Source organism: Leucopleurus acutus (assembly GCF_964270905.1).
Source record: "Leucopleurus acutus genome assembly, chromosome: 1".
Classification (NCBI taxonomy): domain Eukaryota; kingdom Metazoa; phylum Chordata; class Mammalia; order Artiodactyla; family Delphinidae; genus Leucopleurus; species Leucopleurus acutus.
In genome coordinates this window covers 84,769,789-84,837,378 of record NC_139142.1, presented here as the reverse complement: position 1 = coordinate 84,837,378, position 67,590 = coordinate 84,769,789, and the positions used below count along the sequence as shown (strand labels likewise).

Genomic DNA, 67,590 nt, shown 5'->3' with positions numbered 1-67,590 from the left:
GAACCTTGAGTGAGTATTGAACTTCCTTAAGTCTGTTTTCTCACCTCAAAAACGAGACAACAGTAACCAGTACACAGAATACTGTGTTGAAGTTGACATAATATCTGACACATAGTAGGTACTTGATAAATGGTAGTTGTTATTTTGAATTTTTATCAGTATTTTAGATTGTGAGATGGAGATGGAGCACTTTTATTTCCATAAACATCACCGGTTACTTTATATAATACTTTGAAAAGCCGGTAATTAACCTCGGCTATGAGCCGTGGTTGCAGTTCAGGAAGTCGCCACCAGGGGGATGTGTTGACAAATGATTGTTGCCCAGACAAAAAGAGGTGAGGAAAGGTGGACCTCAAGCGTGCAGAGCATCCTCATCCTTCTGTAACACCTTTCCACAAAATATGCTTTTAAGCTCATGTAGCAACCTTAAGTATTAATTAGTGACACAGACGTAGAGAACAAATGTATGGATACCAAGGGGGAAAGAGAGGGCAGCTGGGATAAATTGGGAGATTGGGATTGACACATATACACTATTGATACTGTGTATAAAATAGATAACTAATGATATCCTACTGCATAGCACAGGGAACTCTACTCAGTGTTCTGTGGGGTCCTAAATGGGAAGGAAATCCAAAAAAGAGGAGATACATGTATACGTATAGCGGATTCACTTTGCCCTACAGTAGAAACTAACACAACACTGTAAAGCAACTATACTCCAATAAAAATTAATTAAAAAATATTAATTAGTAACCAGCATTTACATGTATATCCAAAGAAGGATATAATTCAGAGCAAAATTCAAAGACATAAACGCCTATGTAAAGCCTCTAAGATATATAAATTTTGGCATATTCACGCAATGCGATGCTATGCAGCTGTGAAATGAACACTTTGTGTCTACATGCAATAATATGGATGGATTTCATAAACATAATATTGAGTGTAAGAAACTAGGCATAAAAGAATAATACTGAATGACTGCATTTATATAAAGTTCCCAAATTGATCAAATTAATTACCGTATTAGAAATCAGGATAGTGTTTTCCTTTGGGGGGTCAGGAAAGTGGTGATTGGAAGGAAGCATAAGGTAGATTTCTAGGATACTGATAATGTTCTGTCCCTTGACCAAGGTGCTGTTTCTGTGAGTGTGTTCAATAGTGAAAATTCATCAAACTACACACTTATGATTCATGTACTTTTCTGCATGTATGTTAAGGTCCAACTGGGAGTTTATTATAAAATGCTGCGGATACCAGCATCTGCAGGGTGGACTGTGCTAGTCTTCAATTTGCTCCCAGAAAATGAGAGTTCCCATCACTCTTCTCTGCCCACAACCCCCGCTCAGTGGCCTCAGGTGAGAGGGTGTGACCAGGACTGACCTATCACATATGTCATCTCCTTGGCACTAGTTGGCCCAGGGGTAGACACTGACCCACTGCAAGCCGATCAGAGCCCTTCCCTAGGATAAAGGTGCCTGGTGAGAAAACTTCTCCCTTGGTGGGCTTGGGCTGCTAATGACTATATCCCCTGCCGGTGGAGGGGAACTGTCTACATTAGGAGAGACTGAGGTCCAGGGCAAAGAGAAGCAGAGGAAGAGGAGAGGAGAGCAGGACAGGGAAAGAGTTCTGCTGCTCCGAATCCCAGGTTCTCTCCTTTCTCAACTTCCCAGGATCTTCATTTCTCAATTTTGTGAGTTAATCCAGCATCTTTCCCAGCTAGATGAGGCAATACATTCCTGTTGATGCTAAGCTTGCTCGCAACACCTTCAACTGAAAGAGTTCTGACTAATCCGTTGAGCAACTGGACGGATGACAGGGCCACCTACTGAAGTAGGCAACAGGAAGTGGAGGAGAATCCTCTTCTGTGGAAAGTGTGATCACTGTGAGTCCATCTCATCCAGGAAGGGGGTGAGGACTCTTCTGGGTGTCAGGAAGTTTCACAAATTGGCATTGGTGTTTTATGTGATTTTTGCCTACACCTGGGGTGATGATTAACCCCCAATGTAATAATGTGTAATCACTCCTCTAGCTGGGAGTTCAGATTGAGATTATGCTCTTTTTAATTATCAATCTAATTGACTTCAAGCCTCCAACTAACCGAGCTTAGAAATATGTTTTTCCTTCCTGGATTTCTCCCGTCAGTGATAACCACAAAACACCCAGGGCTGCTTTTTAGTCCAAAGAGGTGGGTCCTGGCCATTAAAATCGTGAGGGGAGGAAACTGGGCAGCCTCCCTTCAGCCAAGGTTTTCAGCTGACTTTTCAGCTTTTTTTTTTTTTTTTATTGAAGTATAGTTGTTTCACAATGTTGTGTTAGTTTCAGATGTACAGCACAGTGACTCAGATATACATATACACTCCTTTTCAGATTCTTTTCCCTTATAGGTTATTACAAAATATTGAGTAGAGTTCCCTGTGCTACACAGTATGTCCTTGTTGGTTACCTGTTTTACATACAGCAGTGTGTATATGTTAATCCCAACCTCCTAATTTATCCCGTCCCCCAGATTCTTTTCCATTTAGGTTGTTTAAGATATTGAATATAGTTCCCTGTGTTATACAGTAGGTCCTTGTTGTTTATCTATTTTATATATAGTCAGTGCCACATGGTGTCACTGCTGAAGCTCAGGCAGTGCTAGCACCCCGCTACTGCCCTCTGCTCTTGTCCTGAAGCATTGGTGATGAAAGACAGGTGCTCCAGCTGCTCTGGGCTTGTCCTCTTTGCCCACTACTGGACAAGCTGGGGATGACAGGGGACCCCACCAGGTCTGCTGCCTGGCTTGCCCCTGTGCGCTTCTTGGGGAATGAAGCTCAGAGTGCTTTGCGGGGCATGTACCCACAGGCTCCGTGCCCCCCGGGGCAGGTGGCTTTGGCTTGTCTGCCATTTCCCTGACTCGGACCCACTCTGGCTTCCTCAGCTCGTGAGGCTCGCACCAGCCCACAGCCACTTTCCTCAAGGCCTGACGTGCCAAGGTGGCAGGGTCCAAAAGGGTTTCTACACTGCAGCTTCAGCCCCATACTGGCTCTGAGCTACCTTCCTTTCCCTATTTCTGCATTCTGGCCTCAGGAATGAGGGAAATTTTAACTCAAGCCAAGCCCTGTCCCATTTCCTGCTCTGTGATGAAGAATTCCTGTTGTGGGGAGGGGACAGGGATGGGGGTGGGGGTGACAAGTGCACCCCCATCAAGGCTAGTTCTTTTTTTTTTTTTTTTTTTTTTGCGGTACGCGGCCTCTCACTGTTGTGGCCTCTCCCTGTTGTGGAGCACAGGCTCCGGACACACAGGCTCAGCGGCCATGGCTCACAGGCCCAGCCACTCCGTGGCATGTGGGATCCTCCCGGACCGGGGCACGAACCTGTGTCCCCTGCATTGGCAGGCGGACTCTCAACCACTGCGCCACCAGGGAAACCCAAGGCTAGTTCTTGAAGGAAAAATTAGGAAAATGTCCACTCTCCCCTTCATGGGAAAAGACAAAAAAGACGATGTATCTTTTTCTCTGTAAAAAAAAAAAAAAAAAATCATTGTTATATTGAGATCATTTTAGTCCCAACAGATCTACAATATTTACATGAATCAGTTCTGATATAAAGCTGGGTTATGGAAGCCACACTTTCTGTAATGGGGATTGAGCAGGAAAGGAACTAACATTGACTGCAGCCCACTGTTTGCCGGGTGTTAATTCTCACACTTCTACGAGGTCAGCATCGTCATCATTATCCCTATTTTACAAATGAAGAAACCAAGTCTCTTGGGGCTTCCCTGGTGGCGCAGTGGTTGAGAGTCCGCCTGCCGATGCAGGGGACACGGGTTCATGCCCCGGTCCGGGAGGATCCCACGTGCTGCGGAGCAGCTGGGACCCGTGAGCCATGGCCGCTGGGCCTGCGCGTCCGGAGCCTGTGCTCCGCACCCGGGAGAGACCACAACAGTGAGAGGCCCACGTACCGCAAAAAAAAAAAAAAAAAGAAACCAAGACTCAGAAAGGTTGGTAACTCGCCAATAGTTTGCTCTGGAGCCGTGGGAACCCCTTTCTGCCCCACGAGCCCATACCGGGCCCTTGGCGGGCTTGCCCCATCCAGAGTGGGATCCAGGCCTGCAGGAGAGGCACCTAGGCTTTTGTGTCTCTCCTGATGTCATCAGATACTTTCTCCCTGGACCTGTAATGAGATATTCTAATTATTACCTCCCTGTATCCCTGGCTACAGACAAATCAGCTCCTTTTGATAAAGCCCCACCTCCCTTTTTTTTTGAGCAAAATGAAGTGAGTTTTTGTTGCCTGAGACGAAAGTGCCTTTGGGAGACCCTGCCTACAGCTGATGGGGTGACAGCTACTATGCCCTGGAGGCTTGCCAGGCACCACTGGACTCTGAGCCCTTTACAAAGGGAACCAGTTCATGGGGTAAATATGGAACAGTTATTTTTCTCACTAACTGTCCCCAGCTATACTCTGTCAAAGCCTCCTTTCCTGCTAGATACAGATATTTGAGAAGAGACAGTCCTCCTAACAATGAAACCAGAACCATTTTTCATTTAAACACACACATTTTGATGCATATTATGTTTGTAAATTTTTTCTTTTTTGTTCCCTAAAATTGAAGGCCTGCAGGTGCACAAAATACTTATTTAGTCCTTAGCTTCCAAAACCTCAAGACACAATGTACCCCTACACGACTAATGAGTTCACTGTGCCAGGAGCCAGTTCTAGAATGTAAAGTAATTTAATGTAAACACAAATGGGATAATTATTATGGAATGGTTTGGTATCACTGGTCTATTTGACAACCCCTTTCTCTGCATGGTTTTCTCCCTCTATTTCTCAGTATGGGCACTTTCTTGTTGGAAAACTTCCTTCTTTAAAGAACTTTCCCCTGGAAACTGAGGATGCCTTTGTTTTTACTCTGTAGGACTTCCCACATTCTAAAAGATTATTTTAACCTAACAAGGAAGTCCCTCACATGGTAAACTTTAAAAGAATCATGTCTTGGAGATTTAAAGAAATGACCTGGAAAAAATTAGACTTGTCAAGAAATAGAGGCCACAAAAGAAAATTCACAGAGGTGAAGTTATTGAAAGAAACCAGATTTGCCCTCAAATATGCTGCTCTGCATATTGATTATTTTGAGTTAAAGGCACTTGAAAAAAATAGCAGATGTATAAGGATATGCTGACCTTTCTTTTTCTTCCTACAAGCTGGAGATAAAACGCCCACATAGGGACTTCCCTGGTGGTGCAGTGGTTAAGAATCCACCTGCCAATGCAGGGGACACGGGTTCGATCCCTGGTCTGGGAAGATCCCACATGCCGTGGAGCAACCAAGCCTGTGAGCCACAACTACTGAGCCTGTGCTCTAGAGCCCGCAAGCCACAACTACTGAGCCCACGTGCCACAACTACTGAAGCCTGTGTGCCTAGAGCCTGTGCTCCGCAATAAGAGAAGCCACTGCAATGAGAAGCCCCGCGCACCGCAACTAGAGAAAGCCCATGCGCAGCAACGAAGACCCAACGCAGCCAAAATTAATTAACTTTAAAAAAAGTTTACCATGTGACATTTTAGCTGTTCCTGGTTTTATTTTGCATTGATTAATCCTAAAAGTAATGCTCACTGGAAATTGGATAAAAGACTGATTTTTAAAAATCTAATTAATTTTTTTTCTTTCCAGTTGTATTGAGATAGAATCGACAAACAGCAGTGTATAAGTTTAAGGTGTATTGCTTTTCTTTTTTATTGCAAAAAGCATTGATAAAGAAAAAGCATTTTCCATGGTATGGCTAAATGGCAGGGTGCTTTGTTAGGTTAAAATAATCTTTTAGAATGTGGGAAGTCCCACAGATTAAAAACAAAGGCATCCTCAGTTTCCAGGGGAAAGTTCTTTAAAGAAGGAAGTTTTCCAACAAGAAAGTGCCCATACTGAGAAATAGAGGGAGAAAACCATGCAGAGAAAGGGGTTGTCAAATAGACCAGCGATACCAAACCATTCCATAATAATTATCCCATTTGTGTTTACATTAAATTACTTTACATTCTAGAACTGGCTCCTGGCACAGTGAACTCATTAGTCGTGTAGGGGTACATTGTGTCTTGAGGTTTTGGAAGCTAAGGACTAAATAAGTATTTTGTGCACCTGCAGGCCTTCAATTTTAGGGAACAAAAAAGAAAAAATTTACAAACATAAACATAATATGCATCAAAATGTGTGTGTTTAAATGAAAAATGGTTCTGGTTTCATTGTTAGGAGGACTGTCTCTTCTCAAATATCTGTATCTAGCAGGAAAGGAGGCTTTGACAGAGTATAGCTGGGGACAGTTAGTGAGAAAAATAACATTGTTCCATATTTACCCCATGAACTGGTTCCCTTTGTAAAGGGCTCAGAGTCCAGTGGTGCCTGGCAAGCCTCCAGGGCATAGTAGCTGTCACCCCATCAGCTGTAGGCAGGGTCTCCCAAAGGCACTTTCGTCTCAGGCAACAAAAACTCACTTCATTTTGCTCAAAAAAAAGGGAGGTGGGGCTTTATCAAAAGGAGCTGATTTGTCTGTAGCCAGGGATACAGGGAGGTAATAATTAGAATATCTCATTACAGGTCCAGGGAGAAAGTATCTGATGACATCAGGAGAGACACAAAAGCCTAGGTGCCTCTCCTGCAGGCCTGGATCCCACTCTGGATGGGGCAAGCCCGCCAAGGGCCCGGTATGGGCTCGTGGGGCAGAAAGGGGTTCCCACGGCTCCAGAGCAAACTATTGGCGAGTTACCAACCTTTCTGAGTCTTGGTTTCTTTTCTTTTTTCTTTTTTTTTTTTTGCGGTACGCGGGCCTCTCACTGTTGTGGTCTCTCCCGGGTGCGGAGCACAGGCTCCGGACGCGCAGGCCCAGCGGCCATGGCTCACGGGTCCCAGCTGCTCCGCAGCACGTGGGATCCTCCCGGACCGGGGCATGAACCCGTGTCCCCTGCATCGGCAGGCGGACTCTCAACCACTGCGCCACCAGGGAAGCCCCAAGAGACTTGGTTTCTTCATTTGTAAAATAGGGATAATGATGACGATGCTGACCTCGTAGAAGTGTGAGAATTAACACCCGGCAAACAGTGGGCTGCAGTCAACGTTAGTTCTTAAATGACGCGGAGCAATCAAGCCTGTGCGCCGCAACTACTGAGTCTGTGCTCTAGAGCCCGTGAGCCACAACTACTGAGCCCGTGCACGTAGAGCCCATGCTCCACAGCAAGAGAAGCCACTGCAATGAGAAGCCCGTGCACCACAACGAAGAGTAGCCCCCGCTCACCTCAACTAGAGAAAACCCGCAGCAACAAAGACCCAATGCAGCCAAAAATAAATAAATAAATTTATTTTTTAAACAACTCCATGTGTTTAGAAGATATACTAGGAGGAAAGAAACATCCTTATCCCTAAAGATGAGGAGTAGAGGCACAAACAGACCTGGTTAAATTAACCCTTATCTTCCTAGTCACATAATTTTCTATAATTTACTGTTATAGCACTGGCGCTTCTGTGGGCTGATGAGGGTCTGGAATTGTCTCTGCTGATTAAGTTCTGTTCTAACTGGTGGAGAGGGAAGGAAACGTACCTACTGCTTTTAGGCAAATAGAGGGAGAGCAGAAAGCTTTTCTTGTATGGGCTTCTTCTTAATTGCTTTCAGCTGAAAATAATCCTTAATGCTAAGTGACTTAATTAGGGGTAGAGGGTGCGAATTCTGCTACCTTTTAGCACAAACAGAAAAATGACACTTTACATACATCTCCCCCCCCTTGCCCCCCAAACACGACTGTAGTCAGTCAGACCTGGGAGTCTGACTGCAGCTTGATTTCTGACAGGGCTGTTTAGGCCAGAGGCAGGCCCCACGGGAGAACCACAGCCTCAGAAAAGAGAGTCTTGAAATGGGGAGGGGGATGATGGAGTGGCCCCAGCTAGAGAGGATGCTGGATCACTCAGAGCCCACACACAGAGAAACGGAAAGATGCGCATTTTGAATGTATATTTTAAAACACTTGTAAACAGACACAAAGAAGGTTTGTTTTTTGTTTTTATTTTTGCATTTTTGTTTTTACTGTGGAGCTATGATGCATTATCTTTAAGCTGCCAGAAATGGCGTCTATCAACCCAAAGGAAGGGCTGAAAATGAGAGGCAGAGTAGATTACCGAATTCCCGTCTGGCCTGTGGCCCCTCCATCAGTGCTGAACACCAGGCTAGGGATTTATTTTCAGGGCTCGAAAGAGAGATCTGGGGGTGTCAGCCAAGAGCCAGGGACTCCACCAGGGGCTTAGATGGTCTCAGCCACCTGACCCTCAGCCCTTTCTCCCTCTTCCCTCCCCACTGACATATTGAGTGTCACACTTTTAGAAATAGCCCTGAGCAGTGAGGAGCCTGGATCTGAGCTCGGAAATGCAGGCCTCCCCTGAGGAGAGCTGCTCCAGGTGAATGTAATTGTATCTTGCTGCTGACTTTCTACACAGAGCAAGAACATTCTCTCCACCAGAGTCGGCCCAGATTGGCTGATGTATTCACAGAGGTGTGGGACTCTTTTAGCCAAGCACTGACTTCCTTCGCCTCTTTAACCATCAGGCTCATTTATCTTCAGGAGGAATCCGATGGCATTGCTTTTGCTGTTTTGCAAAACCCCCTTGAAATTTCCCAAGGATATCCGCGGTTTGCCTCGCTGTTAAGGACCAACCCAGTACCAAACAGCCTGTTCTAAGCCCCAGAGAGGTGGATGTGGCTGGAATGACTATCCAGACCTCAGAAGGCCATCCTGGCTCGGGAACTGATGTGTTTGTCCTGCAGAGCCTACAAGGGGATGAAGAAGGCAGCACAGCAGGAAGGAGTGTCAGCGAGTTGGAGCAGACACAGGTCTTGGAAACTCCCCATCTCCCACCTCTACTTCCCATGGCCCCTGGGGGCTCTCAGGTATGTCTGCATTTCTGGGGAGTGCTCCTGGCCCCTTAAATTTTACCCCTGCTTTCCTGATTATAAGTAAGATCACCTGCATTACTGCAGAGTTAACAGGTTATTTTTGTTAATTTCTTTCTCTCCCAGATGCATCCCATTGGCCCCGCCCATCACCTACACGTCCTTACCTGTCTCTGTGCCCCAAAGAGTTGTTAACTCTGACGGTGATGACCTTTCACTGCATGCACTCTATGTGCTTGGGAGGGATTAGTGGTGATGACGAAAGTGAGGCTCAGTGGGGTTAAGGTCACCCAGCTAAGTCGATAGGAGAGCTGAGATGGCAGGTGTTTCGATTGATGTGATACTGAGAAGAGGGGTCAGCATCCTGCAGGCCAATGACTTAGCAGACCACCTGGCACATATAGATTCTAGGCCTGTGCCGTCTAGCCTAGCGCCAGGGCAGGGTCATAACTGTAACCACACGCAGCTCTGAGGAAGTTGGAGGGAATGTACTGATTTGGCCTTCCTCACGGACCCCACCTATGGGCCAGTGAAGAGAAAAACCTTGACTAGGTCAGTCCCATCTGGTAAATTGAGTGGGCTACAAAAATTGAACCTTGGCTTTAGGCAATCATCAGTAGATCCAGATCTGCCTCCCCAGCTTCTCCGCCGGGCAGGTGTGTGAGCTTCCCGTGGGCTCCCAGCAATGGGGAGGGGTCCGTGTTCTTGTGCCCCTCTGGCCGCTCTGGTCTCAGCAGCAGTGCCAGGCTGAGCTCAGCAGGGGGCAAGGCTCGCGTCCGTCCATGGGCCTTGTTCACTTTGCCCCCTGTGGACCCCTCTGCCTCTGTCCCACTCTGTCTGGACCCTGGCTTGCTGGCTCCATCCTGGCCCTCCACCACGGGGTCACCTTGCCTGGCCCCAGTAGGTCCCACTTCATAGCTGTGGCTGTCAACCCAGTGTCCACCACCCAAGGTACCTGAGGGTAGCTGGGCAGATGACCAGTCCCCCCAAGATTCGTCCCCTTGACCAGACTGACTGCCCCATAGAAGCACCAGGGCCCCTGCCGGTGACCCCTCTCAGAGTCACAGGTGAAGAGCGGTGGCTCCTCTCCCCGTCTCTGCCCCACACCTTCCCGCCCTTCCTGTAGTCCCCTGTCCCCCAGTGGGGAAGTCCCTGTGGTCCAGTAGGCCAGGCCTGCTCCTGATGTGATGCAGCGGGAGATGCACCAGCTACAGCCCTGCTGGGAGGTCAGGGGCCTGCACCCCCTGCCCCTCCCTGGCATCAGAGGCCTCCTGACTCAGAGGTGGCCCCTCAAAGCTGTGAGAGCCATTGAAACACAGGGATTCGGTATCTGTAAGAGCGCCGTCCTCCTTAAGAGTGGTTGAGAGCGTGGGCTGTGAAATCAGACCAGGGCTTCCATAACTTTCTTTGTCAGTTGCCAACCCTGGGACCTCAGACCAGTTCCTTAACCTCTCAGACTTCACCTCTCAGTTTCTCTACCTCTGGGGCAAAATCATGTCAGGTGTGGATAGCAGAGTGTTTGGAGCACAGGAAGCTGGAACCATGCTGACCGCTGTCGTCGTTGTTGTGACGTTACAATTCTTTCTCCCCTCTGCCCTGTCATCCCCATGCCTGACATGGCTCAGGAATGAGGCTGTGCCCTTGTCTTGTTTCAGCTGCTTGAGGGAAGAGCAGGAAGGCCACAGGGCTGGGACAGAGGCAAAGACACTGTGCTTAACCTTAATACGTTCTTTTTTATGTGTGTAAAAGTCATTTCAAAAAATGTCTGGAAACATAAAGGAAAAACCCATTGTAATCGCATTAACTCAATACAATAACTATTCCCTTTCAGTCTTTTTTCTCCTTAGATAATGTTGATATAGTTGTGCTTATAATACTTATACCAGATCTATGTCCAGGTTTTTTGTCTTAACCTAAAATTACAGCCATGAATGTTTTCTTGGTTGATAATTAAACTTCATAATTGTCACCTCAATGGCAGAATAATATTCCATTGTGTGCCTGTACTATAATTTGTTAAGATTGATGGTGAAATGTCAGAGTTTATAGTGCTTTATTATTGCAAATTTCCATGGAATTTCTCAGAAGCTTGTCAATTGGTTCTTCCCTAAGACCGGTATGAAATACCTGAACACGATAAGAAGAATCGCAGTCAGCTCTGCAAGAGGGGGTGTAATATTAGGGAATGTATGTATGTGGGGGGAATGTGTATGATTGGGGAGGATGTGTCTGCATTCAGTGACAGAGGAATCCTCCATATGGCAAATTTTGAGGGACCCACAAGGACCCACCAATCTTCCAATAGTCTCTCATCTGCCCTCCATTTTGGTCCTTGAAGGGTTTCCCTCCAGGACCACCCTGTAGATTACGTCTTCATCTTTCTAGGGCCCCGTGGAGGCTGGCATGACTGGGTAGCATATCGTCATCCAGCAATACTTCAGCAAAAATGAGTTTATCGGATTCGTTTTCAGAGTTACCATTTCCTGCACTGTATTCTTAGGCAACTCTTCCTGTGGTTTGTTACATGTCTTCCATCTCAGGAAGACCAGGAACCACATCTGAAGCCCATATTCATTCCTTGAACAAATATTTATCAAGGTCCCACTGTGCCCCCGGTATTGTTCTAGGAGTGGAAGACAGAGCACTGAGCAGGTCAGACAGGATCCAGTCCTCCTGAAACTTACATTCTAATGGGGGAGACAGACAGTAAATAAATACATGACTGTTTCTATGTCAAAGCTACTGGAACTAAACATGTGATAGAGGGTGACTTTCAGCAGGGAGGGGACAGACAGGAGGTAGGATGGTGACATCTGAACCAAGATCTGAGCCATAAGAAGACCGGTGGGAAAATGTTCCACAGAGAGCAACTTCTAAGTGCAAAGGCCCTGAGGTGGGCACAAGGCTGGTCTGTTCTGGAAACACAGAGAAGACCAGTGTGTCTGGAGAGCAGAGAGCAGGGGAAGAGAGGAAGTAGTCAGAGCCTTATGCTGACCTGGTGCAGCAGGAGGCAGCTTTGGGGCTGTTCTGAGGCATCAGGCGGGAGCCACTGGAAGCTTCTAATCTGAGGGTGGACTTTATCTGATTTAGGTTTTACACCGACCACTGCTTCTGGTCTGTGGAATGGACTGCCTGAGGGGAAACAGGGAGGCAAGTGAAGAGGCTCTGGCTGTGATCCAGGAGGAAATGGAGGCGGCTTACATACAAGTGGACAGATTCTGAATTTTTCTGGAGGCAGAACTTCTATCTTGCTGATAGATTGGATATGGAATGAGAACACAAAGCCGCCTCCTAGGTTTTTGCCTTAATAACTGGGAGGTACCCCTTAGTCATCTAGGGAACACCAAGGTAGGGTTCCCCAAATGGGTTGGGATGGAGGAGACTGGAGGTTTCTGTGTGGGACATTTTAAATTTGAGGTGCTTGATATATGCGTACCCGAGCAGAGATGTCAGGTGGGCAGGTGCAAACACAAGTCTGGAACTTGGGAGATAGGTCGGGGAGATAATTGGGTTGACTACATGAAGCAGAATACAGATGGTTGTTGAAGCCATGAAGCTGGATGAGGTCTCCCAAAAATGGGGGTGGGGTGGGGCGGACAGAAGGGAAGAAGCAGAAGCCTATGCCCTTCTGCTCCCCACCTTCTAGACGCCTGGTGGAGACAGAAGAGCCACCAAAGAAGACTGAGAAGGAATCGCCAATGAGGTTGGAAGAAACCAAGGAAGCCAAGAGACTTTGTCTATAAACGCCCCGTACTTTTATCAGAGTGGGTTGTCAGTAAATATCTTCAGGAAGCACAAGCTTTGTGGCTGCTTGTTAGTGTCTTTGCAGCCTCTGGCGCACACCTGGAACGCTGAGTGACAGGTGGCTGACTGCAGGCCTCAGAGCCCACGCAGCTTCCCATGATCTCTGACATCAAGGCTGATACCTCTGCCTGGCTCCAGAGGCCTGACGAAATCGGACCCCAGCCCAGCTGCCCACCCTATGGCCCGGCGCCCACCCTTCCCTCCTGGCGGGACTCGCCCTACTCTGTGCCGCCTACAGGGTGTAAGGCAAGCTCATTCCCACCCCTTCACCTGGATTCTGCTGCTTCCCTTCCTGGAATGCCCTCCCTTCCTGCTGCCTTTCCTAGCCTGGCCCGCATTTCAGGCCCAGCTCAAAGCTCAGTTCTCCAGTCTCTCCCCTTCTGCCCTCTACTTTTTTTTTTTTTGTAGTACGTGGGCCTCTCACTGCTGTGGCCTCTCCCGTTGTGGAGCACAGGCTCCAGACACACGGGCTCAGCGGCCATGGCTCACGGGCCCAGCCGCTCTGTGGCATGTGGGATCCTCCCGGACCGGGGCACGAACCCGCGTCCCCTGCATCGGCAGGCGGACTCTCAACCACTGTGCCACCAGGGAAGCCCCTCCTCTACTTTTGTACTTGATGGATTTCCTTCAGGACCACCCCTGTGCATTACATCTTTTCACCTCAGGTTACTGAAGCCCACTGGACATCTTCTGCCCCGCCCTCCATATCTAAACCATCATACTGTGATGGTTCTATCCCGAAATTCGTCTTTTTTTTTTTTTTTTTGGCTACGTTGGGTCTTCGTTGCTGCGCACGGGCTTTCTCTAGTTGCGGCGAGCGGGGGCTACTCTTCGTCGCAGTGAGCAGACTTCTCATTGCAGTGGCTTCTCTTGTTGCAGAGCACGGGCTCTAGGCGCGTGGCCTTCAGTAGTTGCAGCGTGCGGGTTCTAGGGCGCAGGGGCTTCAGTACTTGTGGCACGTGGGCTCAGTAGTTGTAGCTTGTGGGCTCTAGAGTGCAGTTTCAGTAGTTGTGGTGCACGGGCTTAGTTGCTCTGCAGCATGTGGAATCTTCCCAGACCAGGGCTTGAACCCGTGTCCCCTGCATTGGCAGGCGTATTCTTAAGCACTGCACCACCAGAGAAGTCCCCCAAAATACGTCTTGAATCCTATCACTTCTCTCCATCCCTGCCACTCACCCTGGCCTGAGTCACCATGGGTTTCCCGTCTGAACCACTACAACTCATCTTCCTACCCCCAGGGAGAGTGGAGAAGTGCCGAGGACAGGAGGCTGGGATTGTCAGATGAGCCCAGATGTGACATCACACTAGCTCTGGGTCACTAGGTAAAAATCAATCAGACCTAGTCATTCCAGTCGTAGTTATTTTCCCAAGAGCAATGAAGACTCATATTTACGCAAACACCTGTATGTGTGTATTCATAACAGCTTTATTCATAACTGCTGAAAATTGGAAACACCTTTATCCTTTAACTGACAAATGAATAAACAGATTGTAATTTTTACAATGGAAAACTACACAGCAGTGAAAAAGAAAGAACTCATACAACAACATAGATAAATCTCAAAAACTTTACACCAAACGAAAGAAGTCACCACAAAAGATTGAACAGTATGACTCCACTTACGTGAAGCTCTAGAAAAGACCCATCTAATTGGCAGCAACAGAAAGCATATCACTGGCTCCCTGAGGCCCAGGGAGAAGTGGAAGCGTTGACCAAAAGGGCCATGAGGCAAATTTTGGGAGCAAAGGACATGATCTCCATCTTGATGGTGGCAGTGGTTGCACATTTGTATATAGTTGTCAAAACCCATCAAATGGATATACTTTATTGTGTTAAATTATACCTCAGTAAAGTTGATTTTTAAAGTAAAAAAAATAAGTCAATTCACCAAATGATGAGTTTGCCAAAAGTGCAATCATTCTACTGGGCCGTCCTCCAAGATGCCCTCATGTGGCTTTTCCTGAGCTGGGTCCTCAGGCTCCAGCAACCCCAGCCCAGCAGTTCTCACTGTTGGTTCACTCAGCCCCACCATCGCCCACAGGCCCACAGCTCTCCTAACTTCCAGGGCCCCTCAGGCAGCCTTGCGGAGTTTCCATGAGTCTGCCCAGGCCTCTTCCCTCTACTCTCTGGGAGCCAAAGGGCACATCTGTGAGGCTGCATCTCACAGAGGTCAGACGTGCTCTCCGCTCTGGATCCCAAGAGTTTCTCGCTGTTATGCCAGCTGTTGGATGGTGGAGGTGGGGTAAGGATAAATGACTGCCTATGTATTTTTCCATATCTGTTATGTACAGGAAAACTGAGGCCTAGAGAAATGTAGAAACCAAGATTTATCTTCTGTTTCTCTTTGTATTTTGAAGACGGTCTCCTTCCTCAGGGCAGCAGAGGCCAGGGGCCAGTATGAGGGAAGAAAGGACCAAAAGGATTGCAGGGACAAAAACAAAACCATACAGGTTAAAATGTTCACATTTCATCCGTTTTTTTGTTTTTTTTTTAACTCTTTGTTAAGTCTTTGATTCCCAGGAGAGACTCACCAAAGAGTTCCTTACATACAAGAAATCTCTGTTCAGAGTCAGTCTGTCCAGAATTAGAGCCGGTGCTGGGCACTTCCTGAGTGCTCAGTGAAGGTTCTCCACCTGTGTCACATCAGCTGTCTCCTCCACTGAGCAATGCCACCTGCGGCTGGCACTTGGCGCCCTGCGGGCTCCATGGCCAGGTGACTCCTGCCCTACCTGGTCTCTGCCCATATCCGGCCTTGAGGCCAGCAGGAAGCCCTTCCATCTCTGTAAAGTGACCAGACAGAAAGGCAGTGTCTGCCTGTGTAGACTTAGCCTGACCTAAACACAGATGGATGGGACTCTGCTCTGGCCAGGTGACCAGAGGCCATGAAGAAACGAATGGAGCCTGCAACCTTGCTTCCCATCGTCTCCCTCTGACACTCACAGGCCCTGCTCCGGATTCCTCCTCCTCCTCCACAGACATGCATGTTTATCCTTCCGGGGTACCGTCCCCTCAGGCCCAGAGTGACAGCTAGAGAAGCTGAGGCAGAGTCTGCATGGAACTGGGGGCCCTGGGAGACTGCAGGGCGTTTGGGTAGGACGAGACCAGCGGCCACTCCCGGCTGGTGAAGAGGGGGAGGCGTTTATTTATCAGGGGGCTTTTGCAGGCCACGGCTTGCACCAAGGAGCCACCCTGGGCTGATGAAGGAAGCATGCCTGCCTTCCAGCTCACCCAAACCACGCAGTGCCGACGGCCACCTGTTCTGCCTGTAGGAGTAGGATTTGCTCTCGTTCTTAAATATTCTCTGCTCATGCGTCACCACTGCCAACAGAAGAATCATCATGATTCTTACACTTGACATTGGGTACCTTATTTAATAGCCTTTCTGAGTCTTCATACCTTTGCTCATGCTGCTTCACCAGACAAAAATGCTCTTTCCTGGGTCCTTATCCTTCCTTCGAGGGCAAGTTCCAGTTTTTCCTATTCCAGGCAGCCTCTTCTGACTGGCCCAGCCCTGGGTGGCTGTGATCCCCAAGCAGCATATTTTTACACCTCTCCTCATATGAGACCATTTGTATGACCTTCCTGTCTCACCCAACGTACGTTGTGAGCTCCTTGGGCAGATGACGTCTTGGTGTCTGAGGTTGCTGTCCTGTGGATCATAGCACTTGTATTGAATCCATCGCTAACTAAGGGCCGGCCATGTGCTATGACTTTATCTCGTTTAGTCTTCACAACCACCCTATGAGGTAGTAATTATTTTGCTTCCCGCTTTTCAGATGGAGAAACTCAGGCTTAGAGGGATAAACCTACCCAAGTTCATGCAGCTAACATGTGGCAGAACAAGTGTTCAAATCCAGGTCTGTGAAACTTCAACATCTAGAGCTTGAACTAACTGGACAATGTCATCCTCACAGAGGTGACTGGTGACAAAGAGCAAACTCAGTGTACAGAAAGCTCCAGGCAGTCTTGCTATGTGTGAGAGAGAGTCAGGACGATAAAACCTATCATCCAGTTGAAACCAGAGGCACAAGCTTTAGTAGCAGAAACCTCACAAGATTGAGAAATGTTGAGCTATGGACACAAGTGCTTTGAGAATACAAAGCACTGAGTAGGACTTTAACATCTGCTTATAAAGATAAAGAAGGGCAGGATCTGTTGTCAACATTAGGAACATAAATACTACCTACGTTGGAATAAAGAGCGTTTCTTGTCATATTTATCTTTTTTTTTTTTTCTTTTTTTTTTGCGGTACGCGGGCCTCTCACTGCTGTGGCCTCTCCCGTTGTGGAGCACAGGCTCCGGACGCGCAGGCTCAGCGGCCATGGCTCATGGGCCCAGCTGCTCCGTGGCATGTGGGATCTTCCCAGACCGGGGCACGAACCCGTGTCCCCTGCATCGGCAGCCAGACTCTCAGCCACTGCGCCACCAGGGAAGCCCATATTTATCCTTATTTTATATCTTGTCATCATGAAATAGTCACGTCTAATCTGTTGACCAGAAGTTCTGAGACATCTTGACATATTAACTTCAATGGTTGATTTTTTTTTTTATCTCCCGTTACTTGGAGGGTATAATATTTGCTTTACTTTATGTTGTCAAAACTGTGTTTACTCACTGTATTTTTTTTAATTGAAGTATAGTTGATTTACAATGTTGTGTTAGTTTCTGATGTACAGCAAAGTGATTCCGTTATACTTATATATACATTCTTTTTCATATTCTTTTCCATTATGGTCTATTACAGGATATTGAGTATAGTTCCCTGTGCTATACAGCAGGACCTTGTTGTTTACCTATTTTATATACAATAGTTTGTATCTCTTAATCCCAAACTCCTAATTTATCCCTCCCCTACCCCCTTTTCCCTTTAAGGGAATCATAAGTTTGTTTTCTATGTCTGTGTTACTCATTATATGTTTGTTTTAGGAAATTGAGCTTTATCAATGAACACAGGAACATAAAGAGACATTTAAAAAACATAATGGAGAATCTTGATTTTCCAGGGCAGTAGCGTCTCCCAAAAGGCTGAGTGTATGAGGGTTAGAGCCAGAAGTTCTGGGACAGGCTGATTTGCATCACAGCCCTGTCACTTACTATGGTGACTCTGAGGAAGTGGCTTACCCTCTCCATGTCTCAATTAGCTTTTAAAATGAGATCATAATAGTATCTACTTCACAGGTAATACAAGATATGAAGAATAGTCCCCGTCACTTTGTAAACATTCAATAGATGGTAGCCACTCTGTTCCTGTTGGCATCTGTGTGATGGTCCAGTGGTGAATGTACCATAACTAACCGTCTTCTTACTGATGGGCGTTAGGTGTTTCCAGTTGATGAACAAGACCAGCAATGTTCCTGCCCTGAAAAGGGTTACGGTCTGGTGGAACGAGGCAAAAAGATGAACATGATAAATCAATACCTGATATATTAAGTTAGATTTGATCTAATTTAACTTAATTAATAACCAGAGAAACACAGAAGCAAGTAAGTGGTTGAAAGGCATACATGTTATAAAGGGTGGTCAGGGCAGGCCTGCTGGAGAAAATGACACTTGAGCAGAGCCATGAGAGAGGAGAAAGAGCCAGCTATGCACAGAGCAGAAAGTCAAGGACTTCGGGCAAGGGAGCGGCAAGCGCAAAAATCCCTGATGTGGAAAAGGATTTACCGCGTTCAGGGCATGGAGGGCCATGAGACAGACCCTGATATTTAAGGAAACTTAATATATCATAAAACTGGCACCACGGATCAATAGGAAAAGAACACACTGTTTAATAGATGACATGGCTACAAGTGGCTCCCTATATAGGGTGAAATAAAGCAGCATCTCCACTTCACAAGCTGAACTGTGTTCAAGGGAAGGAGTAGAATGTGAGAAGCCATGACGAGAAGTAAAAGCCACCAGAAGCTATGGGAGGGTTCTAACCGGGGCTGTCGAATAATCTAGTTATGTTTTTAGGAGATTCTGTAGAGAATGGCTTATAACAAGGCAAAAGTGCAAGCAGGAAGACCAGTTAGGCTAATGCCATAGCTGAGATGAGGGAGGTGATGACTCAGGCTGGAGCAGTGGCAGTGACTCTGGGGTAAACAGGAGGGAAAATAATTTCACTTGAGTGCAGAGGGCCGAGGACATGGCCTGTTATCACCCTAGGTGCCCATGAGCCCCGAGTTTGTCTTCTTGATTGTTACTTCCCTGAACCCACAAATCCTTTCCCATTCTCTCCCCGAAGAAAGGCAATCTTTATTCAACTTTCTCAGTGCTTTCCAATTTAATAGCTGCAGTGAAATTTCATTTTGGTTTTAATTTCTCTGATTACCAATGATTTCGAGCGTCTCCTCAAATGCTTGTTAGTTTTTTGGGTTTCCCCTCCCATATATTGCAGGTTCAAATCTTTGGTTCACTTTTGTGTTGGCATGGCCGTCTTTTTCTTGTGGAGTATGTAAGAATTCTTCCTATATACTAGACATTAATCCTTTTGTGATTTGCAAATGCGATGCGAATGTCTTCTGTTATTCTGTCGGCTGTCTATTAACTGTTTCTCTGTGTTCTTAGTTGACAGAAACCCTTAATTCTTATGTAATCAAATTTAGAAATTTTTTTCCTTGTGGTTTGTGGATTCAAAATGATGTTTAAGAAATCCTCATCCCCAAGACCACAAATAGACTCTCCTATGTTATCTTCTGCCAACTTCATAGTTTTCCCTTTCTTATGTTCACCCCATTTACAGCCCATCTTTTTATATGGGGACAGGTGAGGATGCTGTTTTATTTTACATTATACACTGAGCCACTCATGACCATGTCACCTCTTAAACAATCTGTTCTTTTTCTATTGATTTGTGGTGCCAATTTTCTCATATGTTAAGTTCCCTTAAATATCGGGGTCTATCTCTGCCCCCTCTACTTTGTTCCATTGGTCCTATTCTCGCACCAACACCCTACTGCTTGTGTTAGTGTGACTTTGTAGTTTATTTTAGTATCAGGCAGGGTAAGACTCTCCTCTTTACTGTTATTTTTTAAGAGTGGTTTGTTATCCACAGATATTTATTAAGAAGAAGGAATTTGGGATAAGTTTTGGAGGTAGAACGGTGCTTATGGCATCTTTTGCTTTACCCCAGTTTTACATTTCTATGTTTTTTGTTTGTTTTGTTTTGTCTTTGGGTGTGTTGGGTCTTCGTTGCTGCACGTGGCTTTCTCTAGTTGCAGCGAGCGGGGGCTGCTCTTCGTTGCGGTGCGCAGGCTTCTCATTGCGGTGGCTTCTCTTGTTGCGGAGCACAGGATCTAGGCATGTGGGCTTCAGTAGTTGCAGCACACGGGCTCAGTAGTTGCAGTGCATGGGCTTCAGTAGTTGTGGCTTGAGGGCTCTAGAGTGCAGGCTCAGTAGTTGTGGTGCACAGGCCTAGTTGCTCCATGGCACGTGGGATCTTCCCAGACCAGGGATCGAAGTGTGTCCCCTGCATTGGCAGGTGGACTCTTAACCACTGCACCACCAGGGAAGTCCCTTTCTATGTATTTAAATCTGGCAACAGGGACTTCCCTGGTAGCGCAGTGGTTAAGAATCTGCCTGCCAGTGCAGGGCACATGGGTTCGATCCCTGGTCCAGGAAGATCCCCCATGCCGAGGAGCAGCTAGGCCCGTGAGCCACAGCTACTGAGGCCTACGCACCTAGAGCCCATGCTCCACAACACGAGAGGCTGCCATGGTGAGAGGTCTACGCACCACAGCAAGGAGTGGCCCCAGCTCGCCACAACTAGAGAAAGCCTGTGCGTAGCAACAAAGAACCAACATAGCCAAAAATAAATAAATTGTTTTTAAAAATTAAAAAAAAAATCTGGCAGCATTTCCCTATTGGTTTCTAGGTTTTATACCTTGTTTAGGAAAATCCTCCTCTTCCTCATCATTCTCTAATATTTTATTTTAAACCTTCTATAGTGTTATTTTAACGTTTAGATATTTAATCTGTCTGGAATTTATTTTTGTGTGGTTATGAAGTTCATTTTAACTTTATAACTAACTTTATATTATTCCAAATGGTAAGCTATAATACTTTTTCCAGTAATGAATAGTCCATCGTTTCATCACTGATTTGAAATACTTCCTTCATTGTATAATGAAATTTCATGTGTACATAGGGCTGTTTCTGGGCTCTGCTTGGAAGGTATTGGAATCCAGAAATCGTTGGCAAGAATGGAAAAGCATTAGATGTGTTGAGCAGGAGAATGACAGGTTGAGGGCGTGGTTACGAAGCTCCCTGGCCAGCCTGGTTTGTGGGGCAAAAACTCGTGAGAGGCAAGAGGCTGAGAATCAGATGCTGCTGATGGGGTGGGATGGAAGGGACAGGCACCCGAGGCATCTTGAAAGAGGAAAGGTGAAGAATTCATCCTTGCTGGTTCTCCTGGGAGTCATGTCAGCTGAGTCACTGGGAGGAATGTACTTTCCAATGCTGGGTTACCTGAGACCAAGAGGCGGCTGGTGAAGGCAGCTCCTGGTCACCCTGCTAGATGGGAGCCAGTTAACAAGACCCCCGGACACAGTCAGAGGTGGAGGCTCAGAAGAGCAGGTTGGGGGGCTCTGGGGAGATCTCAGGCTTTCTGCTCATTAGGGAGGAAAGGGCGGTGGGTAGAAAGAAACCAAGTCCCCTCCACTTTGTGCGGAGACAGCTTCAGAATTTCCGCATGAAGGAGCTCTGGATCATCAGATTGTGTACCAAGAACACTGCTGTAGCTTTAATTGTGTGTTCATTCAGAGACACACTGGATCAGAGGAGGGGGTTAGGCTCCCGTCGCCCCATAGTTGGACGTTACCTTATGCCTGGCACTCCCCACCTTCCCAGCCCACTCCCACAGCTCCTGCCACCAAGGCCTCTGTCCCCTCCTGCCCTACTTAGAGTCCACACTGGACAATTCACCACTTAACTCAGCCCTCTCTGCTCCCCTCACTAGATCACAAATGCTTTGTTGTTTCCCTCCCGACTGCACCCTGTCAGCTCAGAGCCAGGCAGTAAATGCTGGCAGGCGAGTCCACTCTGTTTGCTGTTGCACCAGCTCCCACCTGGGTCAGAGGCTGTGTAGAGGGTGTGGAGGAAGAAGCTTCCACCCCACCTCCTGTTAGCTTCCTATTCAATCTGATTTCATTCAGCTAAAGTGAGGCCCCGCTCTTGAGGAGTTTATGCACAATGAGGAAATACAAGGATTGGAGACCCAGAGTTTTCACAGGCTGCCGAGGATGGATGGAGCGGGGTAGGGTGGGTGTTTGTGGCTAGGCTCCTTCAGTGAGAGGAGGATCAAGTTCTAGGCTTTGAGGAATGTTTTGGAGTTTGGGGCTTGACCTGGGCCCATTTGATGGTGAAGTGGGGGGGAGTGGAGGGAATGGGTACCAGGAGGACACCTCCGTTGGGGGGAGTGTCCCCCTTCCCTCACTATAGCCTCACCACATCACATTCAGGACATTGTAGTGCTGTGGGCTGGGTTGTCTACAACATGAATCACCATTGCCTTCCGAAATTTCAGCTCTGATCATGTCACTGTCCTGCTCAAAAACCATTGATGGCTCCCCATTGCCTAGAGAATAAGTCCAAATTTAAAGCACACCTTTTATTTTTCTTTAATTTTTAAAAATATTTATTTATTTATCTGGCTGCTCCAGGTCTTAGTTGCAGCACACGGGATCTTCCTTGCCATGTGCAGGTCATTTAGTTGCAGCATGAGGGATCTAGTTCCCCGACCAGGGATCAAACCTGGGCCCCCTGCATTGGGAGTGCAGAGTCTTAGCCACTGGACCACCAGGGAAGTCCCTAAAGTATGCCTTTTAAAGGTCACAACTATGGGGGCCTAATATATCTTTCCAGATTTGTTCCTTCACAGAACCTCCCTTCTCTCTGCCCAACTTCCACCACCCTCTGTGTCCCACTCTCCTCCCCCCCATACCTCCTCCCACACAACTCGCTACTCTGATACCAGCCCACTTACATACCTGAGCATAGCCTGCTTTCTGGCCTCCTTATTCCTGTTCCTACTGCTCCTTCTTCCCATGATGCCCTTCTCACCTATCGTTAGCTACTGCAATCCCATCTCTCCTGCAAGACCCAATTCAGATGCTGCCTCTTCCACGAAGCCTTCTCATGCCCACTCTTTCCCTTCCCAGCTGACACTCATTTCCCCGTTTCTGTGCTCCGTAGCCAGTTATTAGGTCTGCAAACCACAGATTTTTACAAATGTAAAGGGTTTTCTATTGCTCCTTCTAGGATACCCCCATTACCACAGGAGACTCAGACCTCTGAGCTTCTGAGGGGTTGGAAGCATTTGGTTCCCCAGCTGGACTGTCAGCAGCTTCAAGCTTGGACTTTCCTCTCTTAGTAGCATGTATGCAGTAGGTGCTCACTAAGTGCTGTGAACGAAATGGAATTTGGTAGAGTCCACCGAGGGGCGCGGATGCTGTTTGTGTCCCTGGCAGTGCGCCATGGCAGCGGCAGGGAAGGGGGCAGGCTGGGAGGGGTCCAAGCTAAGGCCCCATCCCCCGTCTGGAGAGCCTGGCAAGCAGAGAGGAGCAGGGTGGGGATGTCCTCCACCTGGCATACGGAGAGGCCCCACAGATACCACTGACCAGGTTCCATCCCTGCCTTCAAGCCCAAGCAGCCCTGTATTCAGATCTCACCCTTAGTTTCATAAAATCACTTTAATCCATGGGCCGGAAAAGCCGGTTGTGGGCCCCCAGGCAATAGCTCAGGCAGGAAATTCCCAAAGCTCCCAGCTGCGCAGCTGAGCAAGCAAAGCTGCCTCCCCAGACCCCTGGAGTGAGCCAGCCACCCGGGCAGAGATAGGGATCAGCTGCATGGGGCGAGAGCATCTCTGAGCCCGGGCAGGGGCTGGGCTCACCCTTTCTCCACCTGCCTGGGAGGGCAGGGACCACTGGCCCTTGACTCTCTCCTCACCAGGGATTCAGGCGATTACTTTCCTTCTTCATCCTCTAACTTTGAGTCCTGGTCATGGTCCCTGCCTCTCCTGAGGTCCCTGCCTACAGCTCCTGGGGCACTGAGCCATGGGGCTAAGTAGAATTAGGAGGGAGGGCATATCCCCCAGAGGGGCACCTCTGAGCCATGACCTTGACAAGCCGTAGAGACAGCTTTTCCAAATCATGGCTGGGCTAATCCTGAAGTCGTGAGGGTCCAGCAGCCTCTTCCTGCCATTCTCTGGGGCAGTGCACAGCCTGGTCATTCTTCTTTGGGCAGCAGACCCCTGACCCTGCTGGTCCCTGCATTTCCAGGATCTGAAGCCCTGAGGGTCCCTTGATACTAAGAGGCCTGTGCCCAGGAACCCCAACTGTCTACCTACCTAAACCCCTCCCCGGGGAATCCGAGACACTGCCAAGAGTCTTCCAGAGGGCGGAGCTCTGAGTAAGAGTATAAGTTCCCCATCTCACTGCCCAACGGCAGAGCCACACCATGCTGCAGAAGCAGACGCTTGTCTCAGCCTCCCACCACCCGCCACACCCAAGCCACGCAGAAGATGGCAGGCCCTCCGCCACCTGCACCTTGGAGGTGAGGGAGCAGGGCTGGGTGGGTCCGGAGCTGAGAGCAGGAGACGGGTTCAGGGAGGGCTGGGGGCACCGCAGACTCCAGAGACGTGGAGCACCTCGGCTAGGGCAGCCCCTGCCCGGCACCGGGGGACACGGTCTGGCCCAGCTGGGGCTGGGCTCCTGGGTGGATGGCCCAGCTGCGGATACCCACGGGCTTGACAAGACTCTATGCAGTGGCTCAGGGACCTCCTGGGCCCAGCAGCACCCGGGAGGACAGTGCTCGGCGCTGCTGGGGGCGGGTCACATTTGGCCTCTCCTAACGGTGAGCAGGCATTTACCTTGTGGACGTCTTGAACTGCCTGCTGGGAGAGTGTGTGGTGTGGTGTCCGGTGAGTATCTGTGCCATTGCCAACCTGTCTCCATTGGCCACGAGGCACCCCTCCCGGGTCTGTGGTCTAGACTCCTGGGTCTATGCAGGAGTCTAGACCTCACGGCCTTGCAGAGACACCCCAGGTTCATGGGTCAGGTTTCCAGGGCTCTAGACCAGCTCTGCCTTGGCTTTCCCATCGTCTCTGTCTTCCAATTTGCTGTAGGCATGCCATGGCAAGGGCTGTCAGCAGCAACATCTTCCTCCTTACCTTCCCCCAGCCCACACTAAATCATGGAGTGAGGCGAGTGATGCCCTGAAAGTGTCTTGTCCCTTTGGGGTGGGAGGTGGAGACCCTGCTCAGTCTCCAGGGAGCCCAGGAGGGAAACCCCCATGCTGTATGGTGCCTGGTGTCCCGCTGCCTGGGCCAGGATAGACGTTGCCTTCTGGGCTGTGTTCCTCCACAGCCCTCAGGGGGCTGAGATAGCCTCTGGTCCACACGTGCTCCTGCCTCTCCTGTCTCGTTGAGTCTCCTGCAGCTTGGGCAAGGAGAAACCTCCACAGAGGGACAGAGCTTACCTTGAAGCGGGAATGAAGCAATGGAGAGCTGTGCCCATCCCTCTCAGGTCCTGGAGGGTCCATGACTCAGAGCTGGGATTTCTTGCCCTGACCTCTCACCTAGCCTGGGTGATAAAAAGGAAAACAGCCATAGTGGCTCCTCCCAGGTGACCCCTGGTCTGGGGTGCCGCTCAGACTAGCAGGGAAATGCTCTGGGATCCCACAGAGTTCCCATCCCAATGCTCTCCTTTTAGGGAGGGCCCTTGCCTCCTGGAAGCTATCGCCAGGCTGGTCTGAGCTCTGACACAGGTGTTGCAGGGAACTGATGGATACACCCAGCTCTCTAGGGAGGAGGAGGTGGCATCGCCAGCCGGGCCTGCCCTGAGAAGCCCCGCGGAGGGGAGTTCCCACAGGTTCCCCGGGAGTTGTCCTCCCTCGTCAGCACCCAGACCTCAGGCGCTGGTGTGGTTTGGGTATGTCTGACCCTAACCACTTCTGAAACAGGATTGTCAGACCCTCCTCCCAACCCTCCCCCGCACCTGGGAGCCAGGCCCTGGGAGCCCATCTGTAACTAAATATTCTTCTAATTTGTGATGATAGCTAGTTTCTTGGGGTGTGAGGACAGTCCCAAAATGGGAGCTGAGGGCTTTACTCCTGCCTCTGCTATTAACTAGTCTAGTGCATGACCTGGAGCAAGCTTTTAACTGAGTTGGTTAATTCACGGTGAGAGCCAGCCTCCAGGTGGACGGAGAGGGCTCTGCCCTGCAGTCAGGTGGATCTGCGTCTGAGTCCTGGCCCCGCCCCTTCTGGGCTGCGTGACCCCATGTGAGATGCAAGCTCTCTAACCTCGGTCTTCTCCTCTGCAAAGCAGGATAACAGTACCTTCCTCAGAGTATGGCTGGGACGGGGTGGGGGGGGGTGTGGGGGGAGGGGGCGGGCGGTAGTTGAGAACAGATGCAGCAACCCCAGGTAGAGCAGAGCCCAGCGCACTAGAGGAGGGTAAGGAATTGTATTCCCAACTTCCCCGCCAAAGTCCTATCTCTAAAGTGAGGGTTTGGGAAGGGGTAATATTGGATTGCACAATAGCCAGTGCTGAGAGTCAAGCTCTTTTCCATATGAGCTGGCAAGATACCCCTGTCCTGAGGAGTTTTCGGGGGAAATGGAGTCCTGGCAAGTCCAGCCCCAGGGACCGAGGTGAGGGAGGAGGCTGGAGCCAGGTGTGTCTGCAGCCTGAGCAGTGACTTCCCAGCAAACCACCATCCAGCCACCCTCCCTGCACAGCTGTTCTGGTTATTAAAGTGTCTAAATACACTCCTCCACTGGTTGCCAAATAATCCCTGCCTTCAGTTCTAGCCCCTCCAGGGAGTGCTCCCTGGTCCTTATCCCAGGACCCTCCAATACCCCCATGAACTGGAGGATTACTGCCCATCCCAACTCCAGGGCCACAGCCTGGCCATGCCTGTTGTTAAACTTTCACCCTGATGCCCAGCCAGGGCATCCTATTGGAAGGATGAGCCTGTCTAAGTCCCTGAAGTTCTTACCTGGATCCCGTAAGCTACCCCATACACTTGGGTTCCGTAAGCTCACTGGTTTCAGGTTCCCATAGTCACAGACGCTGTACTTTGATCTTTACGTCTTTCTACGTCTTTCTGTTCATTACCTCTGGGGCCATGAAGTTTTGCTTGTGTCTAGCACCACTCCAATTGAGCTGATCATACCAGGAGCAAAATATGTACACTCATGTTAATCCCAGAAGGTCATTTTTCATAGACCTCATTTCTGGAATCATCTGGGCCCAAGACCCGAGTCCCATGTTCCCACTGCCTTCCTCTCCGCACCGCCCCTCTGGGCTGTCTCTCAAACCCTTCAGGCTCTGGCTCCCTGCTGGCAGATGTAAGAGTGCTTTGCAGAGTGCTTTGCAATTGGGTGTCTTCTGCAAATTCCTGGGCTAAAGGTGTAATCTGAGGCTCCAGAATGACCACAAAGGAGTCATCTGTGGCTGCTAGAAAGTGAGAACTTCTCCAAGTATGCTTACAGATCTGATGTGCTCTGTCTGTTTAAAACAGAGAGAGGTGATGAAATGTGTCAGAAGAGCACTGTAAATAGAAGGACTGCCAGAGTGTGGGGATTATTTGGGGGCTTTGGGGGAATGAAGGGTGAAAAGAAGACTCTGCCGGGAAAATAGATTTTCAGAGGACAAGACCAAGCACGAGGAGATCAGGGTAAGCAACACCTGTCTTCGTGTTTGCCCACGGTCGCTTTCAAGTAAGGTGACAGTATAACTGTGGTTATGAACGTGGGCTTAAGAATTAGAATTGGATTCAAACTCAGTTTCCTTTGATTCTAGCTGAGTGCCTGAAGTCAAAGGACTTAGGCTCAGATTCTCTATCTGTAAAGCAAGGCTAATAGTAAGATAAAATATAGAGATTATATACACAACACTTAGCATTTGGAAGACACTCAGCAGATGGTAGCTGTGTTGTTAATGGGGCTGAGTTAGAGTAGAAAGAAATGGTCAGCCTCCTCGGAAGGTATTGTGTTAGATGACAGCAGAGAGCTTTTCCTGGAAGGCAGGGAGACCTCAAGTGAGGTCCTGCGGGAAGCTGTAGATGCTCATTCTCTCCCAGCGAAGACACAAGGGAGCTGGGCAGGGCCAAGGGCAGCCCCTCCTGGAGGCAGGAGAAGACCTATGATGGCCAAGAGGATCGTGACCCTGGGTTCAGAGACATGAGGAGTGACCCCTGCCTGGGCTGAGTCCTCAGGCAGCTCCCCACTTGTAGCCCTCTAGCTGCCTTCTGAGAAAATGGGCCAGGGGGAACAGGTTTCACCAGAATTGCTCTCCTGGATGAAAGCTGACTCCTGCCTCCTCACCAGATCAAACCAGGACACACGCTCTGCCCAGGTGGGGAGTGAGAATGACGAGCCCACGTGCCCAGAGGCTGAGCCGTATTTCCAGAACCAAAAGAGAAGCAGTGTTGTGACCTTTGGCCCAGTTACAAAGCTCAAAAGGCAATCCCATTAGAGCAAGTTATTGACCATGAATATATTCAACATTTCAGAGTTAATCTCACAGAAGGAATCCTCAGGCCTGTATGTGTCTGCCAGTGTGGCTTTTGTTCCGATTGTGAGGCAGTTGTTGGGGAGAGAGGAGGAAGAAGCCCTAAAACTGACGTATGTATCTATCTCAGGGACTAAGCAACTGTCTTCCCAGCCATCGTCCTATTGTTCCTGGTCAGAATTAAGCCCCAGAAGGGGCTGGAAGGACAGCCATCAAAATAACAGTTCTCATGACAAGGAAAAAAAAAATTTAACTATGTGTGATGATGGATAACTAAAGTTCTTGTGGTAATCATATGGCAATACTAAATACATATATCAAATCATTATGTTGTATACCTCAACCTTATACAATGTTATACGTCAATTATTTCTTAACTTTTAAAAAGATGGCAATACCTCTATTATAAAGGTTTTATGAGGATTAGAAACTATAAGAGAAGTGTCTAGCAAATAGTAATGTTACCAAATGCAAGTCCGTGTACCCGAGGCACAGTGAGGCCAAACAATACCAAAACGTCGGAGTTTGGAGCAGAGGAAAGTTTATCGCAGGCCCATGCAAGGAGACTGGTGGCTCATGCCTTAAAAATTCCCAAACTCCCTGAAAGCTTTCAGCAAAGCCCTTTTATAGGAAAGGTGAAGGAGGGGCATGGTTAGTTGTTGCAGACTTCTCGGTGTCCGATCCTTCGTTCTTGAGGTCAGGTCACAGTCAGGTCACGATGTTCCTGTAAACCTCCACCAAAACAAATGTTATTCTCTCTTCTGACAAGAAAGGGCAAGGTCCCAAAGCTCAACTTTTGCCCTCTGAGGTCCAGGCTCTGGTAAGTGGAGGGGGGTCCCTATGTGGGCTGGTTCCCTGCCTGGGAGTGTTGGACCAGCCTCCAGTCTCGGTCCTCGCACCAGTGCCCAGGCCTGGCTGAGGAGGCAGATCTCAGCTGGCGGTGTCCTCAGGGCAAGATCCCCAGACCCTGCACGGATCTCATCACTGAGGAAGCCAGGCACCCGGGAACCAGCTGGCCCTCGGGCTCCTCAGGCCACCCAAACAGGGGTGGGTCCCACGGCCTGTGACCCATGGAGACCCTGCCGCCATTAGGTCACAGAGGCGGGGACTGTGGAGAGGTTCACTGCTGCTTCGTGGCCTGGGCCCGGCCAGTGGGTGGCCATGGCAAGGGCTCTGGAGCTCTGCGAGACCCAGCACCCAGCCTGTCCCCCAGGAGCCCAGCTCACCCGCTGGCCTGAGGCTGGAGGGCCCTGGGGAGAAGGCCGCTGTCCACCTCCACTGCACTCTCTGCCCCAGGACCCCCATGAGGCTGACTGAGTGGAACCTCTAACCCCTGAGCTCAGGGTCTCGCACTAAGGGTCGGTGCCCACCCTGCCCCGCTCTGTCCCGCCCCTACTGCAGTATGTGTTCAGTAGATGCTATTACAAATAGTATTATCTCTGATAACCGCCAAGGCAGATGAACTATCTGTGGGAAGTCTGAGTTGAAAATAAAAATAATTATAAATAGTGACCTTTTCTGAGTGGTGGCATTATGGGGACTTTTTTCCTTCATACTCTCATGTTTTTCCCTAAATCCCAATGTTATATTGTTTTTAATTTTTATTTATTTTTTTGTCTGCGTTGCGTCTTCGTTGCTGCACACGGGCTTTTTCTAGTTGTGGCGAGCGGGGGCTGCTCTTCGTTGCAGTGCGCAGGCTTCTCACTGCCATGGCTTCTGTTGTTGTGGAGCATGGGCTCTAGGCGCCCAGGCTTCAGTAATTGCAGCACACGGGCTTCAGTAGTTGGGGCTCACAGGCTGTAGAGCGCAGGCTCGGTAGTTGTGGCGCATGGGCTTAGTTGCTCCACGGCATGTGGGATCTTCCCGGACCAGGGCTCGAACCTGTGTCCCCTGCATTGGCAGGCAGATTTTTAACCACTGCGCCACCAGGGAAGTCCCCCAATATTATTTTAAATACAGAAGAATTGCATCTTCTTGGAAGGGTAGAAAGTGATTCTAGTAACATGGAGTGGACGATGTGGAGTAAAGGGTTCCAGTTCAGAGGCCTCTATAAATGTCGTTGGGTGGGTTGGAGGAGTCCGATGGTGTCTGCCATGGGCGTGGGCTGGGAGTGGACAGTAAAAAGACTTGTCTAAGCCTGGGTAAAATGCTCAGGAAAAGGACTTCCAATTCCCAGATCCAAACAAGCAAGACAGGGACGGAACAGGCATGAAGCTGTCCCTCTTCCCAGGTGTGCGGGCTCAGAGTGGGGTGAGGACAAAGCCCCTCACGTCCATAGCCTCGGGCCGCCTGGGGACCAGAAGCAGCCTCCAGAGCCCAGAAACACCGATGGACAGTGGGGAGGTTGCTTGAGCCTGGGCAGTGGGAGCCTGTGCTGCTCTCTCCGTCAAGGCCACCTGCCACAATCGCCTAAAGAGTGAGTCCACTGTCCTCTCAATCCACAGGAGGAGCTGTCTCCATGCCACCTGCTGACAGTGAGGGTCATCCGGATGAAAAACGTCCAACAGGCTGACGTGGGTAAGTATCCCCCTCCCTCTTCCCTCCTTCTTCTCTGCATCTGGGGCCAGGATGGAGACAGGCCCCGGGGGAGAAATGGTCAGGTGTGGCTGTGTGTGCGCGCGCATGAGTGTGTGTGTGTGTGCGTGTGCGTGTGTGTGTGTGCACGCTCCATGTTCAAGTTGTATTACAGACTTTGGGGTTTGTATCATTTTCCCAAGCTCCTCCCTCTAGCTGCACCCTTGGCATGACCGGCCCCTGCATTCGGCCTCCTCCAACGGCTCACTTCGCTCTCTCCTCCCCACTCTCCCCTCCCTGGGATCCGTTCCAGGAGTAGCTTCTCCCACACTGGGCACTCCTTGCCTCTGCATGAGTTTAGGGGCTGTTAGGGGTGGCAGGGAAGGAAGGGCCCTTGAGTACCATGGAGCCAGCTGCCGGCCAGCCCCAGTGCCCTTCTCAGGACCTGGATCTCAAACGGGTTCTACAGTGCATGCCGGGTGCCCCATAGCGCCGAGTTCCTCAGTTCAGGCCATGGATGTGGTTTGACTCACCAGGGCTCTTTGTGCAGTGTCTTCTTGCAGCTTTAATGTCTCTTTCATCCCAGCCCCTGCTGCATTCCCAGACCACGGGGGCCCAGGGAAGTCTTTGGCTTCAGGAAGAAATGAAGGCATCTGGGTGGGCAGAAAAAAAGCCCCTCCCTATGCTGCCCTCATCTCCCCCCACCCCATCCAGTGAGGAAGCTTGGCCCTCAAGGAGGAGAAAGCTCTGTGTCAAGGCCCATGGCTGAGGGGGTCCCCACTCACTGGTGACCACACAGGAATCACCCAAGGGCTCCAGTTTCCCCAAAGCTCTGTTATACTGCCCTCACCCCAGGATTCAATTAGCCTGGGAGAGCCGTGATACACGGGGAGGTGTCTATGCCCAAAGCAATTATAGAGTAGTAATAGAGGATGGCATTCTCATCTTGTCACCACAGAATTTAGAACTGGACGACACTGAAAGCTGGGAGTAGCTGAGGAAAGCTGCTTTGAGGGGACAGGGTGTGAGCATCCAGAGGCCTGGGGAGCCCAGTCTGAGGGAGAGGAGCTGCGTCCCCCCGAGCCCCTGCTGGAGGCCAGCTGGGGCCAGACATCCAAACACCATTCATCTTCCGCACAACCTGAAGGCAGGGCTGTGGGGCTCATTTCGCACACTGAGGATTAATTGCCGAAAGCAGAATCAGTGTTTGATGCCAGGTCTGGACCGCTGGGGGTTAAGGGAGACAAGCCAGGAGGAGGAGGTCAGGGCCGTTCAGAGGGTTGACAGGAATCTAAGTGATGGGCACCTGAGCTCTTGAGGAAGGGATTGCATGACTTCCCGAGGGCTTATATGCAGATGGTGCAGGAGCACAGGTGGGAGAGGCTGACAGACCTTCCGGGAAGCTGTCGCTGCAACACTGCAATGTAAGGATGAGTGTGGGGGGTGGAGGAAGGAGGGCCCTGGAGCCCCAGAGAGAACAAAGGGATCAGGCAGCATTCAGACTGGGCCCCTGGGAGGGTGAGTGTCCAGAGCCCATGCTGGGGGAGCAATTGCAGCCAGCATCATTTGGGGCCTGGCTCTGTCACAAGACCAGCCAGAGGGCCACGGACTTCTTGGGCTTCTCGGGACCTCTCAGGCCACCAGTGAGTGACCTGAGGGGCCTGGAAGTGTCCGCTGGACCCAGGACCTGCCTGCCTCTTCTGCCTTTCCTGCCGTGCCTGCGTGGGTCATCAGACACCTCAGCCCATTTCCCTCAGGGACGGCCACAGCTCTCGCATGCCGGCAGCTGCCTCGCCTGCCTCGGCTCCTCTGGAGGCGTATCTGTCCCAGCCCTGTGTGTCATGCGGGCCTCACACTCGCACGGCGTGCCTACACCTGTGCGCTCAGACCTTCCCCCGCGTCCAGGGCCCTTCCTTTTGTCTTCTCCCTGCTACACCCGTCACCTACAAGCCCTAGAGGAGGGGGTGGGATGGGGAACAGGAACCAGAGAAACAGGCTGAGGTCTGCTCCACCACCCTCCCCTCCCCCTTCCCCCCACACGCCTCTGGCACACAGGCTGCCCTTCGGGGACACCCTGGCCCCTTTGGGAACCCCTTTTTATGTTTTCCTCATTTCCCTAAAGAATAGCGTCCGGGGGCAGCCACGGTGTCTGGGGGTGTCAGCAGCCCAGGTCACGTGTCTGGATCCACAGTTGTCACAGGCTGGGATCTGTTGCTGCCTCACCTGGGTTGAGTCTATCCTAACCTCTTGCAGGTCCTGGGTTACCCTTGCCCCACATTGTGCCTTCCAGCTTGGATCAAAAACAAGCTCCTCTCTGGTTCAGTCCTGTAATGAGTGCCTGAGTTTCTAAGATTTCCAGGAGGCTGAAAGGGATGAGATTCAGGGATGAGATTCAGGGGTGACTGCCCCATCAAGGAGCACACCACCCAGCCCTGCACCAGGGCTGGGAGAAAATCAGCCCGGAAATCTCCCCGCTGTCAAGAGTTTTTACTCCTCTTGGGAAAATAAACTCAAACCAGCACTGCCAGGGGGTGTGAGGCAGATGTCTCTAAAGTATTAGGAAGACAATGTTCTTGACATCTATAGAGATCATTGAGTCATCTTGGCCACCCACATTCTGGGAAAAGAGACATGTCATTCTGATGACCAAGCCCTCTGTCACTTCATGAAGAACAAGGATTAGAACCTATCTGTGCTTAGGAAATTCCCTGAAGTCCCTGAAATTCTCAGAATTGGGTCATCCTTGCTTAACCACTCTTCATTGCCAGCTCGATGGTCACTGCCTTACAGTCAGTTCATTATGCCCATGCCCCACATCGTCATCTGGGTCCAGCGGCTACCTCATCATCCCTCCTTCCCCAGGATTATCCCCTCTTGGGCTGCACTCTCCTTCCCAACCTTGCTGGGGAGGAGGTGGAACGGCTCCCTACGAAAGGACTGGGAAATAAATTAATGCTTGACATGTGGGTGTCTGATCAATCCTGGCTCTTCCAGGAGTCTTTTTATCTTAATTAGAGATTTAAGCCTTTGGCCAAAATACCTGAAACTTTATTTAGTGGATTTAATGGGACAATTTTAGGCATGGACTGATGATAGGAAAGGGATGTTAGAGGGAAATGGGCCTTTACAGGGTCCTTCAAATCATGCTAAGCAAGTGGGTGTAGGCCTGGTGGGTCCCTGCCTGCAGGCTCCTTGTGTACAGGAGGCAGACCAGCAGGAGGTGCCCCAGAGCCCAGGAAAAGCCAAGGGAGGTGTCCAGGAGGACTAAGCAGGTCCCCAGGGAGTCTCTCTCTGAGCAGAGCCATTAAACATGCCTATCTATATCTGTGGTGACTCAGCCCAGAATTTCTCGGGTACTGATACAGCCCAATAGCAGGAAGTTGGGCTTTTCTATCATTCATTTATTCAACCAATATCTAGCGGTGCCAACATGGGTCTCCTGAGCTTCCCAGGGTGCAGTGGGAGGTGGAGACAGATGCACCGACCTGCCATTGCAGTGAACTGTAGCCAGTGCTCCATCAGGAGGAGAGCAGAGGGCCCTGGGCTACAAGAGGCACCTGGCCCAGACTTGGAGGTTCAGACGAGGCTTCCAGAGGAGGTCTCTTCTGCAACCTGAAGGGGCTAACCAAGGAAGGGTGGCGTGAAGGAGGAACAGAAGGGTGTTCATTGCAAGATGGCATGGCCTTTGAGACCTACAAGGGACTGGGTTTGGCTGGAGTCTGGAGCGTGAGTGGTGGCACATGTGTGTGAGTGTTTACGTGCGTGCATGTGTGCACGCACCTCTGTGTGTGGGGGGGGGCAGGGAAGGGGCTGGGGTGATAGGGAAGATGGAAAGATGAAGCTGAGGCTGGGGAAGTGGGAGGGGCATCCATGCTGAATGGGTGGGACTCCTTTCTGAAGGCATATGGGAGCCACTAAAGGATCTTAAACTGGAGAGTGACATGGTCAGATGGGAAAAGAGCCCTCTGGTTTCTCTAAAGAGAAAAGATCAGGGTGGGGCGGGACAGAAGACAGGGCATCCATTGGGGCAGTGGCAGCAGAGATGAAGGTGGCTTGTACCAAGGCAGTGGCCATGCAAGTAGGGAGAAGTGGACAGGCTGGAGAGCTCCAAGGAGTTAAGTCGACTCAAGGTGAGAGTCAAGGCCGATATTTGGTGTCTAGTCAGGACACCTGAGTTGACGGTGAGGAAGAACAGGTTGGGTGTGGAAGGAAAGATAGGGATGATGTCATCATTTTCTTTTGATTCTGTTGGGTTTGGGTCATTCTTTGTGTTTGGATTAAGATGATTATGACATTTAAAGGACAGGGTCATCTCACCTCTATTCAGTGGGAGGAAGGCCATGAATTCCAATTCATTGAATGGTGAGCCCTCACAGATTAACCAGACAGCGGGGATGAAATCAGAAACTAGGGATGCTTGTGATGCAAACCATGGTTATTAAGTCTGATAAAGTTCTCAGTATAGAGACAAAATAGGACTAAGTCAGTCTGGGGAATGGGTCGCCTCTGGTTCCACTCTCACAGGACATTATTAATTATAATTAGGAGGTAGTTTGGATGAGTCTTATCAGTACAGAACTCACATCCCTGCCCAGCTTTACTATCTAGAAGACTCTCTGACACTGGAAACTGTATTGACTGTTCCCGTTCTCTATGAATTGGGTGGGTACCCTGGGAATGACCGAAGAAGAGTGACAAGGGCAATCGTGGCACCTCTTCCTCCCTCCTCCCAGGTAGAATGGAGGGAAGGAGCTGGGCTGGGCTGCCATTTTTCACTGTATGCCTTCTGCTGCTCCAAACAGAAGACCCAGGAGGCCTTCTTTCACTTCAGGAGGGCCTGTTGAGGTCACAGCCTTTGTCCTTCTCCAGAGCACTTACAGCATCATCACAGTTGCGTTGTTCTTTCAAATGAAAAATAAAGTATGTTGTCTTAGAATTGAGGGTTTCTTGGGTCACACACCCCATGTGGGGAGACCAGCAGAGATATGAAAAGCCCGTCGGGGTGTATCTGAGACGTTAGTCATGTGTGGTTGGTAGTCCCTGCCCCTAGATCCTGCTGAATAGCTTGTTCCACTCACGCCCTTCCCCGCTGGGGCCCTCTAGGCTGACTCCCAGCCGATGGTGTCCCTTCTAATCCTTGCTGCTCCTCACCCAGAGGAAGAGCTGGGCCCTACTGTGGTTTCCCTGGTGCCCTGGGCTAAGGCAAGAGATAAACTGGACCCTTGGGGGCTAGTCCTCCAGATCTTCCCCTGGCAGAGGGAAAATTGTGCAACTGTACCTTGTCCCAAACCAACAGGTGTTTGCTCAGAGAGCCAGGGTGCTGCTGAGAAGAGCCAGAGGCCATCTGTGTCCACGAGAACAGTCAGTGGGACCTGGGTCCCCTCTGTGAAACCTCTAGCCTGCAGTCCATGACCTTCTCAGGGTTCTGGGACAAAGGTCTCTGGAGAGTCAGAGCCATGAGTCAGGAGGGGACCAGAAGCTGGCTTCTGCCTCCACACTCTCTCCTCTCTGGACCTGGGTTGGCTCCTCACCCTCCCCTCCCACCCTTGTCTTCCTCGGACAGTAAGCCAGACAGACTGCTTTGTGAGCCTCTGGCTGCCCACAAGCTCTCCTAAGAGGCTGAGGACTAGGACCATCTCCAACTGCCGAAACCCAGAGTGGAATGAAAGCTTCAAGTTCCAGATCCAGACCCGGGTGAAGGTGAGACGTGGGGGCAGCACCTGTCTGCCCTGCTTGCTATTCCCCTCCTTGCCTGCTTGTCCTCCTCTTTGATCATGTGCCCTTCTTATGACTATTTGTTTTTCTTTCTTTTTTTAAATTAATTTTTATTGGAGTACACTTGCTTTACAATGTTGTGTTAGTTTCTTGCTATACAGCAAAGTGAATCAGTTATACGTATACATATATCCCCTCTTTTTTAGATTTCCTTCCCACTTAGGTCACCACAGAGCACTTGAGTAGAGCTCCCCGTGCTATACAGTAGGTTCTCATTAATTATCTATTTTATCTATAGTAGTGTATATATGTCAGTCCCAATTTCCCATTTCATCCCACCCGCCTTTCCCCCTTAGTAACCATAAGTTTTTTCTCTACATCTGTGACTCTATTTTTTCTTTGCAAATAAGTTCATCTCTACTGTTTTTCTAGATTCCACGTATAAGTGATATTAAATGATATTTGTTTTTCTCTTTCTGACTTCACTCTGTTTGACAGTTTCTAGGTCCATCTACGTCTCTGCATATGGCACTATTTCATTCCTTTTTATGGCTGAGTAATATTCCATTGTATATATGTACCACATCTTTTTTATCCATTCCTCTGTCGATGGACATTTAGGTTGTTTCCATGTCCTAGCTATCATAAATAGTGCTGCAATGAACATTGGGGTGAATGCATCCTTTCGAATTATAGTTTTCTCTGGATATATACCTAGGAATGGGATTGCTAGGTCATATAGTAGCTCTATTTTTAGTTTTTTTTTTTTGCGGTACGCGGGCCTCTCACTGTTGTGGCCTCTCCCGTTGCGGAGCACAGGCTCCGGACGCGCAGGCTCAGTGGCCATGGCTCACGGGCCCAGCCGCTCCGCGGCATGTGGAATCTTCCCGGACCGGGGCACGAACCCGTGTCCCCTGCATCTGCAGGCGGACTCTCAACCACTGCGCCACCAGGGAAGCCCTATTTTTAGTTTTTTAAAGAACCTCCATACTGTTCTCCATAGTGGCTGTACCAATTCACATTCCCACCAACAGTGTAGGAGGGTTCCCCTTTCTCCACACCTTCTCCAACATTTATTGTTTGTAGACTTTTTGATGATGGCTATTCCGACTGGTGTGAAATGATACCTCATTGCAGTTTTGATTTGCATTTCTCTAATAATTAGTGATGTTGAGCACTTTTTCGTGCGCTTTTTGGCCATCTCTATGTCTTCTTTGGAGAAATGTCTATTTAGATCTTCTGCCCATTTTTTGATTGGGTTGTTTAGTTTTTCAGGTTTTTTTGGTTTTTTTCTTTTTTTTTTATTGAGCTGCATGAGCAGTTGGTATATTTTGGAGATTAATCCCTTGTCAATTGCTTCATTTGCAAATATTTTCTCCCATTCTGAAGGTTGTCTTTTCGTTTTGTTTATGGTTTCCTTTGCTGTGCAAAAGGTTTTAAGTTTAATTAGGCCCCATTTGTTTATTTTTGTTTTTATTTTCATTACTCTAGGTGGTGGATTGAAAAATATCTTGCTGTGATTTATGTCAGAGAATGTTCTGCCTACATTTTCCTCCAAGAGTTTTATAGTATCCAGACTTAGGTCTTTAATCCATTTTGAGTTTATTTTTGTGTATGGTGTTAGGGAGTGTTCTAATTTCATTCTTTTGCATGTAGCTGTCCAGTTGTCCCAGCCCCAGTTATTGAAGAGACTGTCTTTTCTCCATTGTATATTCTTGCCTCTTTTGTCATAGATTAGGTGGCCATAAGTGCATGGGTTTATCTCTGGACTTTCTATCCTGTTCCATTGATCTATATTTCTGTTTTTGTGCCAGTACCATACTGTTTTGATTACTGTGACTTTGTAGTATAATGACTATTTGTATTTTTTAAAATAAATTTACTTATTTATTTATTATTTTGGCTTCATTTGGTCCTCGTTGCTGTGTGCAGGCTTTCTCTAGTTGCAGCGAGTGGGGGCTACTCTTCATTACGGTGTGCAGGCTTCTCATTGCGGTGGTTTCTCTTGTTGCGGAGCATGGGCTCTAGGCATGCAGACTTCAGTAGTTGTGGCACGCGGGCTCAGTGGTCGTGGCTTGCGGGCTCTGGAGCTCAGGCTCAGTAGTTGCGGCACACGGGCTTAACTGCTCTATGGTGTGTGGGATCTTCTCAGACCAGGGATCGAACCTGTGTCCCCTGCATTGGGAGGCAGATTCTTAACCACTGCATCACCAGGGAAGTCCCTATCTGTCTTTCTTTCTACCGACTTCTTGTCCTCCTATCGACCTATCTGTCTCCCCACTCACCCACTCCTTCCTTCTGCCTGTCTCACGCTTGTCCCTCTAGGCATACTTATCCTTCTATCCTCTTTCCTGTCTCTCTTGTCCTACCTAATTGTCACTGGAACTGGATGTCTCCTGCCCCAAAAGAGAGTGTGTTTCCAGTATCTTCCAGAACATACTCCAAGCAGGAGCATATAGAGAAGAGCCATTCTACTCACTAGGCCCAAGACCAGTCTAATTCCGGCCAGAGGGCTTTCTCTATCTTAAATCCTTTTTAGATGGCTTTATTATTTCGAATTCCTTGGGTGTGTGTTCTTCATTTGTTGAGTTGCTGTTTCATGGTATTTGTCTTCTTCAGATATACGGTGACTCTAAGTTGAGCTCACATCTCCTGAGGGAGAATCCTCTCTTGAACATCCTGAGTTGTGACAGCTTCATCAGGGTGCCCTTAAGACAAACTTGGCCTCATCATGGAGGCATCAAACCCAGTCTTGAGGCATTTGAGGCTTGACAGCTCCATCAAGCTTACTGCTTTCATATTTTAGGGATGCTTCTCCGTTCCGAGTTAATGACTTATCCTTTTTGTTTTCAAGAAGGGCTTTATATTTATTATTTTAAAAATATCTTTTCTATCATATATATGGTTTTTGGTGAGAAAGGGGGATTTCAGTTTGGGCTCGGCCTACCATCTTGAAAACAGAATTCGTGTTTCTTTTGTCTGAAGATCTATGGGGCTGCTGGGTTGGTTCAGGGACACACCTGGTTTCTAGTCATTACAAAGTCAACAGATCTCATTCAGCTGGGAACCTCCAGAACCACCTCATGCCCACTAGATAGGAACCAAAGAGGCAAACTCAGCCCCAACCTACATCTCTCAGGATCCTTGGAAAAAGTGGCCTCAGAGGCCAATCCATGTCACCTAAAATCATTGACCTTAGAGTTCAGCCAGACGACAGGGTAGCGGCTCCATCCTTGACATACAGCTTTGGGACCATCCATGAGACCTCTGTAGGGGCTGATGAGCCAAAGGATAGAGTTCCAATACGTCATCCCAACCCAATCAAACCCTCTATAATCTTTGCCACATCACTCCCCTGGAGTGTGAAGATGTTAGCTTCCCTTAGCTCGGTTTTCTAGTGCCAAAGAAACTGTCTTCAGCTCCTGGGTCCCAATGCTGGATACATTCTATGTCTTGACAGGGGTCTTCTCTGCTGTGCCCTTCCATCTCTCCCCCAGGTGAAATGAAATCCCTCACACTTCACAAGCCCCTGCCAAGCTTGCAAAAGAGCAAAATTTCCCAGTAGGAGAATCAGAGAAGAAGGGCAGGAAGGAAGGCTTCAGAGAGTTGCAAAGAAGGGAATAGACACTTTCCTCTCTTAATTCATGTCCCTACAGATGTCCCTCACACCTGAGCTGTGCTGGCTCCCATCCCTCAGACCCACCTCCTCACTAGGACTGAGGTCAGGCCGCTCATCCTGGGAATGGGTTGATGCAACCTTGGTAACCAGACTTGAACCCTCCGTTCTCCCCTAGAACGTGCTAGAGCTGAGCGTCTGTGATGACGACACGTTGACACCAGATGACCATTTCTTGACAGTTCTCTATGACCTCACCAAGCTCTGCTTCCGAGAGAAAACCCACGTGAAGTTCCCACTCAACACAGAGGTGAGTGCAGGTGCCCCAGCCCTCAGCCTCCTGCTTCACGAGGGGCAGCTGGTTATTCCTATGATGCTGTTCTATGGGATCCTCTCTCTGTAGCCAGGTCAGGAGAAGATAGCACTGCTGTTCATATCCCAGCGCTTTGGCTTACTATCAATAGCTCTGTGACCCTGCAGAAATTGCTTAATTCCTCTGAGTTCTGTTACCTCGTCTATACAATAGTGATAGTAAGACCTACCACACAGGGTCACTGTGAGGCTTAAATAAGAATACATAATTAAGGCATCTAGCACTGTTCACAGTACAAAATGGAGACAGAATACGTGTTGATTCCCTTTCTTTCCTCAGAGTCCTGCTTCTGGGATGGTCCCAGGGGACAGAGGACAGATAAGGATAAAGGAGTGCAAATCTGCAAATCAGAGAAAGTCAGAGCTGAAAAGGCCCAGGATGTTATCAATTCATTCAACAAGTATTTGAATGTCCTATGGGCCAGGCACTGTTCCGTGCACTGGCGACACCTCGGGGACAAGCATCCCTGCCCTCACCTGGCTTATACTCTGTGGGGAAATTAAGGTCCAGTGAGGGAGGTCATGACTTCCTGAAGTTACACAGCAAGAGATGCAAAGCAGTAGCTGAAGGAAGGGGCTCCTAGCCTTCAGAGTTGAGCTTGCTGGGGGCAATATCTCCCTTGCCCCAGGCCCTGAGCCCCTTGGAGAAGAAGGGGAACAATGGAAGCTGGAGGGAGAGGATGAAAGGAAAATGTTCTGGGGCAGAGAGATTTACCTGCTGGGTCTAGGGGTCAACTCCACACCCTGACCCTCCCCTGGGTGGTCAGTGATGTTCCTGACATCAAAGGCCTGGGGACAGAGGGAGGCAGAGGGGACAAAAAGAGCCAGGAGCAGCTGCCCCCACGCCAAGACAGCAGGACAGCCGTGTGCGAAGGACAGGGGCAGGTCCGCAGGGTCTCCTGGGACGGCACAGGATCCTGGTCTGCAGAGAGGCGTAGACACAGCTCACAACTGCAGTCTCTTCCTCCCCCTGCAGGGCATGGAGGAGCTGGAGGTGGAGTTCCTGCTGGAAGAGAGGTGAGTAGGACCCAACCCCCCAGGATTCCACCAAGGTCCTGACCCCAAAGCAGCTTCTGGGCACAGGCATTGTACAGCTGGGTCCTCCTTTCTGCAGTTCCCCACCCCCACTTCTACTCCCACCCTTGACGCTCCTCACTGTGCATCAGAATCACTTGGGAACTTCTAAATCCCATAGGTGCCTGGGCCCCACCCCTTCTCATCCAGGTCTACTGATGTCAGTATTGCTTTAAAGATCTAGTACTCGGGCCAAATCACCTGCCTCAGCTCCCCAGCATTTCTGAGAGTGGCCTCTGGGAAGACTTCCTGCCACCCTGGGGATGGGGCCTTCTTGAGGCCACGCTAAGAAAGAGGTCAGGACCAAGGCTTCTCCTCCTGGACCCAGGACTGTTAGAACAAACTCCCCCAAACCTGGCCTGAAGCAGAGGCCATGCCCCTCTGCAGTCAACTCTGGAACCAAGTCAAGGGGAGGCTCAGGACAGAGATGTGGGGTTATTTCTCATCATGTCCAATTAAGAAAAAGGTCCAGGGTCCTGGAGGTATGACTGTGCCGTGGACTCAAGTGGAATTGGGTCACAGAGCTGGAGTGTGGGAAGAAGAGGACACAGAGAGAGAAAGGAGAGGAAAGGGCGGTGAGGGAGGGGAGTAGGGTTCCTGCCGGGAGGGGACAAGCCTGCCCTGGGGCAGCAGTGTGCCTTGTGATTGGGCAACCAGCTTCTTAATCCTGGCAGAACTGAGTCCCCTGGACTTATTAACAGCCCAGGGACAGGGGGACAATGAGAGGCAGGAACAAGAACAAGAGGGCTTGTCAAATTCCACCCGGAGAATCCTCTGCATAGGGGGTCTTGGAACTATTTGAGGTGCCTCATTAAAATCAACTTAAATTAAAATTTAAATTAAATTTGACAAATTAAAATCAACTTTATTTGTTTCATATTAAAGAAAATCTGGGCTGTCTCCTTCAGTTCTTGGTTTGACAGGACTTTTAGGGGGAAAAACATTCCTTGGGTGAATTAGAAAGTGGCTTACAAAACGAAATACGTCAGCATTGGTAATCAGAGTTGATATGGAAACATACTCATCTTGGGCTTAATTTTGACAAGGGAGGCTGTGGACTCCCCTAGGCGAATTGTAACCTTGGAGGCTTTCTCGGCTTTGTAACACAAGGACATTTCACACTCACCAGGCCCCTCTCTAGCTGGGTCAAAACTATTTGTTAAATGCACAAATTAAATAGGATGAGTCCGTTTTGCTACCAGAACTGTTTACATTTGCTCGAGATGGTGGGCTCTGGCCTTTTCTTGCAACCTGTTTATCCTCATATCTCCATGCAGTTGCATCTGGTTGGACATAAAGAACAGCTATCCTTTAAGGAAGAAAAAGAAAAGAAACTCTTCTACTCCCTCTAACTTAGAAATCTTTTTTTTTTCTGGACATCCTATTTAAAATGTATGCCAGTTTCCTCCTTGACGATCTGCAGATCTAAGGTTTCTTAAGCCAATATTTTTCACAAGGATTAAGAAGGCTCTGCTATCTCCTTATTGACCCTACGTAGGCTGTTCGTCAGCCTTGTAAGAAATCAGTCAAGAATGATATGACTTAGAGAAGAGACTTGTGGTTGCCAAGGGGAAGAGGGGGTAGAGGAGGGTTGGATTGGGAATTTGGAATTAGCAGGTGCAAACTATTGTATATAGGATGGATAAACAACAAGGTCCTACTGTATAGCACAGGGAACTATATTCAATATCCTGTGATAAACCATACTGGAAAAGAATATGAAAAAGAATGTATATAACTGAGTCACTTTGCTGCACAGTAGAGATTAACACAATGTTGTAAATCAACTATACTTCAATAAAATAAATTTTTAGAAAGAACGATATGACTGACCAGGAGTTCTCATTTTGTTTTTCAGCCCCTCTCCACCTGAGAGTCTCATCACGAATGGCGTGCTGGTGGTAATTGTCCTTCCAGGCGCCTGTGGCTCCAGAGGCCACCTGTGGCTGCTGCTCTTGGGAACAGAACTGTGGGAGGGAAAACCAGGCCCAACTTGGGCCCTTGTCCCAGAGCCCGCTAGGAGTCAGACTAACTGAAGCCAGACAAAGGGGTTGCGGGCAGTGGTGGGGGCAGCAGCTGGGCTCCTGCTCCTGGGGAGGAAACACCTGGACCAGCATCCCCTCTCCCAAAACGATGACCTCAGCAACCTCCCTAATAAAGCACCCACTCTCAGAATCAGTCTCGTCCCTTTTTCCCCCAACTCCAATCTCTCTATAAGCACAAGTTCAGAATTAAAAAGATTTTCATAATTAGGCTGTTGGTACAGCCATTTCAATTAGATGCATCTAAAGCCTCAGGATTCAAGGAAATCTCTCCCCCGAAAATCAGTCTTTGGGAGTTTGTGGCCTGGTAGAGCATCCCCGGAAGCTTGTGCTCAAAATGACCTCCCCTTCCTTTGTTTCAGTCTCGACAAATGTCCTGCGTGGAGGTTCATGCAGAATCCAGGAGACAGAAGAATAGGAAAGGTGAGCCCTTTGACTACCTCTGCCTGCTGGGGGGTGGGGAGGACAGTGCCACTTCCCAACCCTGTCAACACCAGAGTTGGCTGCTCCATGGCTGCCCTGGGCTCCATGGGGAACGCATTTTATAGCTGGCAGGGACCTAAGAGATCCGCAAATACGCGACTCTCCTTCTCACCACTCCACCCCATCCCCCCCATGCAAGGCTTCCAGCCCTGTCTGCAGAGAGGAGAGCGGCACAGCCCAGCTGGCATGGGGGAGGGAGGGGGAAGGAAGAGGTTCTGCCCCCAAACTGGCAGCAAGGAGAGGGCCTGCTTTCAGTGCAGTGGGAAGGTAACTTCGGGGCACCTTGTGGAGGAGCAGAACCTAGGAGGACTAGTCCAGAAAACTCAGCCTCTCAGACCTCACACACACACACACACACACACACACACACACACACAAAAGCCTTGTAAAAATGCAGATTCCTGGGCCCCGCCTGGCCCTTCAGAATGAGACTCTCTGGGGCATTTTAACCAATGCCCTCGGTAATTCTAAACCCCTGTCCTGGGTGCCTCCCCTAGGCCTTTTATTGGGCCGAGTTGGGGTAGGAAGTGGGAGGCTTCCCAGGGGTCTCAGCCCTCTTGTCCTCTCTTCCAGTGAAGGGCCTCCCGGTGACAGTGACGGAGTCCTTCGAGCACACCCAGCACATCTCACACTGCCTGGAGCCCTGCGGCCCAAACCCTGCCTGCTTCCACTACCCCAAGTACTTCCAGCCCCAGGTCCACGTGGAGGTGCCCAAGAGCCAGTGGAGCTCTGTGGTAGGAGGCTGCGACAGTAGGGGGTTAGGGGCTGGTTCAGACTCGAGTTGGGAGGAGCCCCTCCCCTCACGAAACGGCCCATCCTTCCAGCTTTCCTGCTGCAGTGCGTGCAAGAACGACCCTGTGTGCCAGTCCCTGGATTGCCTCCCTGACGGCCAGGCGGTGACCCTGCCTGTGGTGAGGGCCTGGGTCTGGGAAGGGGTCCCTGAGCAGCGTAGCCTGGAGTGCCTGTGGAAGGGAGACGGGGAGAGCCTGGGGAGCCCGGCGGGGAGCCTGGCTCGTGGCGGGTCTCTCAGGCAGGGTACAGGAGTCTTGGGGTATAGAAGACTGCTGAGCTGCATTGTGGAGCCAAAGACAGGGTGTGGAAGCTGAACCAGGTTGGGGGCGAGAGACGTCCAGAAGAGAACCTGTGTGCGCATGCGCGGGTGGGGCTCTGCATGCGCATGCGCTAAGTCAAGCATCCCGGGGTGGGGGCGGGCACGGTGTGGTGAGTCTCCCTTTATTTGGTTGGGACCACTTGGCTCTGAGCTGTCATCCCTGACAAACTTTTCATCTTTCAATTCCCAGAACAAGAATTGTGAATTACACATGAAGTCTACACCCTGGTAAAGTGCCCTCTTTCAGTCTGTCCCTCTGACTTATTTATCTTTAGGGACTTAAAGTGGTATCTTGTTGTGGTGTTGATTTGCATTTCCCTGACGGCCAGGGACGTTGAGCATTTTTTCACAGGCTTATGGGCCATTTCTATATCTTCGGAGAAATATCTATTCAAATCCTTTACCCATTTTTAAAGTGGGTGACTTGCCTTTTATTGTTAACTTGTAAAATTTCTTTGTATATTCTAGATACAAGCCCCTTGTCAGATATATGATTTCTAAATATTTTTCCTGTTCTGGAGATTGTCTTTCACATTCTTAATGGTGTTCTTTGAAGCACAGAAGTTTTCAATTTTGGTGAACTTCAGTGTATGTATATTTTTTTCTTTTGTCACTTGTGCTTCTGGTGACATATTTAAAAAACCATTGCCTAATCCAAGGTCATGAAGATTTACTCCCATGTTTTCTTTTAAGAGTTTTATAGTTTTAGCTCTCAGTTTGGGTCTATGATCAATTTTGAGTTAATTTGTATATACAGTGTGAAATAGGGGTCCAACTTCATTCTTTTGCATGTGGATATCCAGTTGTCACAGCATCATCTGGTGAAAAGACTGTTCTTTCCCCCTTTGAATTGTCCTGGCACCCTTGTTGAAAATCAAGTGACTGTAGTTTCCATTTACAATTCGATAGCTGTTTGTCCTTGGTCAAGTTATTAAGCCTCTCTAAATCTCAGTTTTTCTCACCTGTAAATTAGAGCAATACCAGGAGTACTGTCTATCATTGGGTTGCTTTGAGGATCCAGTGAGATAACACATGTGAAGAAATCAGTGATCTGCGAAGTGGGAAACTCAGAAAATATCAACAAATGTTATTATTATTGCTGTTTTATTATTCATTCCTTGTTGAGGCCAAGGGAAGATTTCCTCACAGCTGTGTCTGCAGGCCTATACCAGACATGAAGGAAACATAATGAGAGAGCTCCCAGGCTCTACCTTTAAGGAGATGTGACCTTTATAGTTACCAGGGTCACTAAGACTCAGGCTGGAAATTGTCAAGGTCCATTCTCCTGGAGTCACTGGGGAGGAGGGCCTTGGAATGCAAGGGATGTTGACGGGCAGAGGGAGGAGGCTCAGAACCCAGACTACTCCTGGGCTCTGAGAGCCGATGGACCCTTCCAGGAAGTAGCAGGAGGTGAGGTTGGGGGCTTGGATGCCAGGCCAGAAGCCTGGAATTGCTCACATCAGGGATGTGATAAAAAGAGGGCAAGCGTTGGGCATGCTCTTTCTGCCCCACCCACCTTGCAGTCCTGTGGGGGCGACAGGGTGAGATCAGGGATGTGAAGGGTTTTTTTCACACAGGATGATTTTTACTCTGGGAGCAGGAAAAGCTCACCAAGGAATATGAGCTCCACAAGAACGGGACCTTGTTTATCCAGCTCAGAAGAGCCCTACTGTAGAGCCTTATTCAGAGGGACTGGCCAAAAGGATCTCAGGGCCTCTTGGCACCCATGTCTGGCCTTGGGCTCTAGAAGGTGCCTGGGGGAAGGCTTTCAAGACTTTCCAGATCTCGTTGAAGAGGCAGAGGGTTCAGTGAGTCCCTAATTGTGTTGAGTACCTGCTTACGGTCCACCAGCTAAGGCTTTGGGGCTTTACATTTGTTATCTCATTAAGTGCTGAAGACAGTGCCAGGAGTTAAGCACGATTAGCCCCATTTTACAGATGAGAAAGCAGGGGCCCAAGGTCCCAAAGTGATTCCTGGCAGAACCAGGCTTCAAGCCTAGGTCCAACTGACCCTAAAGCCATGTCTTCTCCATGGAGGTGGAGTCTACAGACCTGCTAAGCCAAGCTCCTCTGTCCCCACAGCTCCGAGGCACTGGACGTGCGGCTAGGCTTCAGCCTGTGCCAGGCAGAGCTGGAGTTCCTGCAGAAGCGGAGGGTGGTGGTGGCTGAGGCGCTGAAGCAGGTGTTGCAGCTGGAGGAGGACCTGCAGGCAGACGAGGTGGGTGAGCAGAGGTCCGCTCAGAGCCAGGCTTGTCCTTCGAACACTGTGCCTGCCAGCTGCCCCCTGCAGTCCCTCCCTTGCCCCAGGGCAGCCTCAGCACTGCCTTTCCTGGTGGCCCTTCCTGCTGAGGTTCCAGGTGCCCAGGTGACTGGCTGTGCTAGATGTGATTCAGTTGTGTGTTCGCAAGGGGCAGGAAGGGCAGAGTAGAGAGAAAGGAAGGAGCCCCAGCTGCTGCTCCCCGTGCGCTAACAGATCCTGAGATGATGAATGATGTCTTATCTACACGGGACAATGTGGCATCCTTTCCCCAGCCAGGAAAACACTGGAAGCTCCACCACCACCCACATTCTACACACCTCCACCCAAAAGGCCCTGGGCCTTTCATTCTTCAATTCTCCCTTCCCATAAATGTATGCGCACGTGCACACACACACGCACACGCGCGCACACACACACGCGCACACACACACGCGCACACACACACAGAACGAACAGCAGTGGGGGGCTGGAGAGAGGCGGCTTCCTCACGCAGGGCCAGCTTCTGCGCACAGGTAGATGATGGTGCCTTTGCCAGAGCCCTCTGTCACCTCCCTGGTAGGGGCTGAGGCTCACACTCCCCTGAGCAGCAGGTCAGCCCTCGGAGAGCCCGCACTTGAGGCCAACCACAGGTGTAGACAGAGACCTCGTCCCTGAGGAGGGCTGTGATGGGGCTTCGGCCGACAGTACATCTTACAGTCCCCACTCAGATGAAAACTGAGTGAGTCTTGGCAAAGACTCCACGCCTCGCTCTCCCATCTATAGGGAAACACACTGAGGACATCTTAAACCTAAGTAAACCCAGAGGTGACAACTGTGCTCCTTCCCACATCAAAAATCCATTTACCCCTGCTTTTACACATATGGTCTATAGGGACCACATACCATGTGCCAGGCCTGAGCCTGACGTCCAATCCCTCTACAGCAGGTGCTGATTTGCAGCCATTAGGGAATCACACGCTAGCTGGGCTCTTGAGCGAGCCACCCAGCCCTCTGGCCCCAGTTCATCATCTGTTAACTGAGAGCTAGATTAATAGTGCCAAGAACCCTTCCAGCCATGGCCTTCTAATTTACCAAGCCCGACACCGACCACTGGGTTTGGAACTAAGGTCCAGTTCTAGACCTACCAGGCGGCTTGACACTCTGTGAAAGGCAGTTTTCAGGTCACTCAGTCCCCACTCTCTGCTCTCTGTAGCCAGCTCTTCCTCTTTCACTGTTATTTCTAAGCTCCTGTCTCTCCAAGTCTTCCCCTACCCAGCATTGCCCCAGCAGTCTGCCTCCATGTGTCCCCAGGTCCCACTGATATCCATCATGGCCACTGGGGGTGGGACAAGATCCATGACTGCCATGTATGGCCACCTGCTGGGGCTGCAGAAGCTGAACATCCTGAACTGTGCCAGCTACATCACTGGCCTGTCAGGGGCCACCTGGTAAGGAGCGGGGGGCCACTGTCTGGTGAAGCCCAGAGCGAGCAGCCAACAGCCGGGCCGGCGGGCGGGGGTGGGGTCTCTGGTAAAGCTCATCCGCCCCAAGTTAGAGGGACTCGTGACACCTGGGCAGCTCTACCCCTCACCACTGTGTGACCTTGGGAATGCAGTTGAACTTCTCTGAGTCTCATTTTCTGTATCTGTAAAGTGGGGATAGTAATAGCCCTGACCTCATGGGGTTGTTGTGAGATGCTCCCCCAGGACTGGGTATACCAGGGACACGTGTTGGTCATGACTCCATTACTATGGCAGGGTCCCAGGAGCGTGGCAGCCAGTTATGAGTGAACCACTGGTGCCACTGGTGCATCTCCCCAGCAGCTGCCCTCTCTCAGACTGTGCCAGGTCTCCTGGGGTGGGTGGAGCTGGCCCGCTGCTCTGGCTGCCACGTTCCAGCCCACCCCCAGCCCTGCGTGCTCCCTCTGCCCTGCAGGCATCCTCGGGCTCCCATCCTCACTCTTGCTGGTGAGCAGGGAGAGTGAGCCCTTAGCTCCCCTGACAGGTGAGGCCAGCACGAGGCCGGCTTCTCCACAGGAGCCACGGCACCTGGGATTCATGATGCCGGTGGCGGCCCACAAAGATGTTGTAATCTCTTTTAAGTTCTTTAAAAGAAACCTAGGTTGAAGAAAGTGTTTTAATATATAGTAATATATCACTATATTTGTCTTTATACAACAGTCATAGAAGATAATTTTTAATATTTTTATGGTGGAAGGGGCCCACCAAAGTCATAATGCAGCCCTGGTCTAGGGTGACCCAGGCCTTGTGACTACCCACATCCTCTCAGCCAGGGCTGCATCTTATTCTGTGTGTAACTAGTGGGCCTCAGAGCCCTCAGCGTCCCAAGCTGTGTCCCTCATCCTGGAGGGGCTCTGGGTAACTTGCATTTGAGGGGGTGGATGTGAGGAAAACCAAGGGTTCCTGGTGCACCAGAGGCCCCGAGGCTTCAGCCCAGGTGGGACAGAAGGATAGCTGACGATTACGGGCATTGCCTCTGCACGGAGCACTGGGGTGACTGCTTCCAATGGACTATCTCATTTCTTCTTCACAAGAAGACTATGAGGAAGATGTTGTCATTATGCTCATTTTACAGCTGGAGAAAGGAATTTGCCCAGGGTCACTCAGCTAATGAGCGGTAGAGCTGGGATTTCAACCCAGGCTGTCTGAGTCCAGGGCCCACATTCTTTTTTTTGGGGGGGGGGAGGGGACCCACATTCTTAATCTCACCGATAAACCGCTGCCCATGGGAAGTAGGTTAAGGAGATAAACTTGCTTGCACCAGGGTGGAGGGGCACCTGCATCCTCCTGGCCTACCTCTGGGCCAGGCAGGAAACTGGGAGGAACTCAGACCCAGCTGGGGTGGGGGTAGGGTGTCTCCTGGCCTGGGAAAGCACTGGGAAGGAATTTTGTAAAATCAAAATCAATCATTTGTAATGCTTTTTTAAAGCTTTTTAAAGGTATGAAAGTAACAGCGTGAACCTTATGGAGAGCAGGGTACTTTTTGTTGAAGAAATCTCCTGAAGGGAGAGGCCGCTGCTCAGACAGCTGTGCAGCTGTAGACCAGGTCCACTGTGGGGAGGGGGATTCCTGGGTGCTGTCCTGACCTAGACTGAGAAAAGCCGGGTCCAGGCCAAGCAGAGGCATACAGAGGCAAAGACCCAGGGCTAGGGGGATATCTATCTTTGTTTTACTCCTCCCCACTGCCCACATAGAAGTTAAGAAGAAGAAGGGGAAGTAAGTCTTAGCTGGCATCACAATTATGGGAATTAATGTGGCAGAGTGGGAAGAGTCCAGGATTTGGAATCAGCAAAGCCTGGGGTCAAATGCTGGCCCCAGCACTTACTTCGTGCCCGGTACTGTCCTAATCATTTTACATTGACTCATGTCATCTTCACAATAATGCTGTGAGGTAGGTACAGTTATCATCCTTCTCCCCAATCCACAGATGGGAAAACTGAGGTGAGGAGCAGTTAGGTACCTTGCCCAGATCCCATGGCTGGTGAGTGGCAGAGTCTGGTTTTGAACCCAGGAAGATCTGGGTCCAGAATCTTCACTGTTAAGCACTGTGCTCCACCTGGCACAGCAATCGTGACTTTGAGTAAGAATGTTCTCCCCTCCCTGACCGGGCCCCACCCCATTTCCTCCAGGCTCCTCTCCTGGCAGGTGAGGGTTTCCCAGGACCTACCCACCTCCTTTCCTGCCAGGGTCCAGGGTCGATCTGACCAGGGCTGGCTCAGCTCTCTCAGCCACGCCTGTCTCTCTCCAGGACCATGGCTACCTTGTACCGTGACCCTGACTGGTCCTCCAAAAACCTGGAGCTTGCCATCCTCGAGGCGCGGAGGCACGTAGTCAAGGACAAGACGCCCGCTCTGTTCCCAGATCAGCTCCTCAAATTCCGGGAGGAGCTGCAGCAGCGCAGGCAGGAAGGCTACAAAGTCACCTTCACAGACTTCTGGGGTCTGCTGGTCGAGACCTGTCTGGGGGACGAGGTAGGTGCTCAGCTTCCCCTGGGGCCCAACCCGCCCCGGGGCTGATGCCCAGCCCTCCGCCTTCACTGGGGCACCGGGAGGTACATCACAGCAGGAGGGAGTTAGGTTAGACCTGCAGATGCACCCTTGGGCCTTAAGAAGCATGAGGCATCAGAACGCATGATGCAGGCAGATGGTGGGATTGTCTTCCCGAGTCCCTTTGGAATATGACTGAAACCCTCACATCAGGGGTGACTTAGGTGCAACCTTTCCGAGAGGCAGCGGGCCCTCTGAGAACCTGTGAGAGAAAATGGGGAGGGAGCCATCAGAGTGTGATGTAAGTCTGACCCCAAGTGGAGGAGAGAGGGAAGGAAAGGCCAGGTGGGAGCATCCTAGCCCACTGTGCGGTCTGAAAGGTCAGCACAGTGACCCTTGCAGAGTTCCCCAGCCAAGTCGGCCATCAGAGGAGTCTGGCACCGCCCCCTCCCCTCCACCACAGTGGGCCTGCCTCAGGATCCCTGCCACGCTCAGTCATGGGCTGGGACCAGCCCAGTGGGAAGTGTGGCCTTAGAACAAACTCAGCCCTGGATTTCAGAGCATGGTAGCTGGGCCATCAGCCAATTACACTCCTGTAGTTGGAGGTCTGCTGGGCCCCTTCTCATGGCCACCACACGGAGGATGAGCCCAGTGAGGTTCCTTCCAGCTCTGATATCCAATGATCTGAGCAGTGTGTGCCCAAGAAGAGAAGCAGCCTGTGTTGGGACCCAGCTGCTGTGAGAGCCATGTGGGCCGTGGTAGGGCAGTGGGATCCCCATGGGATGCCGCCATCCCGGACATCAGGGTGAGCTCAGCTAACACATGGACCTTTCCGACTGCCCAGACCCCAGGGTGGAACCAACTTTGGCTGTTGCTTGACCCCAGAGTAGGGCTTCCCATCTAATTTCTATCCAGGCCTATGGCTGTCTGCCCCACTCCCAAAGGTGTCTGAAGAGTTCAGAATTCAAATCAGAACTTACCAGAAGGAAGAGGGACAGCAAATTCTTTTCTAGTAGATCCCCTCTTCCAGAAAACACAGACAATTTGAGCAACCAAGGACAGACCAAACCTCATCTTCAACATTCATTCATTCCCCCATTCATTCTTTCAACAAAATTAAGTACCTCCTGCATGCCAGGAACTGTGCTAGACAGTGGGGATTCAAACGCGGGCACTCACAGCCTTGGAGGAATCCCTGCCCTTTCTGATAACCCACTGTCTGCTCTGTCCACATGACGGAGCAGGGCAGGCAGAGGCTGAGGGTGTTGGCTTTTGGATTCAGGCAGGACAGGATTTGAATTCTGGCTCTGCTCTGTGCTGTTCCTTAAATGGGAATTTCATCAACCGTTTCGTCAACAGTTAATATTTCTTAGAGTAGTTAGTGCTCCATGTGGTGAGGAGGAAAGCTCCAAGGCTTTTAACATTAGAGTCTGAGCATTGCCCAGGGTTTGGTATAGGAAGGAGCCTAGGTTCCTGGGAAAGCAAGTCTAGGATTGATGGAAGGAGGCCTCTGCTCTTCCACTCTGGCCAAGGCAGGAGCTCCTTTGCCTCAGGCCCCCTTGACAATGAGTGTGGATTGGGCTCTTCCCCGAGTCTGCAACTTCCTCTCCTTCCATGACGGTTATTGCTGTGGTGCCCATATCTCTGGGCCCAGTTCTGACAGGCATCCTGTTGGCCTTGCAAGGGAGGCCTAAGAGTTGTTTGACCCACACATGTTTACCATCCCACACAGGTTCTGTGCCTTTACACACTCGCACAACCATGGATGTCACCCACCAGGCAGCTGCTTGGCCTGGGGTCAGAGCCTGGTCCTTAAAGCCTCCAGTGGCCTTGTCTACACTGGCTGATTCACTTTGGGAGGTGGCCTGTGGTCCAGGCTGATCTGCAGGACTCCCACGTTGATTACACCACTTAGTGCTCTGGGGGCTTAGAGGTAATTTGACTGCCATCCGGTGCCAAGTTTCCAAATCTTTTGTTTAAAAAGAAGAATCTTTTTTTTCCCTCCCAAATGAATTTATGAGAGAGCCCAACATGCAAAGCAGATTTTTTAAAAAATGGAGCTGCTCTGGTTTGAGTAGGGTGGAAGGTGATGAGGATGAAGAGGGGGCAGTGGTGGCCTCCTCCACCCCCGCCTTTTCATTCTCTGGTCCCTGAGACTCGAGGAGAACCCCAGGACTCTGAAGGACAGCTCTAAACTGCAGATCCAGTCCCACCCTGTCCATGTGTCTGGGGAGATGAACGGCCCAAGGATGAGTGAACATTTTCTGGGTACATTTTAAGCGTAGCTTTGACTGGTGTCAGGTGAGACCTCCAGAGCAGCCTGGTGGGCTCAGGAGCCTGGTGGGCTGCCAGAGGTCCAGACTGTCCTCTTACTCTGCACCGCTTCCTGGCCGCTTGTCTGCTCCTTCTCCTTAACCATTATTTTTCCACACAGAGATATGAATGCAAACTATCAGATCAGCGTGCTGCTTTGTGTCAGGGCCAGAACCCCCTGCCCATCTACCTCACCATCAATGTCAAGGATGATGTAAGCAACCAGGATTTCAGAGGTAACACTGGTGGCTAGCAATTTCCCCGGGGCGGGGTGGGTCCCTTCTCAGCAGGCAAAGGCACTCAGTACCCCAGCGCACACATCCTGCCACCATACCTTTGCCAGCCTCCACAGCAAGAATGTGCTGACAGCCGAAGAAATCCACTTGGCTACCCCCTTCTGCCCAGACGCGTGTAGCCGGTGGGCAGCAGGGGTCCTATGGCTCCCCTGAGCAGAGATTTGATGGGATAGAGGAAATAAAGGTCGTGAAGGGAGAGAGTCCTAGACATTTCTTAAGCTGCCAGGATGGAGGGACTCTAGAGACCTGCCCTGCTTCGGGGTCCGATTTTGGTCCGGGTTTATGAGGCGCCAACGAGCCTGTGCAGCTTGCAACACTGAGTCTTGCCGGGCCAGCAGAAGCCGGTCACGGGCGCCCCCCTGTGCCCTGCGGGGGAACTGCGGCCTCCCCATCCCAGGCTCCTCGCGGCCGGGGAGACGGCGCGAGCAGGGAGAAGGGTGGGCGGGGCCGCCCCCGGCCTGAGACTGACACCCTGCCCTGCTGCTTCGTGTGCAGAGTGGTTCGAGTTCTCCCCCTACGAGGTGGGCCTGCAGAAGTATGGAGCCTTCATTCCCACCGAGCTCTTCGGCTCTGAGTTCTTCATGGGGCGGCTGATGAGGAGGATCCCAGAGTCGCGGATATGCTACATGCTAGGTGACTCCTGGCTGGGGGAGGCCCCTGGGAACCCTGCCCCGTGCGGAACAGGCTCCGCGTTTGATTAGAGGAATGACGAGGAGACACGGTCTGTTCCCCCAGGATCATGTGCCAGGTGCTGGTGCTGCTTTGGGTTATCCCTCGGGCATGTGACCCTCCTGGCATTTGTCAGCATACCCTCATTCCAGGAGAGGCTCCGGAGCCTCCCAGCCTCCCAGACTGCCCTGATCTCCCTGTGACCCTGTGGGCCCAGAAGGACCTGACAGGGGCTCCTGGGTCACTGGGGAACAAAGGGGACTCTCCCAATGTCCTGGTCTCCAGTCGTCTCCCTGGTGTCCGTTCAGAACCAGACTGGGAGTTGCAGGCTGAGATGGAAGCTTCTGGAACTTCTACCCCCTTCTCCCTGGTTCCAGGAAGCAACATGCCTGTTTCCGGGGCTTGAACCAGCCCCTGGGATCCAAGGGGCCAGAGGGGACCTCAGGGTGAAGACAGAGTGTCTGGGGAAGCCTGGCCCAGCTCCCAACACTATGTTCCCTGGTCCTCCAGAAGCCAGGCCCACTGAGTGCAGGGGCCTGACTGTGATGTCCACTCGTAGAGTTCTCCCCTTCAGAGCCCAAAGTACATCTGTCAAAGGGCAACCGCAAAAAACGGACCCATTTTTACAGCCTCAACAACAGTTGTGCCCTTATTTAAACTAGTTGTCTGCCTCCCCCTCCCTTCCATCTATCCCAAATCCAAGCCATCCCAGAAAGTCCCACTTAAGCTCCATTTCTTCTGGGAAGTCAGCCCTGAAGCCCACAGCCCCCAGCAGCCTCTCCTTCCTCGGAACACCTGTGCTGTTGAGCATGTGGCTCAGAGATCTGTAGGTGAGACACTCGGACTTGAACTCTGGTTCCTCATTTATTAGCTGTGCAAAGTAGGCCAAATTACCTAACCTTCCTGAGCTTCAGTGTTCTCATCTGTCAACTGGGCTTAAGAGTAAAACCAACCTTATGGAGGATTCAAATGGGTCAATGTATGTGAAAGATTTCACATGAGTATTATTATTACTGTGTTGCATTTTTTAAATCATAATAAGAAATGGTGTTACATTTATTGAGTGCTCACCATGTGCCAGGCGCTGTCCTAAACTAGTGTGTTAACTGATGCAAGGGGTGATTTTTGGACTTGAACTTGAAGCCTGCACTTGTCAGCATTAAGTCTCTCCTGGGGCTGTGCCTTATATGCCTTCATACCCTCTTCCAGTTCCAAGAGGAGAGTGGAGAAGAGCTGAGTCACTTATGTCGAGCTGCACTGTGGGGAGAGGGAAATGAAAGCCCGTCCCACTCCCTGAGCAGCTTGACTTGGAGGGGGCATCGAGTCCAAGGCAGAATCAATCAGTATTTGGGTGGGCCTGGAGGCTCTTGGGCACAGCAGCTCACCACTGGTCCTGCTCCCTAGGTCTGTGGAGCAGCGTCTTCTCCCTGAACCTGCTCGATGCCTGGAATTTGTCCCACACCTCGGAGGAGTTTTTCCACAGGTGGACAAGGGAGAGAGTGCATGATATCGGTGGGTGACCCACTGGCTTCCCCTCCTGGTTGGGCGATGGCAGGGTGGGGAAGGTGGATCAGCAACTGAGGAGCAGTCCACCTGCCACGTGTTTCAACGTCATCCCTATGGCCCATGGAAATAGGAAGGCAGCTAGGGGGTCTTCCCTGCCTGGAAAGGAGGGTGATTGCATTTGGATACACCTTTGCCAGCTCTGGCCTGGCCCGGGGGAGTGGATGCACCGTGTGGTAGGCTTGGAAGAGCTGCACGGTGCCCAGGAGAGCTGCAGAGGGTGGGGATCTATGAATGCAGTTAAAGGTCACCCTTCTGGACTCTCTGTTTTCTCTGGAACCCCTCCTTGCCTGTCACCCCACTCCTTCTCCTCTACCCTGCCCCTGTTCTATGTCTCTCCCCTGGGTCCTCCTGGCTCCGAGAACTAGACAAGGAAAGTGTGCACTGCACTTACAGGCTGACCCCTGGGTGCAGGGCAACCATGCGGTGCTTCGCCTGGGCAATCTGGGGACTCCAGCTCTGTAACCTGTCCTCCATCCACCCCCCTCCCCTGCAGAAGATGAGCCACTCCTACCTGAAATCCCCAAATGTGATGCCAACATGCTGGACACCACGGTGGTGATGCCAGGGTCATGGCTGTCCAATACTTTCCGCAACATCCTCACCTCCCGGGCCTTTGTGTCTGAGTTCCACAACTTCCTGCTGGGGCTGCAGATGCACACCGACTACTACCAGAATGGCCAGTTCTCCACGTGGAAGGGTAACCTTACCTGCTGCCCCTTGAGGCCTACCTCTGTTTAGAGGAAGGGGAAGTGGATGTGGAGGGAGAAAGGATGAGAAAACTCCTCTGCCCATGTTCATTGGGCCCAAGTGGCAGACTCTCCCCATAGTGTATTCTACATCTGGTGAAGCCTTGAACAACAGGTGGAGTGGTGGTGTATTTAATTAATTGAATCTGTACAATGACTCTATACAGCATCTGTATAACAATCCCAGCAGGTAGAAGTTGACCCCATTTTACAGTTGGGGAAATATGGGCCCTGACTTTCTACAGTTGTGTTCTGGGGACACCTTTTTTTTTTTTCTTCATTTTTAAAAAAATGTATTTATTTTATTTTATTTATTTTTGGCTGTGTTGGGTCTTCGTTGCTGTGTGCGGGTTTTCTCTAGTTGCGGCAAGTGAGGGCTACTCTTCGTTGCGGTGCGCGGGCCTCCTGTTGCAGTGGCTTCTCTCGTGGCAGAGCACGGGCTCTAGGCACGTGGGCTTCTGTAGTTATGGCATGTGGGCTCAGTAGTTGTGGTGCACAGGTTTAGTTGCTCCGCGGCATGTGGGATCTTCCCGGACCAGGGCGCGAACCCGTGTCCCCTGCATTGGCAGGCGGATTCTTAACCACTGCACCACCAGGGAAGCCCCTGGGGACACCTTTTAATGTAAGTGCTGCCCCCGGAGTTGGGCAGGGACGGCCCAGCCCAGGCTCCTCCAAATGGTGAGTGGCAGAGCTGGCTCTTAAACTGTGGTCTTGCAGCTTCAACTCAGGACTTCGTCCCCACCCTGCTGAGGCTCTAAATTTGACTTTCCACCATCTTTGGTATTTTACTTGGCCACAGCCTGCAATGGCTGCTTGAGCCTAGGCTAATAATCTTTGTCCTCACTATCTGGGGCAGAAAAGGCAGCTGGCTCTGGGCCCACGGTTTGCAGTAATTTATAGGATAGTCTTAAGCCCCTGCTACACCACAAATTCTGTAGCTGAGCCTTAGTGGGCTTTCTGTGCATGTTCCATAAAAGACTTGCTAAACTCCCCAGATAATGCTGTTCTTCTTCAGCCTACCCAGGGGGACACTGGGACTCACCGGGTACGCTGGCCAGGGGGAGGGCTGGAGGCCAGGCTGAAGTGGATGAGCTCCGGGCAGGGCATCCCATCCCCACCAGGTGCCTCTGACCATCTGCTGAGATCAGGGCGCCAAGGAGTGAGGATAACCACAAGCCTTGACTTTCAGACTCGGTGCTAGATGGCTTCCCAAACAAGCTGACAGCGTCCGTGAACCACTTGTGCCTGCTGGACACTGCATTCGTCATCAACTCCAGCTACCCACCCATCCTCAGGCCGGAGAGAAAAGCTGACCTCATCATCCACCTCAATTACTGTGCTGGGTCCCAGACAAAGGCAAGTTTGGCAAAGAAAGGCTCCCGCCCACTCCCCACAGGCTCCTAGACTTAGCATCGGAGAAGCTCAAGCCACCATCCCTGATGGAGGTTACACCTCCAAACCTCAGGGGCGTAGCCCGCTGGCCCGCATGCAATGGGTTTACTAGATTCACTGAGCTAATTCCAATTTTATTCTTACATTTGAGCATTTCCCATATTTGGCAATTCTTTAGCTGCAAAATAAAAAAGAGTTTAAAAAATAACCTTAGGGCTTCCCTGGTGGCACAGTGGTGAAGAATCTGCCTGCCAATTCAGGGGACACGGGTTCGAGCCCTTGTCCGGGAAGAACCCACATGCCGCGGAGCAACTAAGCCCGTGCACTACAACTACCGAGCCCGTGCTCTAGAGGCCACGAGCCACAACTGCTGAGCCCGCAAGCCACAACTACTGAGCCCGCGTGCCACAACTACTGAAGCCCGTGTGCCTAGAGCCCATGCTCTGTAACAAGAGAAGCCACTGAAGTGAGAAGCCCGCACATAGCAACGAAGACCCAATGCAGCCAAAAATAAATAAATTAATTAATTAATTAAAAAAAAATAATAATAACCTTAATAGAACCCAGTCAATTGTAAAGTTTTGTACCACTTCAGGAGCTTGTAATGTCCTATGTTCAAAGTGATCACATGGTCTCTCCACTACCAGGAAGTATGAGCCACCATGTAATTACACCAAAGAGTTAGGACCAGAGATTTTTATTTATTTTTATTTATTTCCTTTTGAAAAGTTCTGGATTTTCAAGGGAAAGAAACTGTTTTTTGGTCTACTTTATTTATTTTATTATTATTTTTTATACAGCAGGTTCTTATTAGTCATCAATTTTATACACATCAGTGTATACATGTCAATCCCAATCGCCCAATTCAGCACACTACCATCCCCAACCCCCTGGGGTTTTCCCACATTGGTGTCCATAGGTTTGTTCTCTACATCTGTGTCTCAACTTCTGCCCTGCAAACCGGTTCATCTGTACCATTTATCTAGGTTCCACATACATGCATTAATATACGATATTTGTTTTTCTCTTTCTGACTTACTTCACTCTGTATGAGTCTCTAGATCCATCCACGTCTCAACAAATGACTCAGTTTCGTTCCTTTTTATGGCTGAGTAATATTCCATTGTATATATGTACCACATCTTCTTTATCCGTTCGTCTGTCAATGGGCATTTAGGTTGCTTCCATGACCTGGCTATTGTAAATAGTGCTGCAATGAACATTGGGGTGCATGTGTCTTTTTGAATTATGGTTTTCTCTAGGTATATGCCCAGTAGTGGGATTGCTGGGTCATATGGTAATTCTATTTTTAGTTTTTTAAAGAACCTCCATAATGTTCTCCATAGTAGCCATATCAATTTATATTCCCACCAACAGTGCAAGAGGGTTCCCTTTTCTCCACACCCTCTCCAGCATTTGTTGTTTGTAGATTTTCTGATGATGCCCATTCTAACTGGTGTGAGGTGATACCTCATTGTAGTTTTGATTTGCATTTCTCTAGTTATTAGTGATGTTGTTGAGCAGCTTTTCATGTGCTTCTTGGCCATCTGTATGTCTTCTTTGGAGAAATGTCTATTTAGGTCTTCTGCCCATTTTTGGATTGGGTTGTTTGTTTCTTTAATATTGAGCTGCATTAGCTGTTTATATATTTTGGAGATTAATCCTTTGTCCATTGATTCATTTGCAAATATTTTCTCCCATTCTGAGGGTTGTCTTTTCGTCTTGTTTATGGTTTCCTTTGCTGTGCAAAAGCTTTGAAGTTTCATTAGGTCCCATTTGTTTACTTTTGTTTTTATTTCCAGTACTCTAGGAGGTAGATCAAAAAAGATCTTGCTGTGATATATGTCAAAGAGTGTTCTTCCTATGTTTTCCTCTAAGAGTTTTATAGTGTCCGGTCTTACATTTAGGTTTCTAATCCATTTTGAGTTTATTTTTGTGCATGGTGTTAGGGAGTGTTCTAATTTCATTCTTTTACATGTAGCTGTCCAGTTTTCCCAGCACCACTTATTGAAGAGACTGTCTTTTCTCCATTGTATATCTTTGTCTCCTTTGTCATAGATTAGTTGAACATAGGTGCATGGGTTTATCTCTGGGCTTCCTATCTTGTCCATTGATCTATGTTTCTGTTTTTGTGCCAGTACCATATTGTCTTGATTACTGTAGTTTTGTAGTATAGTCTGAAGTCCAGGAGTCTGATTCCTCCAGTTCCGTTTTTTCCCCTCCAGACTACTTTGGCTATTCGGGGTCTTTTGTGTCTCCATACAAATTTTAAGATGATTTGTTCTAGTTCTGTACAAAATGCCATTGCTAATTTGATAGGGATTGCATTAAATCTGTAGATTGCTTTGGGTAGTATAGTCATTTTCACAATATTGATTCTTCCAATCCAAGAACATGGTATATCTCTCCATCTGTTGGTATCATCTTTAATTTCTTTCATCAGTGTCTTATAGTTTTCTGCATACAGGTCTTTTGTCTCCCTAGGTAGGTTTATTCCTACGTATTTTATTCTTTTTGTTGCAGTGGTAAATGAGAGTGTTTCCTTAATTTCTCTTCAGATTTTTCATTAGTGTATAGGAATGCAAGAGATTTCTGTGCATTAATTTTGTATCCTGCAACTTTACCAAATTCATTGATTAGCTCTACTAGCTTTCTGGTGGCATTTTTAGGATTCTCTTTGTATAGTATCATGTCATCTGCAAACAGTGACAGTTTTACTTCTTCTTTTCCAATTTGTATTCCTTTTATTTCTTTTTCTTCTCTGATGCCATGGCTAGGACTTCCAAAACTATGTTGAATAATAGTGGTGAGAGTGGATACCCTTGTCTTATTCCTGATCTTAGAGAAAATGCTTTCAGTTTTTCACCATTGACAATGATGTTTGCTGTGGGTTTGTTGTATATGGCCTTTATTATGTTGAGGTAGATTCCCTCTATGCCCACGTTCTGGAGAGTTTTTTTCATAAATTGGTATTGAGTTTTGTCACAAGCTTTTTCTGCATCTATTGAGATGATCATACGGTTTTTATTCTTCAATTTGTTGATATGGTGTATAACATTGATTGATTTCCGTATATTGAAGAATCTTTACATCCCTGGGATAAATCCCACTGGATCGTGGTGTATGATCCTTTTAATGTGTTGTTGGATTCTGTTTGCTGGTATTTTGTTGAGGATTTTTGCATCTATATTCATCAGTGATATTGGTCTATAATTTTCTTTTTTTGTAGTATCTTTGTCTGGTTTTGGTATCAGGGTGATGGTGGCCTCATAGAATGAGTTTGGGAGTGTTCCTTCCTCTGCAATTTTTTGGAAGAGTTTGAGAAGGATGGGTGTTAGCTCTTCTCTAAATGTTTGATAGAATTTACCTGTGAAGCCACCTGGTCCTGAACTTTTGTTTGTTGGAAGATTTTTAATCACAGTTTCAATTTCATTACTTGTGATTGGTCTGTTCTTATTTTCTATTTCTTCCGGGTTCAGTATTGGAAGGTTATACCTTTCTAAGAATTTGCCCATTTCTTCCACGTTGTCCATTTTATTGACATAGAGTTGCTTGTAGTAGTCTCTTAGGGTGCTTTGTATTTCTGCAGTGTCTGTTGTAACTTCTCCTTTTTCATTTCTAATTTTATTGATTTGAGTCCTCTCCCTATTTTTCTTGATGAGTCTGGCTAATGGTTTATCAATTTTGTTTATCTTCTCAAAGAACCAGCTTTTAGTTTTATTGATCTTTGCTATTGTTTTCTTTGTTTCTATTTCATTTATTTCTGCTCTGATCTTTATGATTTCTTTCCTTCTGCTAACTTTGGGTTTTGTTTGTTTCCTTTCTCTAGTTCCTTTAGGTGTAATGTTAGATGGTTTACTTGAGATTTTTCTTTCTTGAGGTAGGCTTGTATAGCTATAAACTTCCCTCTTAGAACTGCTTTTGCTGCATCCCATAGGTTTTAGATCATCGTGTTTTCATTGTCATTTTTCTCTAGGTATTTTTTGATTTCCTCTTTGATTTCTTCAGTGATGTCTTGGTTATTTAATAACGTATTGTTTAGCCTCCATGTCTTTGTGTTTTTTACGTTTTTTCCCCTGTAATTCATTTCTAATCTCATAGCGTTGTGGTCAGAAAAGATGCTTGATATAATTTCAATTTTCTCAGATTTACTGAGGCTTGAGTTGTGACCCAAGATGTGATCTATCCTGGAGAATGTTCCATGAGCACTTGAGAAGAAAGTGTAATCTGCTGGTTTTGGATGGAATGTCCTATAAATATCAATTAAGTCCATCTTGTTTAATGTATCATTTAAAGCTTGTGTTTCCTTATTTATTTTCATTTTGGATGATCTGTCCATTGGTGTAAGTGAGGTGTTAAAGTCCCCCACTAATATTGTGTTACTGTCGATTTCCTCTTTTATAGCTGTTAGCAGTTGCCTTATGTATTGAGGTGCTCCTATGTTGGGTGCATATATATTTATAATTGTTATATCTTCTTCTTGGATTGATCCCTTGATCATTATGTAGTGTCCTTCTTTGTCTCTTGTAACATTCTTTAAAGTCTATTTTATCTGATATGAGTATAGCTAATCCAGCTTTCTTTTGATTTCCATTTTCATGGAATATCTTTTTCCATCCCCTCACTTTCAGTCTGTATGTGTCCCTAGGTCTGAAGTGGGTCTCTTGTAGACAGCATATATATGGGTGTTGTTTTTGTATCCATTCAGCAAGCCTGTGTCTTTTGCTTGGAGCATTTAATCCATTCACGTTGAAGGTAATTATTGATATGTATGTCCCTATGACCATTTTCTTAATTGTTTTGGGTTTGTTTTTGTAGGTCCTTTTCTTCTCTTGTGTTTCCCACTTAGAGAAGTTCCTTTAGCATTTGTTGTAGAGCTGATTTGGTGGTGCTGAATTCTCTTAGCTTTTGCTTGTCTGTAAATCTTTTGATTTCTCCATCGAATCTGAATGAGATCCTTGCTGAGTTGAGTAATCTTGGTTGTAGGTTCTTCCCTTTCATCACTTTAAGTATATCATGCCACTCCCTTCTGGCTTGTAGAGTTTCTGCTGAGAAATCAGCTGTTAACCTTATGGGAGTTCCCTTGTATGTTATTTGTTGTTTTTCCTTTGCTGCTTTCAATAATTTTTCTTTGTCTTTAATTTTTGCCAATTTGATTACTATGTGTCTCGGTGTGTTTCTCCTTGGGTTTATCCTGTATGGGACTCGCTGTGCTTCCTGGACTTGGGTGGCTACTTCCTTTCCCATGTTATGGAAGTTTTTGACTATAATCTCTTCAAATATTTTCCCTGGTCCTTTCTCTCTGTCTTCTCCTCTGGGACCCCTATAATGCGAATGTTGTCGCGTTTAATGTTGTCCCAGAGGTCTCTTAGGTTGTCTTCATTTCTTTTCGTGCTTTTTTCTTTATTCTGTTCTGCAGCAGTGAATTCCACCATTGTCTTCCAGGTCGCTTTTCTGTTCTTCTGCCTCAGTTATTCTGCTATTGATTCCTTCTAGTGTAGTTTTCATTTCAGTTATTGTGTTGTTCGTCTCTGTTTGTTTGTTCTTTAATTCTTCTAGGTCTTTGTTAAACATTTCTTGCACCTTCTTGATCTTTGCCTCCATTCTTTTTCCGAGGTCCTGGATCATCTTCACTATCATTATTCTGAATTCTTTTTCTGGAAGGTTGCCTATCTCCACTTCATTTAGTTGTTTTTCTGGGGTTTTATCTTTTTCCTTCATCTGGTACATAGCCCTCTGCCTTTTCATCTTGTCTATCTTTCTGTGAATGTGGTTTTTGTTCCACAGGCTGCAGGATTGTAATTCTTCTTGCTTCTGCTGTCTGCCTTCTGGTGGATGAGGCTATCTAAGGGACTTGTGTAAGTTTCCTGATGGGAGGGGCTGGTGGTGGGTAGAGCTGACTGTTGCTCTGGTGGGCAGAGCTCAGTAAAACTTTAATCCGCTTGACTGTTGATGGGTGGGGCTGGGTTCCCTCCCTCTTGGTTGTTTGGCCTGAGGCAACCCAACACTGGAGCATAGCTGGGCTCTTTGGTGGGGCTAAGGACAGACTCTGGGAGGGCTCATGCCAAGTATTACTTCCCAGAACTTCTGCTGCCAGTGTCCTTGTCCCCACGGTGAGCCACAGCCACCACCCCTCCCGCCTCTGCAGGAGACCCTCCAACACTAGCAGGTAGGTCTGGTTTAGTCTCCTCTGGGGTCACTGCTCCCTCCCCTGGGTCCTGATGCACACACTGCTTTGTGTGTGCCCTCCAAGAGTGGAGTCTCTGATCCCCCCAGCCCTGTGGAAGTCCTGCAATCAATTCCCACTAGGCTTCGAAGTCTGATTCTCTAGGAATTCCTCCCCCCGTTGCCAGACCCCCATGTTGGGAAGGCTGATGTGGGGCTCAGAACCTTCACTCCAGTGGGTGGACTTCTGTGGTATAAGTGTTCTCCAGTCTGTGAGTCACCCACCCACCAGTTATGGGATTTGATTTTACTGTGATTGCGCCCCTCCTACCATCTCATTGTGGCTTCTCCTTTGTCTTTGGATGTCGGGTATCTTTTTTGGTGAGTTCCAGTGTCTTCCTGTCAATGATTGTCCAGCAGCTAGTTGTGATTCTGGTGTTCTCGCAAGAGGGAGTGAGAGCACATCCTTCTACTCTGCCATCTTGGTTCCTCTCCCTGGTCTACTTTAATACAGTCCTATCCTGAGGCCAGGGAAAGGGGAGTATAGACAGATGACAAGGATGACACCAATGATAATGACCTAAGTTTGTAAACAAGGGACAACATGCTTTCCTACACATGATCTCCCTTGATCCTTACACCAGCTCTTTGAGGTAGATGGCACAACTGCTATTATTCCTATGTTATAGGTGAGGAAGGTGAGGCACAGAGAGGGTAAATGGCTTGCTTAAGATCGCACAGCTAGTGAGCTTAGAACGGGGAAGAACTAAGGGGATTCTGATACTCCAAGTCTGCTGCTTTTTGTTACATCCTGTTTATAAAGATGCCCTTTCAGAGTCCTTTCTGGCCCTGTCACGTTCCAAAGCCCATGAGCGTCCTGCAGGAGCCTGGCCAGCCATGGCTGTCACCCTCTTAGGGAGCCAGCCACATCTCCAGGTCTGTGGGTGAAGCATCATCGGAAGGGCTTCTGTCCAGTTTACTTGGGGAAGGAGCTTGCAGTTGGACACACACCAACCTACTGCCCCAGGCTCTTCATCCGGATCCAGGTTTGTCCTAAAAAGAGCACACATAGGCAGAGCAGTTGGAGACCTGAGTTGTTAGCTGGGGAAATCAGAAAGCTGGACCTAAGAATTCTGTGTTTCTTGCCCACCCTCACCCCTCCTGATACTCAAACATGTCCTCCTGTGATGTTCCAGCCCGTGAAACAAACCTGCAAGTACTGCACCGAGCAGAACATCCCCTTCCCCAAATATGAGGTGCAGGAGGAGGAGGATAACCTCAAGGAGTGCTACCTGATGGAGAGCTCCCAGGAGCCCAATGCCCCCACTGTGATTTTCTTCCCACTCATCAGCGACACCTTCCAAAAGTACAAGGCTCCAGGTAAGCCGCCGGGAGCTCAGGTCGCACCCCAACTGGTCTTGGACGGAGAGCTCCTGTTCTTAGACGTGTGCAGTCTCCTGACAGCACTAATGGGAAAGCCTGGCATAGCTCCTGTCTGAGCCCAACTTGGCTTCGGCGAGAAAGAACAGCCCCCCATGCCCCCGTGCGCCGGCGATGTCAAGCTCTACTCTTTCAGTCATTCACAGCCTGGCGCTGTGCGGTGCCAGGGAGGTCCTGAGATGGGCAAGCTATGTCCCTTGCCCTGGTGGGCTAGGAGGTGTGCGTGCGCATCTGTGTGTGTGAGTGTGCACATGGGCACGTTTTATTGTGGGTGTGCAGGGGTGGGCCTCAGGGAGAGGGGCAGAAACAAACCATTACAACCTCACGTGGTAAGGGGCTACAGCAAGTCCTTCTGCTCCTCCAGGTGTGGAGCGAAGCCCCGAGGAGCTGGAGCAGGGCCAGGTTGACATCTATGGTCCCAAATCTCCCTACGCCACCAAGGAGCTGACGTACACAGAGGCCGACTTCGACAAGCTGGTGAAGCTCTCTGAATATAACATCCTGAATAACAAGGACAAGCTCCTTCAGGCCTTGCGACTAGCAGTAGAGAAGAAGAAACGCCTGAAGAGCCAGTGTCCCCCTAAAGTCCCAGGACACCCGTAAAGAGTGCTCCCTAAAGTCCCAGGACAGTCCTGTGTCTGCTTCTAGCATCAGAGGTGCAGAACCCAGGGCTGACCGGCCCTCAGAGCCACCTCCGCTGCCTAGCAAGGGCTGCAGGCAGGCTGGCCTGGGCTTTCTATTAAAAAAATTAAAATTAAAAAAGGTTGAAGGAGAAAGAGAAAGAGACAAAGGAAAATAACAAGGGGATGTAATGGGGCTTTATACCCACTGGAATTTTTTTTTAAACATCTTTATTGGAGTATAATTGCTTTACACTGTTGTGTTAGTTGCTGCTGTATAACAAAGTGAATCAGCTATATGTATACATATATCCCCATATCTCCTCCCTCTTGCACCTCCCTCCCTCCCTCCCACCCTCCCTATTCCACCCCTCTAGGTGGTCACAAAGCACCAAGCTGATCTCCCTGTGCTATGCAGCTGCTTCGCACTAGCTATCTGTTTTACATTTGGTAGTGTATATATGTCCATGCCACTTTCTCACTTCGTCCCAGCTTCCCCTTCCCCCTCCCCGTGTCCTCAAGTCCATTCTCTATGTCTGCGTCTCTATTGCCGTCCTGCCCATAGGTTCTTTGTAACCATTTTGGTTTTTTTTTTTTTTAGATTCCATATATATGTGTTAGCATATGGTGTTTTTCTCTTTCTGACTTCAAATGCTTTTTTAAATTTAATGCAATTGTATTGTGATTTTTATAGGCAATTGTATTTTGTGATTTTTATTTTTATGAATCAGCTTATTACTAGGAAGCATAATGCTTGAAGATCTAGAAGGAGCACTAGAGACATCCTGGTCTCTTCAACAACAAACACAAACAGGTGATGGGGTTTCAGCAGCCCCTCTGCAACCACTTAAAGGCCGAGGACAAGTGATCCCTTTGATCCCCACTGGGCAGCCTTGACTGAGCATCCAGCTCCAGCGAAATGCCAGGCAAAGCCCAAGTCTGCAGCTCCAGTTCACCAAACAAGGATCTGGGATGCAGCTCTGGGACGTCTGGGCAGG

At 49.3% G+C, this 67,590-nt stretch overlaps 1 protein-coding gene across 1 annotated transcript; it reads left to right on the top strand.

The window, feature by feature from the left end:
• The first annotated feature begins 14,889 nt into the window (after nt 1-14,889).
• PLA2G4E (phospholipase A2 group IVE) lies at nt 14,890-66,939 on the top strand. The gene is made up of 20 exons (XM_082836170.1): nt 14,890-14,963; nt 30,659-30,731; nt 36,292-36,428; nt 40,238-40,369; nt 41,408-41,448; nt 43,364-43,406; nt 43,910-43,970; nt 44,604-44,764; nt 44,855-44,941; nt 45,332-45,369; nt 47,223-47,358; nt 48,691-48,827; nt 51,148-51,370; nt 53,820-53,934; nt 54,490-54,627; nt 56,068-56,175; nt 56,723-56,926; nt 58,165-58,331; nt 65,729-65,912; nt 66,337-66,939. The coding sequence occupies exons 2-20, from the start codon at nt 30,704-30,706 to the stop codon at nt 66,573-66,575; spliced, it is 2,379 nt and encodes a 792-aa protein (XP_082692296.1). The 5' UTR covers nt 14,890-14,963; nt 30,659-30,703; the 3' UTR covers nt 66,576-66,939.
• Nucleotides 66,940-67,590: the final 651 nt, after the last annotated feature.

Coding starts and splice junctions, on each gene's coding strand:
- PLA2G4E (XM_082836170.1), top strand. CDS start 30,704: ATGAAAAACGTCCAACAGGCTGACGTGG. Junction 53,935..54,489: donor AAGCAACCAGGATTTCAGAG/GTAACACTGGTG, acceptor CTTCGTGTGCAG/AGTGGTTCGAGTTCTCCCCC. Junction 56,927..58,164: donor CCAGTTCTCCACGTGGAAGG/GTAACCTTACCT, acceptor CTTGACTTTCAG/ACTCGGTGCTAGATGGCTTC.